Here is a 72,089-nt window from a genome sequence, read left to right on the forward strand (position 1 = left end):
TGACCCCATCACTTGGTTACTGGACTCTGCCTTACTGTCTGGCTCAGACATTAATAAATGGCTACATTAGCTCTGCTCTGCAGTTCTGGAGACCCTGCTTAGAGTAGGGCTGCCAGAGAAGATCCAGAGTTTTCAAATGTAAATAAATACAGATGATGTATAGATAAAATGCAAAGTAAAAAATTTGAATTTCAGACAGAGAACCAATTTTTTTTAGTATAAATATGTCACAAATATTGCACGACAACCCCAGATTGGAAGCCACCTTTCAAATCAACCTTGAGTTCCAAGGTGCTGAGAAGTGCTGCTCAGCTCATCCATTGTCGCATTGTCCCTCTTTCCCTGGGGCCTGAGCACTGTCAGGGGTGACCCTGTCTCGCTCTGGGGAGGAGCTTGCGGTGCAGCGGGGTGAGATCAGGGAGCAGACAGCTGCCAGGCAGCCACGTGAGCCCAGGCCACGCTCTTCCCAGGCAGCCCCAGCCAGTCCAGCAACCCAGGTCTTCTGGGAAGGAGATTTAAACAAATACCCTCCACTGGGAAGAAAGAGATCATGGTGTGTTGCGGCCTGATTACAGAACAGGGGATGAACACAGAAAGAAACATACAGACACACAAAGAAACACACAGACACACAAAGAAGGTACAAGACTGCAGTGCCGAAAGCACCAGTCGCTTCATGTTTATACTCCTTTTGTCCAGCAGCTACTTCCTGGTATGTGACTATCTTTAGAGCCCTGAGGCAATATGTTCCATTCCTTCTGGGAAATTGCTCAAGGAAGGCAGACCTTTGCATCTTAACCTTTGGACCTCATTACCACGTGCAGGACAATGAGACATGCCTTGGCTTGTGTGCAAGACCTAAGGCCCTTGGCTATTTGCCATAGGGAACACTTTGTATGTTCAATAGGCCATTGACCTCTAGATCCAGGAAGCATTCAGCAGTCAATAGGCCATGTCCAGACCTATTGACTTCTGGCCTTAAGGAGCATTCTGGACCTATTGACCTTTGGCCCCCAAAAAGCACGTCCAGCTTCGCTGACTCTGGGCTCAAGCCAATTCTTGCCCAGGGACGGTCCCTACAGTGGTGTCTGTGGGTTCTCAGTATTGGATGTGTATGAAAAGCTGTATGAAATCTGTATGAAATCGTGTGAAGAGATTAAAATTTTAATGATCACCGTTGGCACTCTAAGGATCTATCAAAATTCCACCTTGAACTTCCTGAGAGAGAAACTTTCTTTCACATCTCTTGTCCATAAACTCAAATGGGTTCTGTTTGCTTTGTAAATGTATGAAAAAAGGGCTGGTCTTTCAGTTCCTGGTTTGACAAGGACTGTTGAGAATCTGGAAGTCTTTGGCCAGGTTAATGAAATGGAATTCTGAAGACACTACTTGGAATCTTATCAAATTCAAAGTGAACTATAAATTTTTATCACTTTTTGAAACTGAAGTGTGAGTGCAACTAACCTGGAGGTAGAATTGGGCCTGTCCACCTGGATGGGGAATGGAGGCAGAGGCTGCAATGTGCCCCACGAGTCTGGTGGGGCAGATCCTGGAGGTAGAATTGGGCCTGTCCACCTGGACGGGGAATGGAAGCAGAGGCTGCAATGTGCCCCACGTATCCGTTGGGGCAGATCCTGGCTGATGAACGGAAACTCACTGTTTTCATCTTCATTATCCATAGAAATACGCTCCAACTGACTGCATAAAGGTAATCGAACTGACCAGCAAATTCATATTAAATAAGGCATCTGGAGAAGATATTTTCTGACACTCAAAGTTGTTTTTAAAGTTTTGGGCTCTAAGTCTTGTCATCTGATTTATTAATGTTAACTCTGCAGACAATTTTACCAGTTTTATTTCAAAATGTAGTCCATCTTTTTTCTTTTAGAGCAATCGCTCTCACTCCCTCACAATCATATACTTTTCCTCTGTGCTTACTTTCTGAATGTTAATACGAGTTGGACTGTTCAGGTCAACAATCTGGAGGCAGCGGCTATGAGCTGTCCTTCTACAGCCAGATATTGTCCTGACCTCTGTCACATATTCACGTGATTAGTCCAAAATCCTGTCTCCCCCTTCTCCTCCTACCTGCTCCCCCCCTCACCACCGTGACCAGGGCAAAAACCCTACATTCTCTAGGTAAGCTGAATGCGTGCCCTCTATTTTTGTAAGAACATAAGACAAGTGTCTACTCTACTTGGACGATTGTTTCATTGCATACCTTCAAATCCCTTGGCTCTGCTATTTCTAGCCTTTGGTTGACCTTGGAAAAAGTAACTTAACCTCTTATGTTTTCTCACCTTTCAAATGTAGAAAATAAAAATTATCTCTGAAGTTGTCTTTAGGCTTAAAGAGAATCATTTTAAACACTACCGAGCACATGCTAGAGGCTGGGACACAGTCATGGTCTTCACTACCGAGCTGTGAGCACGTGGAGCTCTCAGGCCTAAGACTTACTCAGTCAGGGGCGCCCTGTCTCCCTCTGGGGAGGAGCTTGTGGTGCAGCGGGACGAGCTCAGGGAGCGGACAGCTGCCGGGCAGCCATGCGAGCCCAGGCCACGCTCTTCCCAGGCAGCCCCAGCCAGTCACCGAGCAGGGCAGGGTACTCAGGCCTGGCTACTCCTGCCCACCGTAGGCTTCCTTGAAGGGCAGCTGGGCTCTGGAGCTTCCCCTTGGATTGATAAAGAGTGTCCCAAATGTGTCACCACCTGCGGTCACCCTATCCAGACTACTGTCTCCCCTTTGTCTTCCCCACACGTCACTCCCACCATAAACTTTCCATTCTCTTTACCCCATCTCGCTGTGTACTTCCTGGAGAACTGACACAGCAAGGACAGGTCCCCCATACACACCACGCTCAAATACAAGTTCACACGGTGATGGCGCCTGGTATACCTGGAAGGGAATAAAGATGGTAGGATTGGATTGGATTTGATTATAGTTGACCCGTAAACAACACAGGTCTGAACTGCAAGGAACCACTCACAAGCAGATTTCCTTCCCCCTCTGCCACCGCTGAGACAGCAAGATTCACCCTCCTCTTCCTCCTCCTCAGCCTGCTTAATGTGAAGCCATGAGGATGCAGACCTTAGGATGATCCACTCCCACTGAATGAATACTAAACATATTTTCTCCTCCTTATGATTTTATTAATAATATTTTCTTTTCTCTAGCTTACTTAATTGTAAGAATACGGTATATAATACATATAACATACAAAATAGTTAATCACCTATGTTATCAGTAAGGCTTCTAGTTAACAGTAGGCTATCAGTTGTTTTGGGGGGGTCAAAAGTTACACATGAATTTCTGTGTGTGGGGGGGTGTTGGTGCCCCTAATCCTAGCATTGTTCAAGACTTAACTGTACTGTTAACAAGCAAAGGAAAGACCTATATGTATGTGGGGAGAGAGAGAGAGGGAAGGAGATGGAGAGAAAGAGAGAGAGAGAGACCCCAGAAGGAAGTAATGTGGAGAAAAGGAGGTACCCCCGCTCCAGAATTCACCCCTTGAGCTCCTTACCAAAGAGCTCAGAGAGTCTCAGCCAAAGCAGTAGAACTGCACCTGTTGACTATATCCCACGCCTGGCTAGAACTCTAAAACTATGTTGAGCTGAACTCGTGATCCCATACCTTAGCCAGCCCTGGGCCTCTGAATTCCCAGTATCTGGCGGGTTTTCAGAAGTCTGGTAACCATAGCAACTATTAGCATGAGAAATTTCCTTATCTAGAACTCCTGCCTGCTTCCTTACTTTGTCTTATTCTCACAGTTGCCCTTTAAGGAAGGATTTTTTTTTTTTTTTTCATTGAGGAAACTATAGCCTAGAGAAGTTGAGTAACCTGTCCTAGTTCTACGGCAATTAAGTAGCAGAGCCATGAGTTTGAGATTTTTCTGTCTGACCTCTGACCATTCTTACACTGTGTCCCTTTAGGGAGACTGTACTAGCAAAGGTATTTAGACTCTAACTAAATCTCTGATGCACAAAACAGTAGGAACAGGTTTATCCTTTACAGTTAAACCCACTTTCACAGTCTGAAAGTGAGCAATTTCAATGCAAAACTGTTTCATAGTTTTAATCTTGTTGACAAAGTCACAGGCTGTAGGTGGCCTATCATTCTGTGACTCTGCACCTCTCCTCCCTTGGACAGTTCTGCCCATCGTCGACTGCATTCTGCGTGCCCCGTCTATGGGCGATGTGGGCACAGTCTTTTGCTCTTGTAAACTTTTGGAGTCACGATCTCCCAGCTCCCATATCCCTCTCGAAAGCATCTGCAGATACAAGTCTAGCCAGAATCATCTCATGATTAACAGGCCAGTGGAGACTCTCTTTGCTGTTGTTCATGTAGCCTGTTCAGCAGATTGTGCTAAAGGGTCACGACCCACCTCCTGCTAGCTGCCCACTCTGCTGCCAACCCCCAACCGTCACAAAATGTTCTGCTTCTGAGGGTCCATTTCTCCATGACCACAGGATACTTGAACTGAGCTGCGCCGCAGTTGCATAATTAGTTCAGCCCTTGGAAAACTGTGCTTCCTGAATGTTTTGCCAGCTCTATATGGAACTGAAGCTGTGTTTTATTCTCAGCACAACCACAGCCTACTAGGTTACAAACCTTTAGGGTTCGCAAACGTATGCTCCCTCCATCCCAGTAAATGCATTCTCCCCTGCTCAGAGCCTCTGTGAAGCAGTGTCCAGTGAAAGCTTAGCCTCGTGAGATGGAGCCTCACAAAATCCACCTGCCTAAAGTTCGTCCTGTCTATGCAGAAACTAGCCTTGACTTCAATTTTCTTATACTACTGGAAATAAGGAAATGGGGTCTGATAAAATGCCCTAAGTTTGTCAATTGTTTGTACAATAGGATTGACACCACGGATAGACAGGCCATGGGGGACCTTGGTCCTGTGAGCTCTGGGGGCATTGGAGACGGGGAGAAGCGCTGGCAGGAGTTGCTTGTGACAAAGTCACTTCACGGAACATGGAATGGAAGTCATTTCTCCTCCAGGGATCCTGGAAAAATGTGGAGTGAAGAGGAGAGGCCAGAAACCTGTGTAAAGGTCTTCCAGGAACAACCTCCAAGACCTAAGTGCAGATGCTGGAGCTTCCCCTTGGCCTGATGGCATCTCCCGTGGCCACGGCCCACCTGCGCTAGGGCTCAGCGGGGTCCGGCTGTCTAGGGCCTCACCAACCCTGATTCCTCCCTGCTCCCCAAGACCCTGCACCAGACTTCAAGCCCAGGACATGGCCTTTTTGCTATAAAAGAAGGTTCTTAATTTCCAAAGAAAGCACTTGAGGAACAGAAGAGCAGGTTTCTCCTCTATAAGCAGAATAACTTTAAAATGGCACAAAGAGGAAGAATTTGAGAGAGAACATGGCAGACAGTCAGCAGGTTTTTCCTCTGGAATAAATACAAATGCCCTCATCTGTTTACACGAGTACCTGGGACCGCTGGTGGTGGGTGGGGCTGACTGGCTGGCTACATCCTTCTGGAGGGTCTTCCCGCACAGGAGAGTCTGGAAGACTAAAAACTGCATTGCCTGGAGTCCCCTGCAGCTAGTATTCTCTAAGTTCCTGGGATTTGAGAGGCAGTTGAGGCGGAAGCAGCTTTAAGACCGTGTGTTCCAGTGTTAATTCTCCCACTTTGAGGAGCTGAGGGGTAGTTTGGGAGGTGGCAGCAAACTCCTGATTTGAGGATTAAAGTTCTGGCTCCAATGGCTGCCTAAAAATGAGTCCATTCTGTGAAGTGCTGAGAGTCATTCCTGAAACCCTGGGCTGGTCCTCACCCCTCCAAACCTCCTAACGATTATGTGAGCATGTAATTCCCTGTATTAAATCCCTTTCTGAGTAACAGACATAAAGTGGCTTCTGTCCCCTACTGATACAAATCCTTAGTCAGAGACCCATCTGGTCCAAGCTTCATCTTTCCTTACTTATTCTATTCTCACTTCTCAAATTGCTTTTGAGGTTCTCTTCTTATCCAGCTTCACATTTTATTTACCCCTCTTTACCGTATAACTGGGCAGCAGTAGGAATCTACTGGAAAAGGCATGCATTTGAGAGTTCAATAGATGTTGTTTTAGAATCTCACTCTCGCACTGATAATCCGCGTCACTGTGGGTAAAGTTTTAGTCTCCAGCCTCTGTTTTCTGGCCTCTAAAGCATGCCCAGGAGCACCTTTCCTATCAGCTGGGGTGCCGCTCAGGAGAGAAGTGCTGGAGGCCCCTAGCAGGACAGAGGGTAGGTAGGACTACACCAGTCCTTCCCACAGGGAGCTCCACGCGTCATTATCATTTCCAGTGTTGGAGACGGTCACTCCCCAGACCAGGATACACAGCCCAAGCCCCTCTTCAGTAGTTGGGGTGAAAGAGAAGCTCGGTGTAGGGTCCTTCCTGTCCCCGTGCCCAGGGGCTGGATGGCACACATCTCAGCGCCTGAGTGATGTCCCCAGAGCTTCTCGGTGAAAAAGCGTCTGCTCAGCGCCCTGCAAAGCTGTGAACTCCTCACCCCTGAGGATCTGCTCTCAGGCCTTATCTGAATCTTGCTGGAGTCCACGTGTACGTTGTCCAGTTCGTTTCTTTTTCTTTTTCTGTCCTTATATGTCTCTCTCTCCTTCGCTCCCTCTTTCTCCATTTCTGCTTTTTCCCACTCCCCACGTCCGCTCATCGTTCTCTTTCTCCTACGGGGTGTCCGGCGCCCGCTCTGTTGCAGCGTCTGTCCCACTTCCTGTCATTCCTTCTTCCCAAGTTTGGATTGTCCGCTAACTCCGTGTGTTTCTGCCTCTCTCTTCCCTGTCTCTGTCCCCCTGTGCTTTCCCTGTCCCGGTCCCTCTTCCCCTGCTCTGCCGTCCCCTGAACTCGGCCTCCCTCAGCCTGCTGAGCTCCTTGCCTGCTCTGGGCCCCTCTCTGCTCCTGTCACTCTTGAACCCCCACTCTCAGTCTGCAGCATGTCCCCGGTGCTGGACGACTTCTGCTTCTGGCCGCCGCGCCCCTCTCCCTATTCCCCGCCCTTCCTCTCTGGACAGCTCCCTTTTCTCTGTTTTCTTTCCTCCTGCTTCTCACACTGGGTCTCTCCTTCACTCCATTGTTTCTCCAAGTCCACGGGCTCTGTCCCCTGCTGTGTGTCACATTCTTCTCCCTCACAGGCATTCTAGTTATCCCTCCCTTACTCTCTGTTTCTGTCCCCCACCCAGCGCCAGCGCACATTCACAGGGGCGGATAAAAAAGATATTCGTTGCCTGAAAGAATAGCTCAAGCACGTAAACATGACACAGCGAGCACAGCCAGTGGGATATGATTTGTGCAAAAGAAACACAGAGGGTCACCAGACAGGCGCAGGTCACTTCCTCCAGCACGAGAGTCAAGGGCCTGCCCGAGGTGGCGAGTGCCCTGGGGAGAACCAGGGAGGGCAGGGGGTGGCCTGAGAGGTCACAGGAGGGGGAAGCTGAGAGAGGGGTGGGGTCTGCAGAATTCCAGGGTCAGGGAGGAGCAACACAAAACACTTGAACCCACGGACTTTACCCCTCATGGTTGTGTGGGGTGAGGGAGAGGAAGGGCATCACCGAAGGGCGTTAAGCAGGACAGTGACAACCCAGCAGATGTCTACCGGGACCTACTGCAGACAAGCAGGGGTGGGGCGTCGGGGGTGGCTCTGACGCATCTCGGAATCATTGTAACCCAGGATAAACGTCGATCTTAAGCAGAGCGAACAGGACTCAGAGAAATCCCACGTGACACCAGGGCCGAAGGGGTTTTAACACACGGGTGGCTGCTGACCCCTGGCTGAGACTGAGGGGGCCTGGGAGGCCCGGAGATCACACACCTGATGGCTCAGCTCCACCCTTGCTCTGCTGGGTGTCTGCCGCTCACCTCAGCCATGAACCTCTCCAGAGCAGGGGCGACCATAAACCTGCAATGTTGTGTCCCCAAGCTTCCTGTGGTATCTGGAATATAGTAAGGCCCCAACATGAAATCAAACCATCTTCCCCAGCTCCTTTCCCTGTGGACAGACACAGCCACTCGGAGCTTGTGGACCGTGGGGACTCTGAGCCACACGCGCCTACAGGCTCACTGCTCCCTCTGAGTCTGGTCTCCAGGACTGTTGCCCGACAGGGCTTTTCCATATGCAGCTTCTCCATGTCCGGATCCCGCCTCGCAACACCCCTGGCATCTCCTCTCCACGCTGTCGTCAACGGGCGCTTTGAAGCAAAAATCGCTTAAAATCATCAACTGACTTCCATCTTAGGAAATAACCAAAAATGTGGACAGAAATGACTACAGAACAGTGTTATATCCAATATTCAATGTCAAATTTTGTGTTCATGTTTCTGAGATATAAACCCCCAGCTCGAGAAAATTTCTAGTACCTAGCTAACTTGTGTGAATATTGCTGGGGGTGGGGACAGGAAAGAAAAGATGACCTAAGAGTTAATATGCTTTTGGCAGCAAGTAACAGAAAGTTTGTCTCAATAGGGCTTAAACGACAAGGATTTTGTTGGCTCACGGAAGTGGAGATGCAGAAGTTTGGGCTTTGCGATTTTCACACTCTGTCCTCTCCTTTGGAGAGCTTTATTCTTACAGATGCAGGGAGCTGCCAGCTGAGACAGTAGTCACAACAAGTGGGAGAGAAAGTCTCTTATCTAACTGTGAAATGAAACTCCCCTCTTCATTCTGATTGGAATCATTTAGTGTATGTACTTGTCCCTGAACTAAGAACTGTCACCAGGGAAATGCCACACACTGATTGGCTTAAACCTGGGTTCCTAAAATAATTCCTAGCAGAGGAATGGAATTATCTGACTGGCTTAGGCTGGATCTGGAGTCAATTCCCAAAACCACACTGTTCCTGCTCTACAGAGGAACGAGGAGACAGATGTTCACACACAAAGAGAACTGCGGAGAGGCGTCTAGTCCCTCACTTGGATCAAAGTAGTGTGAAAGATTAAAAAACATTCACAAGACAAAAAGTTGAAACTGACATTTCAGTAGAAGTGAGAAGTCCAAGCCAGAAATCCTGAGGAGGTCCCTGAAATTCCCATAGGATGTAGGAAGAGAAGTTTTGAGTTGGTTTTATCAAAGTCACAAAGAGCAGGACAGAGTGACCCAGCTTTATCTGGGTAACACACATAGAATAAGTAACAATGCCTAACAATAACTAGGCCAGGAGAGGGGGGGACAGTGAGGAGGAAGTATAATTGCACAAAAGCAAATGCTGGGGTGAAAATACTGAAATATAGTAGTCTCTGCTATTGGATAAGGGAACTGTGATTGATTTTCTGATTTTATGATTAGAAAGTATTAAAATAAATGGTTGTTAATGGCAGTTTCCAGATGTAACTTACTCTGAGACGTGCCATTCCCATGACCCATTCTTTATTCGCCATCCACAAAAGCCAAATGCACAGTAATAAATTTTCTGATATTTGTTATGCACTGAATTGTTAAGCTCTTGGGAGGCCTGGCAAGATAAAAGTCCCTAGTTAACAAGTACTCAAGGGCTGACACATCACCTTTTGAAACTGTGGCATATTTGTGGTTGAAGCCTATGCTTATGTTAAAAAGTTAATTGTTACTGAGTCAATAAGTGATAACTCTGGCTCCAGCAGAGAAACTGATTAAACTGGGAAGCCTCAGCAGAGCTCCCGCTGCAAGGAGAAGCACATTCTTGTCTCCAGGTGACTTTCCAGGAGCAGCAGGGTAAGTCCTTGGGAGGCAAGAATTCCGGGCAGTGACCATGACACTGGCATGCACACACAGGGGCATAATAAAATCTTTTCTTGATACAGATAAAAACCAACAAACTCTCGTGGCACAAACTCACTTTAATCAGCTTCATTATTTTCTCTATTTTGTACTATTTGAATCATCTTCATTTCTCTTCTCTGCTTTCTTTTTTAATTTCTTTTTCACATTAACGGGGTTTTGATTAGCAAGGATTTCACTCACTGAACTGCCCGTGTGTCAGAAAGTGAGAGATTTTCTATCCTCGTGGAAACCCTTTATTTACGATGGACTTGGCCGCCACGCTCTTAGGCACCAGAGCTGCCTCTTCTTTCCTCGTCTCTGCGCAGACGCGGCTGACCGGCCGCTGGCCAGGAGGACACGGGCTCGCCCAGGTCAGGCCTCCAGACTCACGCCCAGCCCCACGGTCTCAAGACATAACTTTCTCTACTTGGAGTTTGGTGAGAACTGTGAATTTCTTAACCTCCTGTTGATTTTGGTTAAAATAAAAAATCCTAAGCCTGTAAAGGTCAACAAACAGTGAAGAGAATTTTGATTATCTTAAAATTGTAGAGAAACGAGACAGTAGAGATTTCTTGGTTTCAGCTCCTGGTGAGGCTGAAAAAATTCAAAGCCAGAGAAATTAAACTCATCCTCTAAATGTACACAGCGGGTCCTGGCAAAGGCAGGGTGAGGATTCATGGTTCCAGGGATCCTGGTGATACCGGGCGTTCCTCTCGGCTCTGTGCCATGCAGCCCCTCCTGGTGGCATTGCCAACACACCCTGCCCTAGAACAGCCACTCTCATGGAAATCCCAGATGTGGGCATATCACAAATTGTATGCAAAAGAAAAAGAAATGTCTCAAAAGTATGGACAGACAGTGCATGTCAGAAGAACAATGAAAGTCAAAATCAGAGAGTGTCTTATGATATCCTGGGGTACAACTGCCCACGAAAATGCCTTTGGGGAGGGAGAGGGACAGAGTGGGGAATGGAATCACATTCTGGGAACCCATTCTACTGCTTTGGGAAATGCCTCAGAGTAGTTTGAGTTCTATGTGGAACACCGCTACTGAGGGCCACGCTGATAATCGTAATAATTTTAACGCAAGGTTTTAAAAATAGCTTCCTGTACCCTGTGCTCTATATTGTTCCAATTGTCCAAATGCAACCTGAATTCTGTTAATTTTGCTAGAAAAGGGAGCAGGTGGAAACAACGTAAGTCTGCCATCAAAGGGACATCCAGCCTCTAGCTCAGCCAGCTGCCTCTGTGCATGAGCAAGGCACCGTTTCCCTCAGTGGAAGCACCCTCTCTCCCCAGCGCAGCAAGACCCAGCGGAGACTCTAGGCAACATCTTGTCTCACCCTGTGCATAGTCAGACAGCGGCAAAAATAATATAGGTTACTGCCACTACTGTACATTTTACCACCAGAATCCCTGGCTGCTAAACCTGTTGTGTTTCCCACCTACACAATAGTGTATAGGCTCCATCTCTCTTTACCCAAAATAGATACGAGCAATGGACTGTGTCAGCCCTGGCAGCCCCCGCCTCCCGGTCTCACATTAATCTAGTCGGCAGGCCCCAAGCAAACCACCTCCCTGTGCTCACGGACCTGTGCAACGCCTTCCCCCACCCACAAACATTGTCTCTGGGCTTGCTTTGCCCCACGGACGTTACCAAGTGGGATGAAAACAGAGGCTTGGGAAGCCCTCGCACACCGGAGCTGTCTCTCTCGGCACACTCCCCGGTGAGGTCTGGCTAGTCTCCATGCTGCAAGGAAAGTCAGTCTAGACTACTGAAGATGAGGGTGCATGGCACAGAGCCCCAGACAGAGAGACCTAAAGGTGGGAGCCTTCAAAGGGTCCACCAGAGTCAGACTCCCCGCTGCACATCCCTCAACCACACACGTACACATGGGGCAAAAGAACTGCCTGGCAGAGCCTGGTCTCCCCACAGGATCACAAGAAGGAATAAATAGCTGCTGCTCAAAGCCGCTTCACGTTGGGGTGGCTTGTTATTCAGAACTAGGCAACTGAACTAGCACCAACCCCCTACTGGGGAGTGTAAGGGGCTCTTCTATATCCTCTCCATACAGGGGTAGAGAGGGAGAGGGGAAATGAAGGTTGAAAAAATATCCTCAAGGAGTAAAGGTTCTACCACTTCCTCAGGCAAAGTCCCTTAGCAAATTAGTCTCTTTGTTTCTCCCTCTACTATATAAGGATAATAGCAACTGATCCTATACATGCCCAGCGTGAGTCGTGTGGGGTTAGAAGGGATGATGCATTTATTCATTCATTTATATCACAGCTTGGTCGAGAGAAGATTTGGGCAGGTTAGGGCAATAGATGAAATATTTTTCATGCCCCATAAGTGAAGGTGGTTCATAAATTTCAGATACTATAACATTTACCAAAATATTTTCTCCACCTATCAACTAGCTCTTTTCCCTAGTTTTCTCTACCAACATTTTTATAAGGAATATTTGTATTGTTTTAGCTAAATAATTATTAGCCTAATTAATGATTGATCACCTTCAACTTTTTCCACTTTGAAATGGAAACACTTGGCTTTCAGTAGCACCTGATCAGTTTTGGGGGAGAAGGTGAGGCGATTTAGACAAAGGGCAAGGGTAAAGAAAGGGGGGCTGAGTCGGAGATCTGGACCAAGTAACCATGTGGCCAGGCTGCAGTGGACTGTCTAACTTCAGGTGGGCTCTCGGGCACACGGGGCCCACCATTAAAATTATTCAAGGTTGTCACAAAAGTAAGAACTACTCATATAATAACCCTGCTCTCATTCCCACCCCTTAGACTGAAATAAAGCGACAAAGAAGGTAGATTTTTTTATTCGTGCAAAGTTATGGGGTACATGAGAAATTTTGTGACATGTACGTAACATGTAATAATCAAGTCAGGGTATTCAGGGTGTGTGTCATCCAAGGACAGTACACTTTTGTTGAGTATAGTCATCCTAATCTGCCATCAAACACTGAATTTATGCCTTCTATCCTACTGTACGTTAGTGCCCTTTAACTCACTGCTCTTCAGCCTTCCCCACCCCCCTCCAAAGCTTGGAGTCTGTTGTCTATTTTTCTACTCACTACCTCCATGTATTCAAAATTTTTATCTCCCACCTATAAGTGAGAACACGTAATATTTGTCTTTTTGTGCCTGGCTTATTTCACTTAAGATAATGACCTCCAGTTCCATCCATGTTGCTGCAAATGACACGATTTCCTTCTTTTTATGACTGAATAGTATTGTGTTGTGTACACATACACCACATTTTCTCTATCCATTCATTCATTGATGGACACTTAGGTTGGTTCCACATCCTTGCTGTTGTGAATAGTGCTGCAATAAGCGTGCGAGAGCAGGCGTCCCTATGATACATTGATTTCTTTTCCTGTGGGGAGGTACCCAGTACTGAGATTGCTGTATCAAATGATAATTCTATTTTTAATTTTTTGTTGTTGTTGTTGTTTTTGATACAGAGTCTCACTCTGTTGCCTGGGCTAGAGTGCCATGGCATCAGCCTAGCTCACAGCAACCTCAAACTCCTGGGCTCAAGCAATCCTCCTGCCTCTGCCTCCTGAGTATCTGGGACTACAGGCACATCCCACCATGCCCGGCTAATTTTTTCTATATATTTTTAGATGTCCAGCTAATTTCTTTCTGGCTTTTTTTTTTTTTTTTCTTTTTTGTAGAGACGGGGTCTCACTCTTGTTCAGGCTGGTCTCAAATTCCTGAGCTCAAACAATCCCCCTACCTCGGCCTCCTAGAGTGCTAGGACTACAGGCATGAGCCACCGTGTCTGGCCTATTTTTAGTTTTTTGAGAAATCTCCGTTGTGCTTTCCATAGTGGCTGTACTAGTTTACATTCCCTCCAACAGTGTATAGAGGTTTCCTTTTCAAGGAGGTAAATTGTGTAGATAAATTAAGTGCATTGAAAATCCACTTATCAGTGACTGTGTGTGGGTGTGTCTGGTTTTAGATCATTACTGTGCAATAGTAACCGTGTGCAGGCCTCCTAACTTTGTGCTCTGTCCTGAGATTTCATTTCAGAATGACCATTGGGAACTCCAGAGGATCCAAGAGAGGGAAGCACACAGGGGAAGATGATCAGAGTGGGAGGAAGAAGTTTGGAGATTCTGGATGACTTTGGGGGGAGGCAGTTCAGTGTTTTTTTGTTTGTTTGTTTGTTTTGTTTTGTTTTTTACCAATAACTTTTGATAAATAAATGAGTCAAGCCAATCTAACTATTGCAGTTGTTATTGCTGTGGTTGATGACATCACAGACGTCACAGAGTTCTAAGTTCCTATTGAGAGCCTCTCGAGACACGTGAGCAGATGCAAAATGGAACCCTGGACTGGCCGGCTGGGTTCTGTATAGTCTAAGTCCATGACAAATTGGAGAGCAAATAGCAGTCAGCCTTTCTGACTTTCATGGAAAGATGTCAGTTTTTCTATTTGCTCCTGAAGCATGTGACTTTTTTCCACCAGCCACATAACAATTTGGTTCTTGTCTTGAAGCCCAAACTGACTATTATGCAACATCTTTCAAAGAGAGATTGACGCACGTGATCTCTCTAAAAGTTTATGTACTAAGGGATATACTAGAATGTCTAAGTTTTATTTGTGCTTTAAGTTTGGACTTTAAGAATACACACATTTAGGGGAATACTTTTCATAGTAACAGCCAGTGTATGCCGAATTGCTATTATACCTCTAGCTAACTGACAGGAAATGTTTAAAAAAAAAAAAGCCATATGGAAAATGTTTCCATCTTGTGCAAATCCAGGCATTTTTGGTACCCAAATTCAAGGCAAGAAAACAGAATCCCCCCCCGCAGAGATTCCAGAAAGCAACACAGCCCTGCTGACACTTTGATTTTAGTGCAGTGAGACTCACGTCAGATTTCTCATCTCCAGACTATAAAGCAATACATCTGTGTTGTTTTCAGCTGCTATTGGTAGTAATTTGTTCCAGCAGCCACAGGAAACTAATACAGTAAGTTAAGTCTGAAGTACCATGGGACGTTCAGGAGGAGAGCACCAAAGGGAAATGGGATATTCTGCTCCAGAATGTTCTCTTTTTAAAGATAGATACCAGGTTCCTGACGACTCGCCTTTTTCATATGCATGCTGCGCCTCTTCGAGACTTGGTTTTACCGTTAGGATTGGACATTGTGCTGGACAACAGGGGAACCTGTGCTTGGGTGACTCAGGCTGTTAAAAAACAACTGGAAAACGGTAAAAATGTGCTAGCCTGCAGCAAGAGCTTCTTGCATGACAGGCATCAAGGACACCCCAATATAGAGGGCTGGGGAACCCAGGAGATTCTCAACTTCCACGTAATGCCAGCACTGCTACCTTCCCCACCGACTCCCTTTTTGTACACTGAATTCAGACTTGGCTGCTTCACCCCCTGCAGGATCAGCTCATGGGTGTTCAGAAGGCTGGCCTGCCCCATGGTCCCACCGGGCAGCAGCCGCTCTGCTCCACAGAGCCAGCCCGTGCAACCACTCAAGTAATCTATATAATTTTGCTCAAATTTTATAAAAATGAGTGGAAATGAAGACATGAATGGGCTATTACCCATAAAAAAGTGTAAGCCTCGTAAAATTTAATAGAGATGAAGATGGAAACTATTAGAAGCCAATTGTCACCTCAGTGGGATGCTCTCGGGGACCTGAGCTGACCCACTGGGGATCCTGCTGTGAAGAAAATTAAAGAAGACCTTGAGCCAGGCATGGTGGCTCATGCCTGTAATCCTAGCACTCTGGGAGGCCAAGGTGGATGGATCACTTGAGGTCAGGAGTTCGAGACCAGCCTCAGCAAGAGTGAGACCCCTGTCTCTACTAAAAAATAGAAAGAAATTAGCTGGAGAACTAAAAGTATATACAAAAAATTAGCCGGGCATGGTGGTGTATAATTGTAGTCCCAGCTACTCGGGAGGCTAAGGCAGGAGGATTGCTTAAGCCCAGGAGTTTGAGGTTGCTGTGAGCTAGGCTGATGCCATGGCACTCTAGCCCAGACAACAGAGCCAGACTCTGTCTCAAAAAAAAAAAAAAAGAGAGAGAGAGAGAGAGAGAGAGAATTAATCTGCATTGTACTCCATGCCATTTGCTTTAATATAAAAATAATGTGTAAAATTATTTGCCAGTGAAATAACTCATCTTCTCTCCCCATCCTGCACCCTGGGCAGCCAAAGCCCAGACTGGGAAACCTAGCGTTCCACAAATAGGTGAGCCAGGCACAGCAGGATGAGATGTGTTTAATTAGGTCCATTTTTGGCATTTCCACAAATAATTTGACTCCCTCAGGTTGTAACTAAATGCTTCAGAAAATTATGACCAATATCAATTTTGATGTGCTGAAAAATCAATAGTTAACAGTCTATATATCTTGGTGGTTTAAGGATTAACCTTTGCCAAACAAATAAACTTACTCATCTTATTTATTAACAGGAATAAAATAAGCCCATCTCCTAAAGTATAACCTTATCTTTTCACTTTTTCTGTAGGAAAACACAAATTGGATTTTATTTTATTTTATTTTGAGACAGAGTCCCGCTCTGTCACCCTGGCTAGAGTGCCGTGATGTCAGCCTAGCTCACAGCAACCTCAAACTCTTGGGCTTAAGCGATCCTTCTGCCTCAGCCTCCCGAGTAGCTGGGACTACAGGCATGTGCCACCATGCCCGGCTAATTTTTTTCTATATATATTTTTAGCTGTCCAGCTAATTTCCTTCTATTTTTAGTAGAGACGACGTCTTGCTCTTGCTCAGGCTGATATTGAACTCCTGCCCTCGAGTGATCCACCCGCCTCGGTCTCCCAGAGTGCTAGGATTACAGGCGTGAGCCACTGCGCCCTGCCCCATCTGTGGATTTAACTGGCTGTTTTAACAGGTTTCAAGAAATGTTCATTTTATTTTCTGTTTTGTTTTAAAATGGAGCCAGTGTAATGTATACGGAATCAGTTTGGCACAGATTGAGGGCATGCCCAAGTCACAGAGCAGGGACCACCCAAGTCTAGGCCAGAGCTCCTTTGGCTTTCACCCCCTGTGCCTTTACCATGCACGGGCTCTCATGGGGGCAGCCAGCGCCCTGTGCTGGGGGTCGGGGCTCAGAAAGTAGATCCCATCTGTTCAGTCTGTAGTCTCTCTTGCAGTAGCTGTTTCTGGAGCCAGAACTCTTCCTCTCCCTGTGACCTACATCACTCTGTAAGCCTCCTGCTCATCTTCCTAGTCTCACCTGAAGATCTCAGTCCAGCTGTGATCCCACCACAACCACCCGTCAGCCCTGCCCCCACCTAGGGGCCCCAGACTAGAAGCGCTGAGAACGCAGTGCTGGATGAAGGGCAAGAGCCCTCGGTTCTAGTGTGGGGGCGGACACTGACTTGTAGTTTAACCTTGGGCAGGCCACACTCTGGTCTGGGCCTCAGTCTCCACTTCAGGATTCTTTGTGCTTAGGCAAACAGAGGGCCCTCCATGCTCAGCTAATCCTTTAACACACGCTGGGAATATCACAGAGTGTGTGGGAAATGGGTGGCCTTGCAAAAATGACAGGAAAATACCTAATCCCACAACATCCTGGTAACAGTTAAGGATCAGTCCTGTGCGTTTTCTCACTAACAGGCACCCTGCAGGAGTTCTGTTTTGCACAACCTCTGAAGAAACCTGAATGGGGAGAAAAGAGATGTAAATCTCTCTCTTTCAAAATTGTTTTTTTGAGAATCTGTTTTTATAGTTACTGAGTAAACAGCAGGAGAAAATGAGCTACAGTCTAAACCATATCATGAGGACAGAGTCACATCTTCTACGACAATTCCTTCTCCAAGGAAAGGCAGGAAACCGAGTCTTGGACTTTGACATCCTTGCAGTTTTTTGTTATCTACCTGCTGCTTCTTTTGTTACCAAGTGACGGCCATCACTATTTTTTTTTCCTCTTTGTCCCCCTTAAAATCATGGAGCCACTTGGCATCACTGCCAGCATCTTCCTTCTCTTTCTTTGGATGCCATGCCTTCTCCCTGCCCTCTTCTCCCCTATTTCTCTCTCTCTCTCTCTCTCTCTCTCTCTCTCTCTCATTCTCTCTGTCCTTCTAAAGTATAAAATAAACTTTTTAACTATCTTAAAAAAATAATAAAATAAAAATAAAATTCTCTCACAAGTGTGTATATTAAGATATACTTAGGCCGGGCATGGTGGCTCACCCCTGTAATCCTAGCACTCTGGGAGGCCAAGGCTTGAGGTCAGGACTTCAAGACCACACTGAGCAAGAGCGAGACCCCATCCCTACTAAAAATAGAAAGAAATTATCTGGACAACTACAAATATATATAAAAATTAGCCAGGCATGGTGGCACATGCCTGTAGTCTCAGCTACTCAGGAGGCTGAGGCAGGAGGACCACTTGAGTCCAGGAGTTAGAGGTTGCTGTGAGCCAGGCTGATGGCATGGCACTCTAGCCTGGGCAGCAGAGTGAGACTCTGTCTCAAAAAAAGAAAAAAAAAGAAAAAGAAAAAAAAAAAGATACACTTAAAATCACATCTAGGGGAAAATCAATAAGATATCTGTTCAAAAACGTGTCAATGAGAAAAAGCAGTGAATCTTCCTTAACATCTGATTTGGGGCCATGCTTTTTCCCATTAGCTGTTTCAAAGCCTGAATCAGCAGCAAGTACACCCACACATACATACATACATGTGTGCACGTGTGTGCGTGCGTATGGGTGTGTATGCACAGAAGTACATTTTGGCTGACATGTCAAGAAAAAAAAAGATACGTTTTGTGTCCCACAAACATTTGCTGTCAGCCTTGCAAGAGTGCTCTTCCCTGCAGATGGGACAACTTGCATATGGAAGGTTAAAAACAATTCAGGGCCGGCGCGGTGGCTCACGCCTATAATCCTAGCACTCTGGGAGGCCGAGGCGGGCAGATCGTTTGAGCTCAGGAGTTCGAGACCAGCCTGAGCCAGAGTGAGACCCCCGTCTCTACTAAAAAATAGAAAGAAATTAGCCAGACAACTAAAAATATATACAAAAAGTTAGCCAGGCCTAGTGGCACATGCCTGTAGTCCCACCTACTTGGGAGGCTGAGGCAGTAAGATTGCTTGAGCCCAGGAGTTTGAGGTTGGTGTGAGCTAGGCTGATGCCATGGCACTCTAGCCATGGTGACAGAGCGGGACTCTGCCTCAAGAAAAAAAAAAAAAATTTCAGAGAGTTGCTCCTGAGAGAATCCCACCTTAACCTGGGATTTAGGCAGGTTGTTGCACACATTACAGTACTGAAAGCAAATATTGCATTCTGATCTCAACATGAATCACTCCCTAAAGAAAAATATCAGAACTATTGACCAGCACTTGCTTTCCTCTGCATGGGACTTTGGTTATGTTCACACAGTGTTGACACAACTGGTCTAACAGTGAAAAATGCCATAAACAGGTTTTCTTTTCTGCCATATAGTCAGTGGGATGTTTCTGTTGGTTGTTTTTAAGTCTCAAGCAACTGGGTGTTAGTAAATAATAAAAGTGACTGGTCTGAGGGTTTGTATGCAGAGATCTCTCATTTTTTCTTAGATTTTTTCTCTTTAAAAACAAAAAGTATGGTTTGCATGGAGTTGCAAAGCTAAGAATTATTCTTACCATGGTTTACCATGTAAATAATACATTGTGCACTAAGTAGCCCTTAATCAAGAGAGAATTCTCCCTTTTGTTCTTCTGTACATTATAATATAGCAAAATTTCATTCTTTTTTTTTTTTTTTTTTTTTTGAGACAGAGTCTCACTCTGTTGCCCAGGCTAGAGTGAGTGCCGTGGCGTCAGCCTAGCTCACAGCAACCTCAAACTCCTGAGCTCAAGCGATCCTCCTGCCTCAGCCTCCCGAGTAGCTGGGACTACAGGCATGCACCACCATGCCTGGCTAATTTTTTTTCTATATATATTTTTTAGCTGTCCATATAATTTCTTTCTATTTTTTTTTTAGTAGAGATGAGGTCTCGCTCTTGCTCAGGCTGGTCTCGAACTCCTGAGCTCAAACGATCCGCCCACCTCGGCCTCCCAGAGTGCTAGGATTACAGGCGTGAGCCACCGTGCCCGGCCGCAAAATTTCATTCTTGACATATCCAGATTTGAGCTGTCTTCTTCATATTACATATCAATTAATCAAGAGGTCTCAAGCTCTAAATTTCCAGAGCTTTGAAACATTTTCAACTTACTTCAAAAATAGCTTGCATAAGTTTCTATCCCCAAGTTCAAACAAACAACAAAAAAATGAAAGGCAAGAAAGAATACATAAATTGAGAGCTTCTCCTAGAATCCAAGTGCCCACACATTCTCTACACGGGTTCAACACACGAAAAGGAGTCATTTCAGCTAATATAGCTTCTCGTATCTGTTTCATTGGAATATAGTCTTTCTGAGCATCTTGCCAGCATCATAGGAAACAGCAGTACTTCTTCCGACAGGACTTGGAGAGGTTTTTCACTTTGTCTGGAGTCCTGCTTTTAGACTTCTTTGGCTGTTGCTGAGTGTCTGAGTATTGAATGTCAGCGACGATGGCTGCATCAAAGACGTCTTTGAGGTCTTTTCTGAGTCAAGGCCGAACACTCAATGGAGAAGGCAGCTTTGATTTCCTCAGTGCACGGCTTCGCCGCCTGTTCAGGCACTGGCTTCTCTTGCAATTGTCCAACTCAATGAGGACTTTGATACCTTCCCTGAGATCCAACTGCATTCCAACTAGGATGATGGGGGCTTTGGGCCAGTGGCACCGAATCTCCGGCACCCGTTTCTCACTGACATTCTGGAAGGATGAGGGGCTCATGACACTAAAGCACAGCAGGCAAATGTCTGTGTTGGTGGAGCAGAGAGGCCTCAGCTTGTCAAACTCATCCTGCAACCAAGCAACCAAGCAAAGCACCCAAAAGTTACTTTTCAAATAAATTTTTATCAGTAAAAAGAACTTCTTAACATTTTTCATGAACAATTCTGGCAGGTACTAGAAGCAGCCGTGTGCTTCCAGGGCCAGCAGCGGGGCCAGTGTTGCCAAATGTGTTCGGCATTTCCATCAATACTCTCGACCTGCTTGCAACTTACCATAGAAAGAGTACTTCAAGCTCATAGGTTCTAGAAATAAAATTGACTTTATCTGGCCTTCAACCCAGTGTAACCCAGACTTACTCTCAACTGTTGGTGTTCAGCTACTCTAAAATTCAGACTGCAGCCAAGCCACACTGACCCCTTAAGACTCCAATCTGACCCCAGTCTATTGACATAGCTCCTCTCTCTGTGGATGTCTTACCCTCCCCCACAACAGCTGGGACGCCAATTCCATCCCCCCCGACCCCCACACTGTGCACACACCCTGCCCACCCTGTGCCCACTTAGTGCAGAGTAATGTTAATCAGACACAAGAATAGACGCAGAAATGGAATTGAGGACCTTTATCAGGCTATTGTTGTGAGCAACTCAGAAAACTTGTGCCTCTCAATGTCACTTACAGACAGTTGTTAACACATGCTTTTTTTTTTTTGAGACAGAGTCTCACTCTGTTGCCCAGGCTAGAGTGCCATGGCATCAGCCTAGCTCACAGCAACCTCAAACTCCTGGGCTCAAGCGATTCTCCTGCTTCAGCCTCCCAAGTAGCTGGGACTACAGGCATGGGCCACCACGCCCAGCTAATTTTTTCTATATATTTTTAGTTGTCTGGCTATTTTCTTTCTATTTTTTAGTAGAGGTGGGATCTCGCTCTTGCTCAGGCTGGTCTCGAACTCCTGACCTTGAGCGATCTTCCCGCCTTGGCCTCCCACAGTGCTAGGATTACAGATGTGAGCCACCGCACCCGGCCTAACACATTCTCATTCTGTCTGCATCTTCTCTTTCTCTCTCCTTCCGTCATTTTCTCTCACTTCCTTTCTCCTCTGTTTATTGCTGCCAGTACCTGTGGCCTCCACACAGTGTGCTTTGGACAGATAAAGAACCAGAGAACAGGCACACCCACCCTACCCTTACAGTATAGAGCAATGGATCAAATAAGTTAGAACTGATTATAAATAAACCAACCTCCCTGCTGTCGAATGCTGTCCTGCAGTCATTCGTTTAACACATGCACTGAAAACCACCCAGACATGCACAGTGGCAGGCGAGGGGATTTGGTTGTGAACAGAGAGATGTTGGTCTCCAAATCAACATCTCTTTATAGCAAACATCCTATAGTTCCTTGCAGCACCAGATTCAGCTAACTGAATACTTTCACCCAACTCTTTTAAAGGGGCCAGGCGCGGTGACACATGCCTGTAGTCCCAGATACTCGGGAGGCTGAGGCAGGAGGATCGCTTAAGCCCAGGAGTGTGAGGTTGCTGTGAGCTAGGCTGATGCCACGGCACTCTAGTCTGGGCAACAGAGTGAGACTCTGTCTCAAAAAACAAAGAAAACAAACAAACAATAAACTCTTTTATAGGAAAATATTTACATCATCTCATTCCTATTTAAAATTTATAGCTCTGGGTGCCAACCATCCTCAGGTATCAAGTCGTTTATAATTTCCCAATGGCAAGAAAAAGTTAAATGCTACTCATGTTTTTCATTACTCAATTGGCATACTCTGATTTACTAAGTATATTTACATGTACTTTATTCTCCATCCCTGGCTTTTTTCTCTAGATAAAAAGGAAACTTGTATTTCTTTTATTTGAACGTACTTTCTTCATTTGAGGCTCTGTGTTTCAATTATGCTCTCTCTGTTCTCAGAGGGCCTCAAATGAAGAAGTACAAAACTGAGACCAGTATGGACGGCCCCTCGGGTAGCCGCACCCCACTGTTGGATGGCTGTCACCCTTTGCCGTGCCCTGGAATCTGGGGTTGCATCACCAGGAAAAAGACAAGCTCAAGGCTGAGCCTTCTGACTGGGCTTTGGGAACCTGGCTCCGCAGGCCTCCTGTGATTCTGGCTAAGGAGCTTGGGAAGCAAAACAGAAATTACACACTCCCGCTCGGTGCCTGACCAGAAACCTTAGATATTTGCTGAAATAATGCAATAACACGGGCAACGAGACCAGGTGGAACGCACGCTCAGGGACACGCAGCCCAAGGCCGAGCCATTTGCACGTGCTGGCCCGGTCTCGGGAAGGGACGCCGTGCAGGACCCCGCTCGGGGAGGGAAGGGCGGCGACAAGAGCCTGGACTATAACATCCCTCTGGTCTAGCTGCAACCTGATTGTTTTTCTTTTTAAGTATAAAGATTTTTCCAAAAACCTGGAAGAAAGAAATAAAAATTTAAAATAAAAATGAAAAAGATTTTCCAAGTACCTCATGGGTGAAAAGGCTGAAGAATTTTCAACTGAAGAATTTTCAGCGAACCACTCCTATTTCAGCAACACTGCTTTCTCTTATGCCAAAGGTACAGGAAAACCCAAAGGCTCAAGAAGTGATTTCTAGTTCTTGATCCAGCCAGCGGAGCGGTCCTCTGCTCCCGGCTCGTCGGCTTCCATGGGAAACCCACACTCATGCCCGTGTTCCCACCTGTCTGTGCTCACGGAGCTCAATGGAGCCACTTAACCCTGGAGGCTTCCATGCCAACCGCCCACAGGAGGAATGTGCTCCTTCCTCCGTAAAAAAGCAAAACATGGCAGGTGTCCGAGCAAGTTGCAAAGGTAGTTTCTCAGATCAGAACCAAGAAGAATAGAAGAGAGCTACCACCTTGCCCAGCGGTGCGACAGTCAGACAAGCGCTGATTCACACTGGGGGAGCAGGAGGGGGGACAAGAGCCTGACTTTGACCAGCAATGCATTTTCCACAAATAGTTTCTTAAGTCGGTTTTCTACAAATTTTTAGACGGTTGCCTTCAATACGTAGTAGGGTACTCTCCAGGAATCAGTACGTGAAAGTTAAAAACACAGCACATCTCATGGCAAACACTGCAGGGAGACCAGAGGAACAACTTCCAGATAAATGGCAGCTTACCCACTTAACACCAAAACCTTTGTTTTTCCCTCATTATAAACTTTTTTGTGTGAAAACATTTCTAAAATGACTCTTGTGCTTCCTTGACTTTTAAACAGTTAAGGAAAAAACATCTAACTCTTCCTGGATAATTCAGAGTCATTTTTACAAAGATCTTCTGATAAAAAAATCTATTCCTCTTCCAAAATTCTGCTTGGAGGTTTTCCTCCCAGGCCCAGCCGGCCCGCGCCTCTGCACCGAGACTGTCCCCCTCTTCGCTCCCCTCCCTTCACTTATTCCTGCACCAGCTTCTAGAAACGGGTCTGTCCTCCCCGCAGACTGTAAGTCTGTTGAGGGGCAGGTCTGCAACTGCAGAACCTAGTGCTCCACTCATTCATCCATTCTTTTTTCTTTTTTATCTCAGCATATTATGGGGTACAAAACTTTAGGTTACGTATATTCCCTTGCCCCCCCCAAGCCAGAGCTTCAAGTGTGTCCATCCCTTAGACAGTGTGCATCACACTCATTATGTGTGTATACACCCATCCCCACCCCCCACATCTGCCCAACACCAGATCAATGTTATTCCTAAATGTGTCTTAGGGACAATCAGTGAAAACAATTTGATGGTGAGTACATGTGGTGGTTATTTTTCCATTCTTGGGATACTTCACTTAGTAGAATGGGCTCCAGCTCTATCCAGGAAAATACAAGAGGTGCTAGATCACCATTGTTTCTTATAGCTATACAGTACTCCATGGTATACATATACCACATTTTATTAATCCACTCATGGATTGATGGGCACTTGGGTTGTTTCCACATCTTTGCAATTGTGAATTGTGCTGCTATAAACATTTGAGTGCAGCTGTCTTTTTTATAGAATGTATTTTTTATAGAATGTCTTTTGTTCTTTTGGGTAGACACCCAATAATGGGATTAATGGATCAAATGGTAGGTCTACTTGTATCTGTTTAAGGTATCTCCATATTGCTTTCCACAGGGGTTTCACTAGTTTGCAGTCCCGCCAGCAGTGTATGGGTGTTCCTGTCTCTCCACATCCACGCCAACATTTATTGTTTTGGGACTTTTTGATAAAGGCCATTCTCACTGGAGATAAGTGATATCTCATTGTGGTTTTGATTTGCATTTCCCTGATTAGAGATCTTGAGCATTTTTTCATATGTTTGTTGGCCATTCTTCTGTCTTCTTTTGAAAAGTTTCTGTTCATGTCCTTTGCCCACTTTTTGATTTCTTCTTGCTGATTTTCCTGAGTTCTAAATAGATTCTAGTTATCAGTCCTTTATCGGATGTGTAGCGTGCGAAAATTTTTTCCCATTCTGTAGGTTGTCTGTTTGCTCTTGTGACAGTTTCTTTGGCTGTGCAGAAGATTTTTAATTTAATCAGGTCCCATTTATTTATTTTCATTGTTGCTGTGATTGCCTTTGGGGTCTTCATCATAAATTCTTTGCCTAGGCCAATGTCTATAAGAGCTTTTTCCACATTTTCTTCTAGAATTCTAATAGTTTCACACCTTAGGTTTAAGTCTGTTATCCGTCGTGATTTGATTTTTGTGAGAGGTGAAAGGTGTGGGTCCTGTTTCAGTCTTCTACATGTGGCTATCCAGTTTTCCCAGCACCATTTATTGAATAAGGAATCTTTCCCCCAGTGTATGTTTTTGTCAGCTTTGGCAAAGATTAGATGGCTACATGAGGATGGTTTTATATCTGGATTCTCAGTTCTGTTCCACTAGTCTGTGTCTCTGTTCTTGTGCCAATACCAAGCTGATTTAATAACCACAGCCTTGTGGTATAGTTTGAAGTCTGGTAAATTAATACCTCCCATTTTACTCTTATTGCCTAAAATTGATTCTGCTAAATGGGGTTTTCTCTGGTTCCATACAAAGCGCAAAATTATTTTTTCTATATCTGTGAAAAATGATATTGGTAATTTAATAGGAATTGCATTGAGTCTGTAGATCACTTTGGGTAGTACAGACATTTTAACAATGTTGATTCTTCTAATCCATGAGCACGGTATGGTTTTCCACCTGTTTACATGCTCTGCTATCATAAGAGGTTATTTTGAAGACCTCTATGCAAATCAATTTGAAAATTAAATAAAATGAAATGCACCAGGCCTAGATGGTTTCAGAGGGAAATTCTACCAAAACTTCAAAGATAAGGTAGTCTCTAAATTGTTCCAGAACAAAAGAAGGATATTTTCCTGATTCTTTTAAGAAGCAAGTATAATATTGAAAAATAAAACTACAAACCAATATCTCATATTAAAATTGAGGCAAAATTTCAAAATAAAATATTTATAAACAGAACTCAACACCACATTAAGAAAATAATACACCATGACCAAGTGGGAATTAAATTTAAAGTACAATTGGCAAATGGGGAGAAAATACTGTATTATAGTATATATCACAGCCAAAGGGCTAATCTTCCTCACATACAAAACACTATTTAAAAACTGAAGGAACAAAAGATCAAAAACCTGAAAAAAAATAGACAAATGACACAAGTTTAGCAATTTACACAAAGATATAAATATGGTCCTTAAATATACAAAAAGATGTTCAATCTCAGCCATCATAAGACAAATGCAAACCCAAACAAGACTGAGATATATGTAAAGGATGGGAAAGATATACCATAGAAACACCCATCAAACACTCACCAGAAGAATTCTGGGGTGGCTAAATTCACATCAGACGAAGTAGACTTCAGAACTAAGAAAATTACCACAGACACAAAGGAACAATACATAATGATAAAAGTGTTCATTCACCAAGAAAATATGCACCTATGAAAACCACCGTAAAATACAAAAAGAAAAAAACTAATAGACTTGAAAGAAAAAAAATTAAGTTCACAATTATATTTGGACATTTCAATATTTTTCTTTCAGCAATTGATAGAACAAGTAGATGGAAAATCAGCAAAGATGTAGAAAAACTGAATGATACCATCAACCAATTGGATCCAATTGACATTTATAGATCATTCCAATCCACAACAGTAGAATACATTTTTTTCAAGTGCACATAAAATATTCACCAAGATAGACCATATTCTGGGCCATAAAATACAAGAATTGAAATCATACAAAGTATGTTTATCCTCTGACCGTAATAGATTTAAATTAAAAATCAATAACAGAAAGATATCTGGAATATCTCCAATTATTTGAAAATTAAACAGCTTACTTCTAAACAACCCATGAGTCAAAGTTTTTTAAAAAAAATTAGAAAACATTTTTAAGTAAATGAAAATGAAAACACAACATATCAAAATCTGTTAGCACACAAACTCAGCAATACGCTGAGAGAAATTTACAGCATTTTTATAAAGAAATTTAGATCACTGAACAACTATATTAGAAAAGTAATATTTGTAGCCAGGTAGGGAGACACAGGCCTGTAATCCCAGATATTTGGGAGGCTGAGGTCAGAGAATCATTAGAGTCCAGGAGTTCAAGACCAGCCTGGGCAACATAGCAACATCCTGGCAAAAAAAGAAAAAGGAAAGAAGGAAAAGAAAACACATTTCTAAGCTTTCACCTTAAGAAGCTAGAAAAAGAAGATTCTGATATGACTTAGAGACCTTGTCCAGCTTTTATTTTCCTGAAAATCTTTGTATAATAGAGACAATATCATTCTTTCACTACGTAGCTGGGTTTGTGCTCTGAACTGAGTTTTTCAAAACAAAATCATTTATTAGGGCTCATACATGGTTGGTAAAGTTATATGAAAAAACAAGGGAATTATTAACATAGATCAAGGTAAATTATATACAAGATACATTTTCTCATTTTAAAATTTGAAAAAATACAAAATAAAATGTATTAAACATAGAATTTTTCTGGCTCAGTCTTTACTCATCTCAGGAACAACCTCCCATGACCACAAAACATACCCCCCAGAACTGCTTGAACTTCACAGTTCTTACTTCTAAGTAAGATAATATTTTTGATCAGATTATTTTTTCCTGTTACTTAAACAGAATAAAGAGGAAATGATTCTTCCACAATTAAGTGATCTAGCCATCTGGGTTTGCAGCCCATCTGGTGAGCACCATTGTTGCTCACCAGATGGACTCCAGAGTGACGTACTGATTTGTAAGTCACTAGGCACCAGTTAAAAACATGGCAGTGGGCCAGGCATGGTGGCTCATCCCTGTAATCCTAGCACTCTGGGAGGTCGAGGCAGGCGGATCATTTGAGCTCAGGAGTTGAAGACCAGCCTCAGCAAGAGCGAGACCCTGTCTCTACCAAAAAATAGAAAGAAATTAGCTGGACAACTAAAAATATATAGAAAAAAAAAATTAGCCAGGCAAGGTGGTGAATGCCTGTAGTCCCAGTTACTCAGGAGGCTGAGGCAGAAGGATTGCTTGAGCTCAGGAGTTTGAGATTGCTGTGAGCTGGGCTGATGCCACGGCACTCTAGCCTGAGCAACAGAGTGAGACCGTCTCAAAAAAAAAAAAAAAAAAAAAAAGCTTAAAAAAAATGTGGCAGTGCCTTGGTCATGTGTCCATACTTAGGCTGCAAGGAAGGCTGGAAAAACAAAGAAGATTTTAAGTTTCTATAGGAGAGGAGATTTCTTTTTTTTTTTTTTATTTCATCTTGTTATGGGGGATACAGAATTGCAGGTTACATACGTTGCTCCTGTACCACCTTTCCCCCCAAGTCAGAGCTCCAGGCGTGTCTGTTCCCCAGGTCGTGCGCATTGCACCCATCATGAGGTATATATCCCTCCCTTCCCCACCCCCCCTTCCCGAGTCAGCGCCTTCAAGTGTTACCACTCCCCAAACGGTGCACAATGCACTCATTGTGTAGGCATACCCCCATCCCCTCTCTCACCCCTCACCTCAGTCTGATATCCGATTGGTGTCGTTCCCAGATTTGTATTTAGGTGATGATCAGGGAAACCAATTTTCTGGTGAGTACATGTGATGCTTGTTTTTCCATTCTTGGGATACTTCACTTAACATAATGGGTTCCAACTCTCTCCAGGAGAACCATAGAGATGTCGTATCTTCATCATTCCTTATAGCTGAGTAATATTCCATGGTATACATATACCACAGCTTACTAATCCAATCATGTATTGATGGGCATTAGGGTTGTTTCCACATCTTTGCTATTGTGAATTGTGCTGCTATAAACATTCGGGTACATGTGTCTTTGTTAAAGAATGACCTTTTTTCCTTTGGGTATATGCCCAGTAATGGGATTGCTGGGTCAAATGGCAGGTCTACTTGAATCTGTTTAAGATACCTCCATAATGCTTTCCACAGGGGTTGCACTAGTTTGCAGTCCCACCAGCAGTGTATTAGTGTTCCTGTCTCTCCACACCCACGCCAACATGTGTTGTTTTGGGTTTTTTTGATAAAGGCCATTAGGAGAGGAGATTTCTGCCTCAAAGATGGTGGATTCCACAAACTCAGGAAGAGAATACAGAACTGGGTGCAAAAAGTGTGCAAATAAAATGTCTACTATTGGCAAATTTTGTATGCCAAAGATCATTGTGTCATGGACCTGGAAGAAATTAGCAAGGGGAGAAGATTGGGAGCTTTAGGACTAAGCACTGAGGAACCCCAACATGTAATTGCCACATTGAAGACTGATCTGTGGAGGAGAATGACAAAGGACCCCTGGAATCCCAGGAAGCAAACCAGCAGGGCCAAGTGTGCTGAGAACAGTGGGAGAGAACGCTTCATGATGCAGGAGTGGCCACGAGTGTGAGAGGCTGCGGAGAGGCCAACTAAGACAAGTGTGGGGACAAAAGTTTTTTGAAGGTTCAGGTTCTGTTTGAAAAGTTCTGTAACGATCCGATATGAGTATTCAGCTGTTAACTACAGTACTTTCCTATCTTTGTAACCCAGTCTGTAAAGCATGATGTCACCTCTGCAAAGAATCAGGTGACATTCCTTAGGACATCAGGATAACCTCTGAAAGGCTATGCAAAGAGCTAAAGTGCTGATAGTGCCTGCCCCTTGCAAATTGTCACAGACAAAAAACATTTGCTGGACAAATAGCTGCACGCCAGGTGCCAGAAGCTGTGCCAGTTGCTCCAGTAGAGATACCACAATTACCATAACAGCACTTGCAGTTGGAACCACAACCTGATTATTGTAAATCCGCAGTGATTTCCCCATGACTCAGCTACCTTCTTCACAAGCTATTTAGGCACCTGTCAGTGGGGCTGTGATCAGAATCAGCGCCTCTTCACTTTCCAAGTCACTGGTGGTGACTCGTCCCTTCAGGGGTGGGGAGTGGCTTTGGGTTCACTCACTTAATGAAGAAGTTTCCCCCAGGTTTGTCCAACCATAAAAGCCCTCACCCCACATGGCAGGAGCCAGTTGCTGAGGACATCTATTCCAATGCCACATTTAGGAATGGGGGGATAACCACTAGCATGTCTGCAGACCTGCTGAGCCCACTGTGAGGACTTGGGCCACAGCTCCCGCAGTCCTCTAATATCCAGAAGCCCCTACCTTAAGCAGGAGAAACAAAGGCATTTTGAGTATCCAAGTACATGTGCTAACTCAAAATCCAGTATTAAGTAGCACTCTGGAAGGATGAATATCTCCCCTTCTCCAGTGAATGTCTGTCTCTTTAGGGAAGACCTGGAAGAAAACTGCAGCACACACTTGAAGCCACATCACAGGGAACTTCTTCAGGAGGATCTGGGATCCTCTGCAACCAACATACCTCAGGTCTGTGACTCAGCTTCATGAGAGACCATGATTCCCCACTGTGATGATTCCATCGGGCAGACTGAGGATGGCCACCAATTCTTTGGCGTTCCTTGACATTCCTCCACTTGGGAGGTAGCCTCTATGTGCCCTCCCCTTGAAACTGTGCAGACTTCTGAGAGCTTAACTAAAGAATACAGTGAAAGTGACCTCATGCCATTTTCTAGGCCTAGATCTTAAGACACTGGCAGTTTCCACTTCCTGTGTCTTGGAATACTCCCTTTGGGGAAGGCAGGAGCTATATAAGAAGTACAACTACCCTGAGGTCACTGTGCTGTGAGGAAGCCAGAACTAGCCACATGGGGGGGGGGGCTGCATTCAGGGAGCACTGCCCACCAGCCCCGGCTACTGCAGCCATCTCAGCCCAGCCACCATCTGACTACAGCTACCTGAGAGACCCCGAGCAAGAACTGCCCACATTCACACCCATTAACAAGCAAAACCCAGAAAATAACAAGTGCTGGTGAGCATGTAGAGAATTTAGAACCTTGGTGCATTGCTGGTGGAATGTAAAATGGTTCAGCTGCTGTGGAAGACAGTATGCTGATTCCTCAAAAAATTAAACATAGAATTTCCATATGATTGAGCAATTCCACATCTGGGTATATACTGAAAAGAATTGAAAGCAGGGACTTGAACAGATATGTGTACAGCAGTGTTCACAGCAGCATTATCTGCAATAACCAAATGGTGAAACAACCCAAATGTCCATTGATGGATACATGGATTTATCCATTCAGCAAAATGTGGTATATGCATATAATGGAATATTATTCAGCCTTATAAAGGAAAGAAATTCTGACACATGCTACATCACAGATGAATCTTGAAGACATTATGCTAAATGAAATAAGCCAGTCACAAAAAGACAAATATTATATTATTCCACTTATATGAGGTACCTAGAATAGGCAAATTCATAGACACAGAAAATAGAATGGTGGTTGCCAGAGCGTAGGGGAGCGGGGATGGAAAGTTAGTGTTTAATGGGCATAGAGCTTTACTCTTGGAAAATGAAAGGAGTTCTGTAGATGGATTGTGCTGATGCTTGCACAACATTGTAAATGTCATTAATGCTACAGAACTGCACATTTAAATATGGTTAAAGTAGTCAATTTTATGTCATATGTCTTTTACAAAAAAGAAAAAAAAATCCACAGAGCTGTTCAAGATAATGATTGTTGTTTTAATCGACTAAGTTTTGAGGCAATTTGTTATACAAAAATAGATAGCCAGGCCGGGCGCGGTGGCTCACGCCTGTAATCCTAGCACTCTGGGAGGCCGAGGTGGGCGGATCATTTGAGCTCAGGAGTTCGAGACCAGCCTGAGCAAGAGCGAGACCCCATCTCTACTAAAAATAGAAAGAAATTATATGGACAGCTAAAAATATATATCGAAAAAATTAGCTGGGCATGGTGGTGCATGCCTGTAGTCCCAGCTACTCGGGAGGCTGAGACAGGAGGATCGCTTGAGCCCAGGAGTTTGAGGTTGCTGTGAGCTAGGCTGACGCCACGGCACTCACTCTAGACCGGGCAACAGAGTGAGACTCTGTCTCAAAAAAAAAAAAAAAAAAAAACAAAAATAGATAGCTGGAACAAGACCTAAATTACTGCTGTTAAATAGATCCAGCATAGACTACTCACCTGTTTCATTTCTAAGGCTACTGTGACCAATTAGCCACTCCCAAATATCCTGTGGTTCAAAACACTTCGATTAGTACTGAGTCCTAAGTACCCATAAAAGTCATTGGCCGATCTGGTCTTTCACCCTCCTTGGGTTCCCTTCCTCTGCACTTCCGCCGGGGAAGTCCTGAAAACTTAGCCTCACTGATGGTGGGCCGCCACTGCGGGCCAGCCGACCCAGCCAGCAGCTGCTGAACCACGTCCTGGAAATCTTACCCGCACGTCACGTCTGGATCCTGTGCCAGCTCCAGGGCAAGCCTTTGTCTGGGTCGCCATGCCTATCTCTTCACCGAAAAGGAAACAAAGGGAAAGAATATTGAGTGCTTTTGTGCCTTACACAAGATAAAATTTGATTATAGGACCTGCAACTTGCTAGTCCTGAGAGAGCTCTGAATCCTAAAGTAAATATGAAGGTGTTGCCACATCTCTGTGTTTCAAGCAGCTGCCATGCCTTCTGAAAGGCACGAACATAGAGTATTCAGCATGCAGAAGACTGTCAAAGGGTTTATTTTTATTACGTTAAACTGTGCTGTGTTTTCAGTGATCCCAGTGGCCTGGCAATGTGATCCAAGGGAGCCAGCTGGGACCACTATACCATCTGGTCAGATTTGGTGGGAACATGGATGCCAGGAATACATAGAACTCAGAACCCAAACTTCACGGGTACTTATACTATCTTCTCTCTCTCTCTCTCTCTCTCTTTTTTTTTTTTTTTTTTTTTTTTTTTTTTTTTTTTTAGACAGTCTCACTTTCTTACCCCTGGCTAGAGTGCAGTGATGTCATGGTAGCTCACTGCAACCTCAAACCCCTGTGCTAAAGCGATCCTCCTGCCTCAGTCTCCTTAGTAGCTGGTACCACAGGTGCGTGCTATGATGCCTGGCTAATTTTTGTATTTTTAGTAGAGATGGGGTCTCACTCTTGCTCAAGTTGATCTGGGGCTCCTGAGGTCAAGCAATCCTCCTGCCTCAGCCTCCCAGAGTGCTAAGATTATAGGTATGAGCCACTGCACCCAGCCTTCTATCTTCTCATTTCTTAAGATTTGCTATTATTATTTTATTTCAGAGATAGGGTCTCACTGTGTTGCCTAGGCTGATCTCAAATTCCTGGCCTCAAGGGATCTTCCCACCTCAACTTACCAAATAGCTGGGATTATAGGCATAAGCCATGGTGCCCAAATTTCAAGATTTACTATTTCTTACATGCCAACTTTCTTTACTTATTAATCTCCTGAAAAATGTCAGTCATTTCTTTTGGCATACCTCACAAATGATCAAAGATAAAACCTAAAAGCCGGTGGATTAGACAATAAACTATTAAGAGGAGAAAGACAGAAGTAAAGAAAACAAAGGAGAGAAACCGAAACCAAGCCAAATCAAAATGAATTTAGATATAAACAAATAATGGATCACAAAACACCTTCCTTCCAAGAAGAGAAAAAGCAATAGAAATTTTATCAGTTATGTAAATCATCATGATTCAGCTCTTCTGCTAATGAATAAGAAATAGGGGTGGGGCGGGAAGACGCAGGATTTAATATTTGGAAATTTATATTGAGTGTGAGTTAATTTCCTTGATTTCTCCTTGGGTGTGAAGCAGACTCAGAGTAAATGTTTCTAAGTGTGAACTAAAATAAAATTTTAAGGCTCACCCCCCACCGGCTGACTGAATGGACCCCCTCATGGCCAAAGAAATATCCTAAAACTAAATTGCCTGCCAGGAGGAGGGAGGTGAGACATGCCTCATCATGCCTCACTCCCTTCTTGGGGACATCCCTTGTAACCCATTGACAGGCCTAAGGGTATGCAAGACAAACCTGCAGGTCCTCTATTTACACAACAAATCTATGTCCAGCCGCTCATCTCTGATAAACAGCAACTATTTTAAAACACTCCAAGCCTTTAGACAAAGCTCCATGTCTTTAACCAATTACAAGACAAAGAATCTTTAAACCCACCTATAACCTGTAAGCCACCTCTTTGAGATGGCCCACCTTTCCGGGCCAAACCAATGTATGCCTGCCATGTATTGATTTATGACTTTACGTATAACCTCTGTCTCCCTGAAATGTATAAAACCAAACTGTAACCCAGCCACAGTGAGTCCACTTGCTCAAGGCTTCTTGGGAGTGGTTCCAGGTCATGGCCCTCAAATTTGGCTCAGAGTAAATCTCTTTAAAATTATTTTACAGAGTTTGGCTTTTTTCCATTGACAAGACTGACACCCAGACGTTGGGCTCAGAGAAGACTCAAGACTGCCAAAGGAGCCGCACAAAGTCGGCGCCAGGTACCGGCATGACCGTTTTGGGCCCTCTGCTCAGAGCTTCTCCTTTGGTGGAACTGGTAAGTGGTCCTGAGCTCCGGACCTCCCATTTTTGGTTGATGGTCTTGGTTTTCTCTGAGCTGATTCTTTTACTAAGAATTGTTGTTTTGGATCCTAGATAAGTGAGAGACTGAGTTCCTCAGCTCTGAAGAGAAGGGGCATCTTAATCACCTCCCAGCCTTGGCAGCCCTGGGTGACCGGGGTCCTGAGTGGGAATTGCCTGGGGCAATTCCCCAAGACTCGAGAGGCTCTATAGGGAACCCCCCAACAAATTAATTAAGAGAAGACTCCCCTAGGAAACGCAGCAACTTTGCACCTGGCCTGCCCAGACGTGCGGCCCTCAGTACCCAGGCAGCCAGTGCAGTCAGTCCCTGGACGACCTGGCAGGCACCACCGAGTGCCTCCTGCCGGCCTCCTCAGGAGCCCGGGCGGCTACAAGGCCTGCAGCGTGGTGGGCTCCTGGGTGTGCCCACAGCCCCTGGCATGCAGAGACTCTGAGAATGTCTATGAGGCCATCCTGGACGTGCAAGGCCAGCAGCGGGAGGAGAGCCCGGAGCAGCAGGTACACAGCTGGGCGCTGGGGTAGAGGGGGGCGGGTGGCCGCGCCTGCATGGAGCCAGGGTGCGAGGAGACCTGCTCAGCTTAGCGTCCCGCTAGACGCCCGCCACTGTGTTCACCGACTTCGGGCGAACTCACTTTCCCCAAACCCAAAATGAGAGAGGTACAGGCTCACAATCTCTTCTCTGCAATTCCCAAGTGCCAAAGCTCCCTGGAAGCCCAAAGGATTTTGTAATTCACCCGGTGACAAAATTTCATTTGAACCAATATGAGGATGTTGACAGTCTTTATCACACTTGGCATGAATATTCATATTTTGCTGCAGAAATGCAACTAAACTTAATCGTAGGGTGCAGCCCAAGCCCTGCCAGGAGGTTATGTAACCTCTGGCGGGTGTGTGCTGTCCTGCAGCCCATCTGTAGTCTGAAACGCACCTGGACGTGGGGTGGGGCTTGCGGCCCTGCACTGGCTCCAGCGGCCTCGCCTCCCTCCCGGGAGCTTGGGGGTTCAGACGAGATGGATGTGAATGGCAGGCATCCATTTCCCTTTTGGGCTGTTTCCAACATTTCAGCTTCTTTCTTTCTTTTCTTTTCTTTTCTTTTCTTTCTTTCTTTCTTTCTTTGAAAAAACCAAAACCCAAAACGTCTCGATGAGTTTGTTTCAGAAAGAAGGCCAGTTATGGTAAGGGTGAGGAGGGAGGGTTCTCTCTTCCGAGTCCAGTTGTGTTAATTTGGGAAATTGAAAATAGAGCACGTTTTAAAAACACTCTTACATCTTCAGAATCCTTCCGGGGGCCCTGACATCTTGAACTTTAGCAACTTTTCAGGGAGGGGCGCCCTGAGGAAAACAAGATGCGCAGAAACCGTCTGACCCCTTCGCCAGGGGCGTGATTTCCCACAGGCCGTTCACTTCTGGGGGGCTCACTTCCTGTCGGGGTCTCGGTTTGTTCCTCAGCCCAAAGGGAGGGGCAGAGGCTTGGATTTGACTCCCCTGGGTGCCCTGCCAGCTGCTGATGAGCCACCTAACTGCCTCAGCCCAGTGTCCCCGAGTGTAAGCACTGTACCTAAGGATCAGGGTTGTGGCGACCCTTAAATGGGGCGGGGCGCGGAAGCGCTGGGCAGTAGCGGGCGGTCCACTCAGACGACCTGGGGTCCCCCTCGGTGCGCTTCCCTTCGGGTCTGCACAGCCTTCACTGGGGTTTCTTCGGGGGCAGCCCTCCCCCTGGTGGCCAGGGTGGGGAACAGCACCCGGCGGACCGGGATGCAGGTGGGGCCACGTGCCCCGTGGCTCTGCCAGCAGGCAGGCAGCTTCTCTGGGGTAGGTGGCTGGATGCCAGCTCTCCTTCCCCCAGAGCCCCTTCGTTTCTGGGCAGGCTCCCGGTGGCGCGCTCCCAGGCACATTCTCTGTCCCGGTGACGGTGGGAGTGTGCCTGCCCCTCTGAGCTGTGCCCTGGAGGTGGGGGAATGGCCTTGCCCTTGGACAGTGTGCACAGAGAGTGTGTGCTGAGGAGGGGCGAGGCAGCCCTTGACCATGAACCAGGGCTCTGTAAGTCTGCCCAGGGGCCAGCACCTAAGAGCCCAAACCAAGGAGGAAGGCGATCCCCCAGGTCCTGGCATCTCCAGTTGCTGAAGGCAGGTGCGAAGGTGAGGATGAGAACAGCGTGTAGACAACTGGCCAGAGCCGCTATATGGCCAAGGGTGGAGCCTTCCCCAAGTTTAAGTGGATGGGCAAGAGCCAGGAGACTGGGAGGCTGAGGATGGGGAGGAAGGGGCTGCTGAGAGGGGATCCTGGGAGAAAAGATGAGGGAGGGCCCAGAACAGAGAGGCAAGGATGTGAGGAGGGAGGCGACCAGGGTCACTTGGGAGGGTGAAGGGTGCCTGTCTGCAAGGCATCAGCTCAGGGCTTGGGGCAGGCTACTCGGCAGGCCCAGGGCACCCCCAGAAGAAAGGAGCCTCTACCATGTACGGCTTTTTACAGCCTTGTCATTCACCATTCACTCAAATAGCACATACTGAGCACCTGGTGTGTGCTGGTCACCCTGCTGCACACTGGGGACCCAAAGCGTCATAAGACACAGTCCCAAAGGAGCTAACAGTCCCGTGGGCTCTCATTCAAAGGCTTGCACCCAGGGTTAAGCTCCTGGCATCTTGGAAGGCAGGCATAGGTACCCCAATTTGCCCTGAGTACAAACAGGTTCAGAGAGGTTTAGTGACTGGCCAAAGGTCACACAGCCAGGAAGTGGCTGTGTCCAGGTCAGTTCTGGGCCCTATTTCAGCCAGGTGGCCTTCAGGGTTAGCCACCCTGTTACCCTCAGCAAGAACAGTACAAGCCAAAGGCAAACAAGTGCTCACTTTTCTGCACACCCCTATGTGCCCAGCCCTGTCGTGGCCATGAATTCCAAACCCTGACCTTGCTATCTGCAGCTGAGGGTGCAGTAGGAGAATCTGACATTCCAGGAGAGGGCAGAAGCAAAGGCTTCTGAGGAGGGAGAGATGGAGGAGAGGGGGTGATCTGGGTGGACACCTCTCCTCCAAGGTGGCCACTCAGGGAGCCAGGGAAGCCTGGTGAAAACTTCTGAGGCCCCTCCCCCGAGACCACAGTCCTTATTTCTGGGTGCGGTCACCGTCCCACCCCAGAGGCAGGAGAGCTGGCCGGGAGCCCGCTGCTGCTGCCGGACACTGGCCACTGGGAGGAAGAGTTACGGCCCAGTTGCCACTTCTTACACAAACAGCCCAGGAGGCGCCACACCTGAGCAGGTGGCCTGCACAGGAAGGAGCCCAGGGCCCTCGTCCTCCCTCCTCCAGGAACTGTGAGTGGACCCCTCACCTGGGGAAGGAGGCGGCCACGGTTTCCTGTCCTCCCTCCTCCCCCAGACTCCCCACCAGGCCCTTCCCTATCCCGTCCAAAAACTCACCTGGTGACCCCTCCTGTCTGGATCGCAGACCCGCTCCCACTTCCTGGGGCAAACTCCAAGGGAAGCCCAAGGTGGCCGTGTCTGAGATATAGCAACTGGCCTCGGGACAGATCCACCTGTCCTCTCTCGGGGCCAGCCAAGGGTCTTTGGAAAGTGGGGTTGGTAACAGCAGGGGCCCTGCAGCTAAGCTGAGGGGACTCCAGGGAGCTCCCCGCCCCCCAGCTAGGGCAGCCCTGGGTTGCTGGCTGCTTTCCACACACCTGGCCTGACTTTCCCTCTCCGTGACTCACGTGCTGCCCCAGGGCCCGGGAGCCCCACTGCCCAGACTGTGACCTGGCTTGTGAGAGAGCAGATTCTTGGGTCACCCCCCACCCCACATAGCTCTGGCCACCCGGAGCTCTCCCCACCTACCCCTCCATCCCCTGCAGGCTGGGAGGTGGCCCCATGGTCCTCTGGGGATCTCCCTGGAGCCCCGGCCTCATTATTCGCCTCTCAGCCCCTGGTTCCCAGCAGCCCCAGGCCTCCTGAGATGGGCCCTTAACAAGCCCACCCACCTCCTCCCCTCCTTCCCGGGCCCCAGCAGTTGGCCTCCCTCTGCACCTATTTTCTCTGCCCTTCCTAGAGCTGACCGAGTCCAGCGGTGGGAGGGGACGGGCATCAGCACTGAAATGTCAGCCTGCACGGGCGGTCAGTGCCAGGCCCTGGGGCATGGGAAGAACATGACATGACGTGACAATGCGATACACTGTGGTTGTGATATGATGTGGTGGCGTGTCTGCTGGGTGCAGGATCTAGCTGGCAGAGGAAGTTCTAGGGATGCCTCCTGGAGGAGGAAAGTGTTGCCAGAGGTAAAATCTAAAGGTTTCTACGATTCCCTCCCATGAAACCCTCTGGACCCGGGGCTTTTTCAGTGGCAGATTTTTTTCTCAGTGTTAATGAGATCTATTCAAGTATCTACTAGTTCTCTAGTTAATTTTGGTCATTTTATATTTTACTACAAAAGCATTTGTTTTCTCTAGATTTGTATATATTATGCTTTTAAAATTTATTAATTTCTTTGTGGCCAAGTAAATGATTTTTTTCTAAGTTTTTCATAGACATATGGAAAAAATGTACACTTTCTATTTAAGGGATAAAAGGTCCCTCGTGTATCAAATCAAGTTTATTAAGTTTATTGATTATGTATAATTCAAAGTTTCACTTCCTTTGTATCCTTTTTGGTTTTTGTCTTTTATGCTAATTCTGATGAAGTTTTATTAAACCTCCCTCTCAAATTTTCCCTATAAAGTTCTTCTGGTGCTTTCATTAGTTTTTTCTTTTCATATTTAACGATGCTGCTTTTGGGAGCGTGCAGATTTTGAGTATTCTGTCTTTATGAATTGTGCATTTCTGTCACTACATGTCATCTCTCTTTATCGTGTTTTAGTGCTTAATCTTACATTTTACCCTTCTATTTTTAATACGGCCACTCTTTAGTTTACATTATATTACATTAAAAATAAATCTTTTTATTTTCAACCATTATCATTTTTTAAACTGTATTTCTTGTATACATCATATCACTGCATTTTAAACCTGAGCTGACTCTTTTACTAGGAGAATTCGATCTGTTCGAGCTTCATTTAATAACTGATAGGCTAATTTTATTTATTTATTTTCCACTGAGGAGTCATAAATTCTAGACATCCTATTTCACACCTGAAAACTTCAGCATGCATTTCTGAAAAGTAATGTTTTGTTTTTCATAACCACCCTACCATTATTATAGCTGACAAAATTAACATTTATTCCTGAATGTTGTCTAAGACCTGGGCTATAGTCAAATTGCCTCCGTTGTCCTAACACATCTCTCTCCCTCCCTCCTTCTCTCCCTCCCTCTCTCTCTCTCCTGGTTTGTTTGCACCAGGATCCAGTCCAAGGTCGTGCCTTGCTTCTGGCTGTCTCTCTAATCGCTTTTGAACACCCCCCACCCTTTCCTTTGCCTTGACGCTGACTCGTCAAGAGACCAGACCAGTTGCCCCCTGGGGTACCTGTCTGTCGTGTGTGCTGGCTTCCTTGTGGCAGCGTTTCCCTGTTCTAACCCGTGTGACCCGTGAAGCCGTAGGGTCTGAAAGGTTCAGGCACGGGGATCCCCAGGGCTCAGCGACAGATGATGCTAAGGAGGCAGGAGTCACAGGTGATTCTACCTGAGTAACAGGTGATGCTGACACGAGAAAGGGAGACAATTTGATTTTGGACATCTTCCCAGGCCTACAAAGGACACCCGGCAGCAGTTGGATGTGTGAGCCTAGAGAGGGGTTGCGAGTTGGTGACCTACAGCTGGTCGTGCTCTCACAGGCGGCAGAGCGAGAAGCCAGGTGAGACACCCGGCACTGAGGCCGTGGCAGAGGCGGCGCAGCCCCAGCCCAGTCAGGCTGAAGGAGGACCGGATCTGTCATCAAGGGAGTGTGGAAGGCCTTCCGAGCAGGAGGCTGGTGTCTAAGTGAGGGGCAGAGAAGTCAGCTCTGAAAAGGAGGAAGGGAGAAAGGAATTAGTCGGTAAAAGGCGATGCGAGCTGGGCCCAGGGAGCACCCAGGCCACTTCTTTGTTCCTGCCCAACATCTTACTTGCCTCTGTGAGTACACAGCTGTGAGATCTGGGTTATCGATATCTTATTATTGGTAATAAATATAATTAATGCAATTGTCCCATCCATCTGCAGCACTAAATACTTTGAAAAGCACTTTCAAGAACATTTCCTCATTCTATATTCACTACAATTTCTGGAATGGGCAGAGTAGACATTTTATACCGGGGGAAACTGAGGCAGGGAGGCATTGTGACTTTCTGAAGGTCACCCAAGCGGCAAGTGGCTAAGTCAGGACTGTGTGACCCCAGTGGTCCTCTGAAAGTCACGTCTCCTTCCTCCTTCCCTAGGTGGACGAACCCCCGGAGCCCGTGTGGGCCAACGTAGAGAGGCAGCCTCAGGCCACTTCGCCGGGCGCTGCCGCGGCCCCCCACCCCAGCCCTGTGTGGGGGACGCACACAGGCAGCAGCACTGGGCGCCCCCAGTACTACAACCCGGACACGGGCGTGACGACCTGGGAGTCGCCCTTTGAGACTGCTGAGGTCTCCGCTATTCCAGCCACCTCCCCGACCTCCGTGGGCAGCCACCAGAGCCTCGAGACCGAGTGGAGCCAATGCTGGGAAGAGGAGAGCCGCAGGGTCTTCTGCAGCCCCTTGACCGGCGACAACGCTTGGGAGGGGATGCGCCCGAGACTGGCCCCGGCCGCCCCAGGGACCAGAGGGCGAGGGGCGGGGCTATCTGCGATCCCTCTGGCCCCGCCCCCTGCTCCACCCGGCCCCAGGGACCCAATGGCAAGGGGGTGGGCTGGTCCCTGCAGCCCCCCATTCCCGAGAGGGACTACCCTGAGTTGCTGACCAGTTACCCAGAGGAAGACTATTCCCCGTGGGCTCCCTCGGGAGCCCGGCCCCACCTCTCCCTTCACCACACACCCCGGCTGGTCTTGTCACATCAGCCAGGACAAGCAGAAGCTTTACACCAACCACTTCACCCCAGAGCAGGTAGGGGCAGTGGGCAGGTGGACCCAGACAGCCGCGGGTGGCTCCCCTCTACTCTCCTCACTACGAGCTCCCCTTGGCACTCTAAACCGCAGCTCCCACGCAGACCCTAAGCCAGCCCAAGACTCGGAGTCGCCTGCATCTGCCTCTCCGAGCTTCCTCCTGCTGACCTGGACACCGGTTGGAGGGAGCCTTTTCTCTCCTCTCACGAGCTGGGTGGGGAGCCCTGATCCTCCCTCTCCCCACAGCGGGTGAAGTTGGAGGACCAGCACGGGAAACAAACAATACTTCTACAGCCCAGACGACTCCTCCCTCCGGTCGGAGCTGCCCCAGGTAACCAGCTGGGGAGAGAGGGGGAGACTATATATGACAGTGTCTTCCTCCCCAGGTCCCTGTCCCTGCCCCTCGAAGCATGCACAAATCTAGCCAGGACAGTGACACTCCAGCCCAGGCCAGCCCTCCTGAGGAGAAGGTAAGGGGGTGGCATGAAGGCCCTGGCAGGACCACCACAGAAGAAACGGGGAGTTTCTGGAGATCCTGGGGGCAAAGACTGGGTGGGAAACATCTGTCTCCCCCATGGCCCCAGCACCAGCCCCCGGAGGTGGGTGAGGCTGGGAAGTGGGAAGGAATCTCTCCTGCCACTGCTGCCGGGGCGCAGGCGCCACCCGCTCCAGCCAGGAGGCTGGGCTGGTACGGAGCGTTCAGTGGAGACACAGGCCCAGCCCGTGGGGGGTTGCAGCCGAGGGGGAGACTGGCCTCTGCCCCCCATGCCTCACCCTCTGGACTCCCTGCTCGTTCCCCTTCTCTTAGATCAGGACCCTGGACAAGGCAGGGGTGCCGCATCGCACCAGGACGGTGGACAAGGGAAAGCGGCTCCCGGGAGAGCCCCTCTGCACCTAGACCTTGGCAGGGTGGGCCTTAAAGATGAAGTTCACTCCCCACATGCCAGGCTCTTATTAATCCTCATAGTGACCTCATGAGAGGTCCTGTGAGGAACCTGAGGCACCGAGAGATTAAAATGACTTGCCCAAGGTCACCTGGCTACCAGGTGTTAGATTTGGGAGTCCACCCCTCACAGTCGGGTGCCCTAGGCCTGTTCCTAAGCTCTGTGCCCTGCTCCTGGGGCTAGGAGGGGCCCTCAGCCTAGACCAAATCTAAGTCCTGCCCACCCGCTGCTTCCCCACCCCCATCTAGGTGGAAGCACTGGAGGGGCTCCTGGCCGGTGCTGGAGGGTGGTGTCCTGACGTTCTTCAAGGACTCACAGACCCCAACTGCAGTTGGCCTGGTGAGGCCCAGGCCCCCAGGGCAGGGACCCCCTCTCTCCCCGGCCGCCCTGTCTGGCTTAGAACAGACCAGATCTGAGACAGCGGTCTGTGAGTGTCCAAGGAGCTGGGCCTTCGCAGGGAGCGGGTGACGACAGCAGGTTCACCCCAGGACAAGCAGTTTTAGCCACTCGGGGATGGGGAGCAGTCCTTGAGGGTGGACAGCTCGAGGCTGGAGGGCAGGGAGGCTGGGGCTGGACACACCTGCTCACAGGGACGGGGCTCTGCTCCTTCCGTCCGTCTCCTGGGCGGACAGGCAGCAAGGGACAAGCCAGCCAGCAGGATCTCTGAGTTCCAGGAACCGTTGGGTCCCTTTCACCCAGCCACCTCATCCTGTCCCTACAGCCACAGTGTGGTAGCAGGCCCCTCGGAGCTTAGGGCTCCCTGTGACCCTGCCCACCCTTCCTCCCTGTCCCACAGAGGCAGCCTTCCAGGTTCTGCACCCCTGAGTACATGGTGGAGCTGAAGGGGACCTCTCTCTCCTGGGTCCCCAAAGGCAAATCCAGAAGGAGGGAAGGGTCGTCCTGTTGTCCAGGGACCCTCACTGTAGGCGAGCCCCAAGGAGGAGCACCTGGGAAGAGCTGGGGCTGGAATTCTCAGGGCTCAAGGCCATGGATTCTGTAGTTCCCTCCCCAGGAGCTGAGTTACTCGTCCTTGCCCTGGAGGGTGGTGAGAAGTAGAGGCCTCTGGGAGATGAGACCCTGTGTGCCTAGAATAGTGGCCGCTAGAATGGTGGCAGCATCCCAACCTGAGGCAGGAAGCTCCCTGGCCCTGGTGCTTACTCCGACGGGCTGGGCAACCTGCTCTTTCTCCCCGGGTCCCCATCCTGCCCCTGGGCCAGAGCCCAGCTTCCCACTGGACTGGGTCCCCAGTGAGTAAGCCAGGGCGGGGGATGGGCTGCCAGCCTCCCCCAGCAGGTGAGGGTCCTCCCACGGCACGCCCTTCACTGTTCACGTGCTGTCTCATTTTTCTTTTTCTTTTCTTTTTCTATTTTTTGGAGTTAGAGTCTCACTCTGTCACCAAGGCTAGAGTGCCATGGCATCATCATAGCTCACAGCAACCTCAAACTCCTGGGCTCAAGCAATCCTGCTGCCTCAGGCTCCCGAGTAGCTAGGACTACAGGCACACACCACCATCACACCACCATGCTTGGCCAATTTTTTAAAAATTTTTTGTAGAGACAGGGTCTTGCTTTTTTGTCCCAGCTGGTCTCAAACTCTTGGCCTCAAGCAATCCTCCGGCCTCAGCCTCTCAAAGTGCTGGGATTAGAGACGTGAGCCACTGCACCCAGCCTAAACCTTAGCTCTTAAAAAATGTCTAGTGTGTAGCTCCACAAACATGGGATCTAGAGGCATGAGGCCAGTGTCTGCAAAAGAGCTCCCCGGAGGTTTAGTTAGGAGTCTCAGGGCTGTTGAGTACCATATGATGATGATAGCCAAAAGCATAACCTTGTACCTCGGCTCAGAAAAAGCCATTCTGCAAGGAGCCTGAGTGTGTAGCTTTCTGATGATTCACCAAGGTTCATTCAGTTCTAGAACCAGGATATCTACAGAGCAGAGTTGGAAAACTGGTTTCGTCTCGTGAGCTACTCTGATCTGGAGCTACCTTGAGAATTCTGGAGCTTTCTCCAGGCTTGGCAGGGTAGGGTTCTGTGATCAACTAGCAATGTCTGCTATAGTGTCACGTGGAGGAGGGACATCACATTTGCTAGCCATGTGCCTTCTCTGACCTCGAGGGACAGCCTTCCAACAGTTCTCTTATGAAGGTCATCTGTGGGCTTTTGATGAAAGTGTCGGAGCAGGACTTTCTGAGCTGTCTGTGCTGGCCAGGAGCAGGAGGCAGATGGTGCTGTTGGAAGCTGCTCAGACCAAGGGGAGGCTGACAGTCCTGAGTGGAGGTCAAGGAACCCCCTGCCTCCTGGCTAGCTGGCGGCCACCCTCTCTCCACTCCAGGTGGCCTGTAGGCCACTCCAGGACGTTCCTCAAGAGAGAGCCCCAAATTCTATATCATCAAGGACAGATGGGTTACTGGGGCCCAGGAGATGTCCACACCAGCTCTTCCTAGTCACCCCAAAGCCACAGAAAACGTTAGTATCAGTCCCCCGAGAGCCGCTAGTACCCTCAGCCTGCCTGTGCGTGCGGCAGGATCGACGTGTCCTGCAGTACGTTGCTGGGTAGCTATGTAGCTCGGCCACATTTTGTTTTTTTAACCAGAACGAATCTGCAGAACAGCTTTGTCTTCTGCATGAAACTTTCAGATACGAGCTGACTATGTTTTGAGAGAGCTGCCATGGAGAATGGAGGTTGTTTTAGAAGTGTCATTAGGCCACTCTCTGGGGTCATCCCCAGCGGGGCCCCTGCCTGCTTAGATCACAGTGGGGCTGTGCTGGCCGCCGCTCAAGGGTCTCTAGTCATTGCAAGGGAGGTGGAGGGGTGGAACATGCGTTTTTCTTTTTTTCTTCATTTTTAAAGCAGTTTAAATATTAATAGTATTCATGTATGAGTTTAAAAGGACAGTCGAAGGACAGTCCTCTCTGATGCTAGAAGTTGTTCCTTGTTTGAGACAGTTTCTACTGCCTCTCCCACTGGACCTAACGGGCAGGGTTGGCGGGGGCTGCCACTGCCCAACATTGACATTAACCCTGAACTTGGTCCTCAGAGCCAGAGGCTAGGGAGGATCCATCCACTCAGAAAGGGCTTGGAGCTTCAGGCCTGTTGTAGCCAGTTTTCTTCTGGCATTTTGTTTAATTTCTGCTTCTCAAATTTCTGCATCTCAGTAAAGTGGGCTGGGGGTCGAGAGAGGGTGGGGACTCCTGGCTGCTAAAAGAGGGCAGCACTCTAGGTCCTCAGTGAGCATATGGGAGGGGCACGGAGGACACTCGCTTCCTCTGGGATCCGCTTTCAAATTCTCTCTCCCCACATCTCCTTCCCTGTCAGTTCCAGTGGCCGAGGCTGTCCCTCAGGAAGCTTCCCTTCCTTAGATTTCTGCAGGCCAGTGCTCTGGGTGAGGGCCGCCACGTCCTTCGGGGGCTCATGTGGAGGTGGGTTGGGGCAGGGGAAGTTTCCCCGACAGCTGAGCCATGCAGATCTGCGCTCCACTGCCACTAGCTATGTGCCCATGAGGAAGCTGCTAAAACTCACTGAGCCTTGGTTTGGTCATCTGTAACACAGAGAAGCTGTCACCCACTGCTTTAAGTGTGGTGGAAGCCCTTGGTTCCATTAGGCTCTGAGTTCCTGGGAGTAGGGGACAGGTCACCTCCATCTCTGTAACCACCTCCTTCGGTGCCAACACCCAGGGCAGACTCAGGGAACCAGAGATGACCCAGTGATTTGTGTCCCTCTAGCTACAGAGTCGCAATGGCTCAGGCCATCATCAACACCTGGCACAAGGCCATTGCCCAGGGCATCCAGGAGCTGGTAGGCAGGGCCTGGGGTCTCTAGGGCCACTAGGGAGGGGTGGCCAGCTGTTATACAGGGCAGCTGTGCCACTGTGGGACACAGGGAGCTCCATGGCACCAGTGGGCAAGCGCCACTCCCTGCAAATGCAGTGTCCCCTGCATGGCTGGGATGGCAGGATGCTAAAGAAACTGCCTCTGTCATCTGTGAATCCAGCCTGGGGGTGGCCCTGCAGGCACCCTCTCCACGTGCGGTGGGGAGCTCACCCTAGAGGAATTTCCCATTTTGAGGGAGGCAGGAGGAAAAGTAAATATTCTGGAAACCAACTTCAGGCTGGAATGGCAGGCTGAAACTAGAAGGTAAAGTTTAAAAGTATTGATTTCAAGAGTCTCCCATTTCTTAGGTTCAAAATATCAATTGTATAAGTAGAGATAGGGCAGGTCCTCTCTGACAACTATTTACCTGGAAATGACCTGGGGGGTTTTGACCCGTAATTCCCTATGAGCCAACACTGGGTGCAGCTTTTGGCTCTATTAATAGAGGTAGGAACCCAGAGCCAGAGAGGTGATGTTGGTGCAGTTGTCGGCAGTACTCCAGCCCCAGCCAGAATTAGAAGCTCAGAACTGGGAGCCACATACTGGGTTACGTCTACAGGAGCTGAGGAAAATACAGGAAGAGGGGCCAGGCACTGGGAGGTGGGTAGGGGAGGACAGGATGACTGATTCCAACACCTGTTCGGCTCCAGGCAGCTAAAGGAGGCCAATGTGCTGAGGTTTCATAGTAAAGGTGAGGGGAGTTAACCTGGGTAAGGGAAGAGAGATCGCTTTGCCTGAGGACCGTGCCTGCTGGGAGGGCATTTCAGGTCCCTTGCCCCGCCCCAGAAGGACTCCAAGGTCCTTCCTCTCTGAAGCTATGTGATTGCGGTCTGCAGACTTGCCCCCCCCCCCCCGCGCCCCGGAGGAGGAAAGTGAGAGTGGCAATGTGGCCTTCAGGTCTAGTGAGCCCTGGGAAGCTGGCAGGAGAAAGAGGATGACACGCGGCTGAGTCCCGGTGTGTGCAGGGCACGGGGTGGGGAGCATCCCAGAGACCTCTCTCAGCGGGTGGTGATGCCCCGCTGGGGCCTGCCCTGCCAACAACCCAGATGCCACTGACAACTCACAAAGTTCTACTTTCCCCTACATCAGGTGCGCCCACCCTGGGCCCCAGGGGTCTGGAGAGCGCAAGTTTCTGCAGGGGCAGCCCAGGCTGCCGTCGCTGCGGTAGAAGGGCTACATCAAAGGTACCGGCTTGCAGAGGGCACGCACGGGTGGCGCAGGGCCGCGCGGCGGCCGCTGGGCGGCGCTGACGAGCCTGTCCCCCAGAACAGGTTCAGCCGCGCTGGCCGCACTGTGCCAGCGGCAGCGGAGCCGGGCGCTGCGCTTCGTGCCCCGGTGGGTTGCGGTGCGCGGTACGTGGGGTGGGCTGGGCCGGGCCTCCTGCCAGGACTGCAGGATGGAGACCCCTGGGTGGGCGCAGGGTTGAGTGGGGAAAGAACAGGAGGCCTTGAGCAGGAATCACAGCAGGGGCTTCAGCCCCACCCCTCCCAACCCGGGTCCGCGCCTCCCTCCGTCCCAGGGCTGGACATGGACAGGCTGTACCGCATCAGTGGAAACCTGGCCACTATCCAGAAGCTGCGCTACAAGGTGGACCACGGTGAGGCCAGTCCCCATGCCTCCCTCCGGGGCCTGAAGGCGCTAAGGGGCCCTGACCTCCCTTCCTCCGCCCCAAATGAGCGTCTTGACCTGGGAGACCGACGCTGACGCTGGGAGGACGTGCACCTTATCATGGGCGCGCCGAAGCTCTTCTTTCGGGAGTTGCCCAGAGGTGGGGTGGATGGGGCAGGAGAGGAACTGTCCTGCCTAGGGCCACCGCCTTGGCCAGGCTCTGTGCCACCACGCTTGCTGATCCCGCTCCCCTCGCAGAGCCCACCCTCCTACTCCTCCCTCCCTGTCTGACTCCCTCCCTCTGATCCTTCCCTTGCTTGAGTTGCACGACCAGGCCCAGCGCAGCCGCTGTATTCGTGACCTGGTGGGTTCGCTGCCTGTCCCCAACCGCGACACGCTGCGGCTGCTCTTCCAGCACCTGTGCCGGTGAGCCGGGTGGGTGGGTGGGAATGGGGTGGCGGGTCCTGGCAGGACCCCCTCCACGGCTCCCCCCAGCTCTGGGCCCTGATTCCACCTGCCTGGCCGCAGGGTGATGGAGCACGGCAAGCAGAAACGCATGTCGGTGCAGAGCGTGGCCATCGTGTTGGGGCCCACGCTGCTGCGGCGGGAGGCAGAAGAGACCAGCATGCCCATGCCCATGGTGTTCTAGAACCAGGTGGTGGAACGCATCCTGCCGCAGTGCTCGGATATCTTCCCGCCGCACTGACTGCGGACCTGCGACTGGGGGTGGCTGGAGGCCACCCAGCTGGACTTCAGGAGACCCTCCGCCTCCCCCGCGTCTGCAGGCGGTTGTGACGTCCTCACCTCTCGGTTCCGAGGCTATGGTGACCCCTCGTGGGCAGTTCGCAAAATGTGATTTTTTTTTCTGAGGTATGTCCTGTTTGGGGTTAATTGGGTTCTGCTTTGTATGGCACTGTTGCCCCCTGTGCGTATGCGACAGTGTGCGGCTGAGTGTTCTGGGAGAGACCATCCTGGGAAGAGAAATTTGGTGAGGGGGCTTCCCCTGAATGAGGTCCTTCACCAAGACCCCGTGTGTCCCAGCCCTGTGCGGACGGTGAAGCAGCTAAGACAACTGCCCCGCTGCCCAAACAGGACTGACCCGGCCTCCAGCGTGGGCAGCCGGACCTGCCCTCCTCAGGCGTCAGGGATGATGCTGCCTCGGGCCCACTGGCAGGCTGGCTGTGGCCCAGTTTCACCTGCTTTCCTGTTCCAGCTCCATGCTCCTGCCCTCCCTGACCTGCTGGTGCTCTGCGCAAGCGTTCTTCATGTTGGCTAAATGTGCACTCTGAACCTGCCACTTGACATGCACCGTTTCCACACACCGTCCCATTTTACAGATGAGGAGACTGAGGCTTGCAGAGGCAAAGCGACTTCTTCAGGGCCCAGTAGAGGATCTGACTCCCCAGAAAAGGCTCCTCTCACACTAGAGCACAGCCGGGGGGTGGGGTGGGGGCCCTCTAGCTGTCAAGTATCCCTGCCTGGTGCCCACCTAACCTGAAGAGTTGAGAGAGGCTGCGGGGTGGGGCAAAGGAGGACACAACCCCAGGATAGGAAGTGTGAACCCTGGGGTCTGCAGCCCCTCCCTCCTCAGACACGAGCCACCTCAGTTTACAGATCTCGGCCCCCCGCCCTACCCTCCTGTTCATTTTTTCAAAAAATGACAGCTACTATTTATTGGACATTGGTACCACACCAAGCATTTTACTTGGCCTATCTCCTTGTTACTCACAGCCAATATTTATTGTCTGCTCTTCTGTGCCACAAAGTGTGTCCTGGGCCAGGGACAGCACACACTGCCTGCCCTGGTGGAGCTTATAATCCAATGGGTGGGGCTGACCCACGCCCACGCCCACCCCAGTGCCAGCAGGGCCAGGGCAAGAGTATACACAGAGGCCTCACACTGTATGTCTGGACATTTGGAAGTTATAAATCAAACTAACAACTGTTAAATAAAATATGTTCTATTCCCCTACTCTGACATATGCTTTGATAGTGACCTGGAAGGCCAGGTTCTAATTTAAAACTTCTGTGACTTCCGAGTTCCCTGCCCCAACGTGGGCATGAGAAGAGCTGGCCTGGCCCTCAGCCTGCACGCTTGTCTTCCCACCCCCAGCCATCTTGGCCCAAGGAGAGGTTCCCATGCACACGTGTGGACACTCTAGTCCCTGTGTGCAGCTGCCCATACCTCCTGCAACCCCCTGCCACTTGGCTATCCCACTGGTGACACAGTCCACCCTTGAGGGACATTCTGGAGTCTCTTGTATTGGGAGTGTGGTCTAAAGGGGAGGGTCTGGCCTTCGAGAGGGCCCCACAGATTCCTTATCCTGTGAGGGGAGCCGCAGACAGAGAAGGTCTGGACTGGAGTCTTGCCAAGCAGGGGACCCATGGCAGGGACACCCCGCACCCGAGTCTAAGGGCGGAACTGGACAGACCTTGAGCAACTGATGACTTGCTCAACCACTGCACAAGAGCTGGGAGAAGCACAGGGTGCTCTGAAGATGTGTCAAGGCGGTGACTGTTGTCCAGGGATCTGAGATGCCTCTGCAGAAGCCACATTTGAGTGAAGCAGTAAAGAATGAAAAGTCAACCAGGCCAGGGGTTAAGGGAAGGGTGTCTAGTCAGAGGGAACAGCATGTGCGAAGGCTCTGGGGCAGAAAGGCTTGTGGGGAGAACAAGGTCTGAGAGAAGACCCTCATGACTGGAGCCCAGAAAGCCAGTGGGCATGGGCACCAGCTGAGGCCAGAGAGCTGGCAGGGGACAGAGCACGTGGGGCATGTGGCCAAGAGCTTTGGGTCACCGGGACAACAAGCTGGAGGATCCTTGGGCAGAGAGGCCTTGGGAAGTGTCTGCTCCCCGCCCCCACCCCAGGCTTATGACTCTGCCAAGGCCTCATGGGCAAATAATGTAGCAGCAGGCTGAGAAGTCCTAGAATCATCACATTTTGTCACAAGGAAGAGCTTCAGAAATCACCCAGAAATCAAAGCTGATCTCTGTCTTTCAGGAATCACCCATTGCCAATGAGAAAACTCCTAGAGAGACAACGTCAGAATTCGCCTGAGGTCACTGGCAGGTTGCTGGCAGGGCCTGGCCCAGAGCTTTGTCTGCACAGTCTGAGGACCTACTGTGTGCCCCACCAAAGTCTGAGGCACAGCAGACGTCCTCAACACTGAGCACAGTGTGTGGTAGGCACTGTAGGTGCACTGCCAAGATGTTTTGAAGGAACTGGACTTTGTCCAGAGACACAAAGACAGATAGAAACAGTATCAGCCCTTTTGAGGCTCTGTCTGGTTGGGGAAGGGACATAAAAAGGAGTGACAGTGGCACAGCTGATAAGCTGGCACAGGGGCCTGTCCCCAAGCCTACAGCCTCCTAGCAGGTGCCCCTAAGTCCTCCTGCAGCCTGGAGTATGTCCCTGCAGCCACTCTTGAAAAGGCCCTGGTGCCCGCCTGATTGCTAAGTCTGGTGGACACATGAACAGCCCGCCGTCCTCCCTGAGACACACCGCGCCTTTGCCCCAGGCAACTCGGGTCCTCCCCATCACTCCACCCCTCCCTTCCTCAGCTCCCCCTCTTCTGCCCGCCCTGTAAATGGTGATGGGCCCCAGGTTGTGCCCTCCCTGAGGGCCCTCATGCCTTCCACTGTGGGCACTCAGCCACCATGCCTGCACGTGTCACCCAAATCTCTATCACCAATGCAAACCTCTCTCTCTCGAGTCCCATGTGCAAGGTCCACCTGCTTGCAGGACACCGCCACGTGGATGGCTGCCAGAAACCCCAAGTGCAACCCGCCTGCAATGAAACTCCCAAACCAGCTCTTTTCCCTATTTCTGAGCATGGCACCTCCAGTCCCCAAGTCCCCATCTTCTACCTTCTAAACATGTTCCAGATCTGCCTCTTCCACCCTCCCCCATTCTCTCTCATCTGGGTGAGCACAGCAGCCTCTGAAAGGGCTTCTCGCCCCGTTCCATCCTCCACCCAGCAACCATCTGACCAGGCCACGTCCCCAATCTCCACATGCCAGCTGTGCCCGTGCCTGTCACTCCCAGCACACTGCAGGCTGCTTCTTGCCTCAGTGTCTTTGAGTGGACTGTCCCCCTGCCTCTCCCACTTTCCCCTGTCTCATTTCTCCTCCGCCTTGAAGCCTCAGCTCCCCCTTGTGTGCAGCTCCCTCGTCACGCTCAGCTCGCTGGACGCAACTGCGCTTCTGTGTCCGCCTCTCCCGCTAGGCTGTGGCCAGCAGAATGTTCCCAAGCCTCACCCACTGCGCCGCCAGTGCTGCTGCCTCACTCGTTTTGTTGCCAGATCGCACCCCATCCTATGGACGTGCCACGCTGTGTTTATCCATTCTTCAAATGATGGACATTTGAGCCGTTGCCACTATTTGGCTATTATGAATAACGTTGCTATGAACATCTGTGTACAAGTTTTTACGTGGGCATATTGTCTTAGCTCAGCCTGCCATAGCAAAATACCATAGACTAGTGGCTTAAACAACAGAGATTTGTTTCTCACAGTTTTGGAGGCTGGATGTTCGAGATCAAGGTGCCAGCATGGTCGGGTTCTGATGAGGACACTCTTCCTGGTTTGCAGACAGCCGCCTTCTGGCTGTGTCCTCACGTGGCAGACAGAGCTTGCACTCTGGTCTCTTCCTTTTCTTACAAGGACACTAGTCTCATTTTTACAGCCTCATCTAAACCTAACTACCTTCCAAAGGCCTCACCTCCAAATACCACCACATTGGGGCTTAGGGCTTCAACATATAAATTGGGGGGGACACAAATATTCAGCAGATGACTCATGTTTCAGTTTTTTCAGGTGCATACCTAGGAGTGGAATTGCTGAATGAAAGGTAACTCTGAGTTTAACCTGTTGAGGAACCATCAGATTGTTTGCAGCGGCACGAATTACACCTGCCAGCAGGGCACCAGGGTTTCTGTTCTCACTTTCTGCAACGGCTGTCTCGGGTCTTCATTCTCCTCAAACCCCTGGCCCTCCCAACCTTCCCACCCTCTCAACAGAGGGCCTGCCTCCACCTCGCAGGAAAATGGAAACACCTGTCCCAGCGTCCAGCTCAGACCTCCCCCACCCCACCCTCCCTGCCCTCCTCTCCCCGGAAGCTCAGAGCAGACGTTTCTCTAGGGCACAGCTGATCTCCGTCTTTCGGGAAATACCCACGATCACCGACCGCTCCTCTCTCTTGCTCACTGAACAGCTGTCTGGGGTTGAGGGCCCGGGAGACGGAGACCAGCGAGCAGGAGCTCACTGGGCATGCTCTCAGGACCGACACCTGTGCTGGGGGAGGCAGGACGGGGCCGAGGGACAGTTGAGCTGTGACGCAGGCCCACGGAAGGCCTCAGCCACCCCACCAGGAAGCGCTGGAGCAGGCACAGCCTCAGCGTCACACCACATTGTGGCCAGGAGTCAGGCCACTGCCTTCCAGGGCTGGGGCAGGGAGGGCACAGATTGGGGCCACATGGCTCTGTTCAGCCCAGGGTGCGTCCTGGAGAGAGGCTTGGAGGAGAGCCGTCAGCCTCCGGCCCCCCTGCAGCTGGGGCAGCTCAGGTTCGGTCCTGGGATTCTGCGTGGTGCCCGTGGCATCCGCTCTGACTTCCAACAGGCCCCTTCCCCTAACCATGGGATCGTGTTCAAGTCTCTCTCTCAAAAATCCTCCCTCAACCCCACATCCCCGCAACTGCCTGCTTTCCTCCTCCTCCTCCTCCTCCACGCCAAACTTCTTGAAAGAGTCCTCCACACTCACTGTCCCCACGCGCTGCTCCTGTTCACTCCCCAACCCCGATGCACCAACAGAACACTGCGATGCCACATCATGTTTGTTGGGTACTTTTGGGTCTTCACAGTCATCGTCCTCTTGGGGACATCCTGTCCTCTGCTGGCTGCTCCTGCCTTGGAAACACTGCCTTCCTCTCAGCTTGCACGATGCCACGGCCTCATCTTCCTCCTACCTCTGGCCAAGCAGCCCGTTCTCTGCTGCGTGGCCCATAAGGGCAGAGCCCGTGGGGCCAGCCCTCCTCTCCCTGGCCTCCCTCCCTGGATGTCGCCGTCCACACATGTGTCCACCGCCGCATCAGTGACTAGTGAGCAGGCATGACTGCCCCTCAAAACTCTCAACCCCAGTGTCCCCTTGACGACCTGATGATGTCTGCTCTGGGACAGTCCTCAGTCTGAGACTGGATTCTTGCTCCTCCCCACACCTGTCCTCCAGGGTTTTACCTGTCCCAGGAACAGGCTCCACCCCCCCCAGCCGGGCAAGCCAGGAACCTGGGAATGTGGCCTGCTCCCTCCATCTCCCCCTCTCTGCCCGCCTCCCTACCTGATCTGTGTCCCAGTCCTGTCGTTCCCCTCTCTGCCGCACTCCTCCTCTCCAGCCAGGGCCCCTGCTCGGCCTCAGGGTCTAAGATCTCCCACGTGGACACTGCGGCTGCTCCCAGCCCTCCCCCTCCCACATCCTCGTGGCCCCCACTCCCCCCAGCCTCATTTAAACACACACACTTGATCATATCATCACCCTGCTTAGAAACCATCCCACCTGCCCAAGGAAAAGACCCCAAGCTTTAGCATGGCCTGCACACCCCTCTGCCTCCTCTTGTGACGCAGTGTGGCTCAGTGGCTGGGAGCATGGGCTCTGGAGTCAGGCCACCCGGATTCAAATCTGAGCTCCGCCATGCTAGAGGATTCTGGGTAATTGACTCATCCTTTGTGTCCCATTTCCTCATCTGGAGAATAGGGATGCAACAGCAGCACCGGCCTCAGGGGGGCTGGGCAGATGACGAGATGACACCTGCAAGGTTGTGAGAACGCAGTCTGTTCAGAGCGAACATTCAGGGAACACTCGCTGGGCCTCACGCCTTACCCGCTTTCTTAGTTTCTGCACTGCAGCTACACTGGCCTCCCATGGGTTTCTCAAATGTTTCATGCTCCCCCACCTGCACCCCAGGATCTTTGCACGTGCTGTGCCCACGTTGCAGTTCTCTTTTCCTTTGCTTAGTCATCTTTTAGCATTGTGCCCAGGTAACATTTCTCAGGCGGCTCTGCGAAGTGCCCAGCCAGGTCAGCTTTCTCTGTTACACACCATCAGAGACCCATAAGCTTCTGTTATTTCAGTTTGTCATTTCACATTTATACATCATGATTATTGCTGTGTGTCCCTCCCCCCACAATCCTATAAGCCCAGGAGGGCGGGGACTCTGTTGTTGCTCACCATCCTACGCCCAGCGCCCAGCACAGTGCCTGGCACGTAGCAGGTGTTCAAGCCAATACATGAAAAGGAAGACAGCCCGAGCGAGAAGCCTGGCTCTGCTATTTCCTACTGCATGATCGTGGGCAAGCTGCTCACCTCAGCGTGCTCAGTGGTAAAGTTAGGACATTCGCGCCTACCTCGGAAACTTCTTACCGTTATAAAATGAGACGTGCAACATGCATGGCCCAGAACCTGGTGCAGGGACACTTGCGCAGTCTCGCTGGCCTTCATTCCTCAGAGCCAAGGATAGTCCTGGGTCCCGGGGTGACACAGTCTCTGTGGCAGGGCCAGAAGGAGCCAGATGCAGAAGGGTCACAGAGGTCCCCCCGGGGTGCAGCCAGATTGCCTCGAGGGCAGGACAGCACATTGGGCCTGGGACCCTTTTGTTTCCAGAGCTCTAGAGCAGTCCTTTTTCAAGACTTCAGCCCGGCAGCGCCATGGGGAAGGGTACTTTGTCTGTTTAGGACTAGAGCAGCAGAGAGAGAAGAGTGCCCCCCGCAGGCCAGGACAAGAGGGGACCCCTTGGGATTAACTTGAGAGGTCCTGCCAGGTGGGACTAGGGGGGCGAGTGAGGTCCAGCCTCCCGTGCCCTCCAAGAGCGGACGTTCTACTTTGCTGGCCAGCCCGGGGCGCGGCTTGGTGAGCTAAGGGAGGTGGCAGATTTCCTTTCAGGGAGAAGTGGCAGGCCAGGAAAGCCCCACATGTCCAGCTGGGAGAACGGACGTCATTCTTTAGAGCCCAGCAGGCACCACTCATGACGACCAGGTGGACAATATGGCCAGGGATGCGTTCTTCTTTTTATGAACTTTTTATTTTGAAAGAATTATTGACTCACAAGAAGTTATGTAAATAGCACAGTGAGGTCTGGTGTGCCCAGCACCTGGCTTTCCTGGTGGTGGCATCTTACATAACCACAGCACATTATCACAATCAGGAAAGTGACCCGCACTGCAGTTGACCAGACTACAGACCTTGCTTGACATCACCGCTGCCTGCATGCACCCATTTTTGCTTGTCTTTGTGTATAATTCCGTGACATTTTATCACATGTGTGGATTCATATAACCACCACCACAAGCAAGACGCAGAATGTTCCATTCTGGAGAAGAAATTCCTGACGTTTCCCCTTATAGTCACATCCTCCCTCTCCTTCCCTCATCCCTGGCAACCCTGTCGTTCTCCATCTCTATAAATGTTTCATTTTGAGAATATTAATAGGTGGAATCACGCGGTATGTTTGAGATTGGCTTTTTGCAGTCAGCGTAGGGCCCTAAGACCCAATCCAGTTGCTGTGGGGATCGATCGTTCCTTACTTGTATTGCTCGGTAGCGTTCCACAGATAGGCTCTTACAGAGATTCTCCCAGCGGTGGCTGAAGGACGGAGGAAGGGGCCCAGTTAGGAGGCTGCCGGTGTTCAGGTAAACAGCGCGAGGCGGACACGCATCCCGCCCAGCTGGCACCGTCTGGATGAGTTCAGGCCACGCGGGTGGGGTCTGCGGCAGAGCAGCGTTTGGGAGTCTAGAAGCAGAGCTGCCAGGAGGGGGCGCCAGAGGCCTTTTGTCCAAGGGCTGATTCCGAAGCGGGTCCGCCAGGGCAGGTTAAAGGGAGCTTTGGGCCACTGTGCACATCGGCCAAGAGAACCCTGAAGTCCTGTCGGCCTCTGCACCCCGGCGCTCAGGTTTCAGTCCGGCCCTGAGCGTCCGAGACTGCGGGATGACGCCGATGTGTACTCTAGGAGGAGGCAGCAAGGGGAGGCCCGGACCAGGAAGTGGTGGGCTGGGGTCAGGCACAGGGCGGTCCTCAGCAGGCCGGGACTGCCCCTCAGAGGGTGGCTCTGAGCTCAGGCCACGGGGCTGCGCCGGGGCACCTCTGCCGGCCCTTCCCATCCCTAACGACTGCCCACTTCTCTCCCCAGCCCCTGGCGTGTGCTCTACACCCTCCCACCCGCCTCCCTGCAAGACGCCTTCCCCGACGCCCCCCCACCCACCGCCCCTTCCCCGGAACGCTCTGGGCTGTGCGGATCCGCATTCGTGAAGGGCGCGGTCTGGGCGCTGGCTGTGTGTGGGTTAAAACAATGCGCATCCCCTCCTCTGTGTCCCCTCCGCGTGTAAGTTACCTGTACTTCTTAAGAGAATCTCCCTCATGAGGCCTTGCCTAATAATTTTCGGTCCATACACCTGTGAGACTTCTCACTCGTCTCTTGTTGCCCGGAGCCTGGCACACAGAAGGGGCCAAGTGAAGGTTGATTGAATAAATGAATGAACCTGTCAATTGTCCTGTCTTTGAAGCTCCCCTCCCCCACTGATTGCTCCGTGGCGGTTTTCTATGCGGGCATTCCTTCCCCTGCAGCCCAGGGACACTGGTGGGCTGCCCTCCCCCCTGCTCAGGTCACTCCGCCCCCTCCCCAGCAGGCTCACCCACCCAGACAGCTTTACTTTCCACACTTGTGCTGCCGGACCCCAAATCCCCCACGTAGCCCAGAGCCCTGAGCCCCACACATACCTCCCACTGCTTCTTCTTTGCTTGTCTCTTTCTGCCCTTCCCAGTGTCTGTCTTTCCCGCAAACATTCAGCTCCCTCGCAGCAGGAATGTCGTCTGTCTGATGGACCAATGCACCCCCAGCACCTGCCCGGACTCAGAAAATATTTGTGAAATGAATGAATGAATAAATGAATGAAAGACTCTCCCTCTGAGGTCCTACGGACACTTGAAACACAACACACCCCCCACAACTGCCTTCTCCTGTCTTTGCCACCTCTCTCCTCCTTGTCCCCAAATTTACAAATCCCGGAGTCCCCCTAGATGGCTCCTTTCCCCACATCAGCCAGTCACTACGTTGCCCGGATTGCACCTCTGAGCTTTTCAACCCCCACCTCACTCCAGTCCCTCCTAGGCTGGACCCTCCACACGTCCCACCTGGACCTCCTCTCCTCAGGGCAGCTGGGTTTCCGGCCTGCGCCTTTGCTGCTGACCACATTGCCGCATGAATGATTTGTCTAAAATGTTAGTCCTGTTATGTCAACTCTGACTTAAAGCCTTCATTGCATCCATGTCCCAGTTGTGTCTCCTGAAATGTAGGACTCCCGAAGTGAGTGGCACATGACATGATTCTGGGAGGTTCAAGGACCTACACCATGCACCAGGGCACCCTGGGGTGACCATTAACACAGAATTGCAAGATGAGAAAGTTGGTTCTTTCTAACTCTGATTACACTGAGGAGAAAGAAATATCTTTTTTTCCCTTATTAATTTCTCCTTCTTGCGGGAATCAGGACTCCAGCCACAGCCGCCGGCCAGCCAGAAAGATAACTAGCAGAAAAACAACACAACAAAAAGAAAGACAATTAGTGATTAATAGATGGAACGATAACATGGTCTTATTAATATTTTTATTTTATTTACTTTACAGTTACCTTCTATATGTGACATGTGATATCAGGTTTCTTTTTTTTTTTTTTTTTTTGAGACAGAGTCTCACTCTGTTGCCCAGGCTAGAGTGAGTGTCGTGGCGTCAGCCTAGCTCACAGCAACCTCAAACTCCTGAGCTCAAGCGATCCTTCTGTCTCAGCCTCCCGAGTAGCTGGGACTACAGGCATGCACCACCACGCCCGGCTAATTTTTTTCTATATATATTTTTAGCTGTCCATATAATTTCTTTCTATTTTTAGTAGAGATGGGGTCTCGCTCTTGCTCAGGCTGGTCTCGAACTCCTGAGCTCAAACGATCCGCCCACCTCGGCCTCCCAGAGTGCTAGGATTACAGGCGTGAGCCACCGCGCCTGGCCCAGGTTTCTTTTTTATTCTTTCTTTCTGTAGACCCCTTAGCTGGGACTATAGTCGCACACCACCACATCCAACTAATTTTTTCTAGCTCACTCTTGCTCAGGCTGGTCTCGAACTCCTGAGCTTGAGCGATCCTCCTGCTTCAGCCTCCCCGGAGTGAGATTTACTTTTGTACCTTTACATTTTTTTTCACTGTGGTAAAATATACATAACATAAAGTTTACCATCTTAGCCATTTTTTTTTTTTTTTTTTTGAGACAGACTCTTGTTCTGTTGCCCAGGCTAGAGTGCTGTGGTGTCAGCCTAGCTCACAGCAACCTCAAACTCCTGGGCTCAAGCGATCCTCCTGCCTCAGCCTCCCGAGTAGCTGGGACTACAGGCATGTGCCACCATGCCTGGCTAATTTTTTTCTATATATATTTTTAGCTGTCCAGATAATTTCTTTCTATTTTTAGTAGAGACAGGGTCTCACTCTTGTTCAGGCTGGTCTCGAACTCCTGACCTCGAGTGATCCTCCCACCTCGGCCTCCCAGAGTGCTAGGATTACAGGTGTGAGCCACCACGCTCTGCCGAGGTTAATGTTTTGATTGCTGGACTGCTTGCTCTGTCCCACTAGACTGTAAGCTCCATGAGGGCAGGGACCTCCACCTTGTCCTTGGCTGTCTCTGATTCTGAGTGGCTGGTACGGTGATGGGCGCAGAGTAGGTGGTGTTCAGTCAGCATCTGTGGGAAATCAGGTAATAGCTACATAGTGAGGGCTGCGTGGGCAGTGGCCCTTCTGACAGTATTCCAGAAGGGTGGCACTTGGTGAACAAAGGCCTGGAGGTGGGAAGCAGCAGGGTGTGGGGGGCAGATGGGCTGCAGTTGGCGTGGACAGGCAGAGGCCGGAGGAATGAGACTGGAGAGGCCCTCAGCCTCCCTCACCCCTGCCTATTATGAGACCCCACAGCCCTGGCACTTTGTCTACACTTCCTTCACACCCTACATCCTGCCTCATGTGATGCGAGTTGATTCATCAGCAGTTACTGAACCCCTACTGTGTGCAAGGTATGGCGTTGGGGCAAAACACCTACCATGTGCAGCACAGGCCAATTTCCAGAGTGATTTGCCACCTAGTATCACACCTCATGCTCACAGCAGCCCTACAGAAAGGAATCGTCCAACCGTCCATCCGTCCGTCCATTCCTGTACTCAAACACTTAGTAAATGTGTATCAAGTGCTGAGCATGTGCCAGGTGCCAGGAATGCAAAGCAGGCAAGGCCAGCAAGGCCCTCATGGAGTGGGGAAGAACGAACTCGTAAACAAACCAGCAAGGCAGTCTGCAAGTGTGATAAACTCTGTGTAAAACCTAACAAACAGGTGATATTGTAGGGAGAGACTGGGCCCATCACTCTGGTCAGTCGGGGGGCTCTCTAAGAAGGTGCCATTGGAGAAACCTCCAGCCATGGGAGGAACGCGCCAGGCCAAGCTTGCAGCAAATGCAAAGGGCCTGGCAGCATGGGACAGTACCTGGGCATCGGAGGGACAGTACCTGAGTGTCACCGGAGAACTAGAATATTCGATGGGGTGAAGTGGGGAGAGAAAGGGATGAGATGGAAGAGGAAGACAGCAGCCAGATTAGGAAAGGCTTGTCAACATTTGGATTCATCCTACTGTGAGAGGTTTTTTTTTTGAGACAGAGTCTCACTCCGTCGCCCAGGCTAGAATGCCGTGGCGTCAGCCTTGCTCACAGCAACCTCAAACTCCTGGGCTCAAATGATCCTCCTGCCTCAGCCTCCCAAGTAGCTGGGACTACAGGTGTGCACCACCAGGCCTGGCTAATTTTTCTATTTTTAGTAGAGATGGGATCTTATCTTGTTCAGGCTGGTCTTGAACTCCTGAGCTCAAGTGATCCTCCCTCCTCGGCCTCCCACAGTCCTAGGATTACAGACATGAGCCACTGCGCCTGGTCCCTACAGTAAGATTCAAGTCCACTGAAAAGTTCTACAGAGGTGAACCAGCGTGTCCTGGCCGACGTCTCCACACCATCACTGGGCCACTCTGGAGGCAGTGGAGATGGGAAGATCCACATTGGCTTAAGGTCTATGTGAGAGATAAAACTGTCGGAACCAACTCCAGAAACCTTGGTTTCTCTTCCAAACCTATTTCTCCCCATCTTTCCAGAAAATGGCACCACTGCAACCCTATGGCTCCAGCCAGAAATGTCTAACTTCTGCATCCTTTCTTCCTCCCCTCCCCGGCCCCTCCCCCCTCCTCCAGCTCTGTCAGTGTCCACACCAGGAGAAGGGAAGTTTCCAGGCAGTGCCAAGTTGCGTTTGAGGTTAAGGTGCACCCAGGCAGCCTGGCCGTGGGAGAGTCCCAGCTACTGACTCTTCCCTGCTGCAGGTGGAGACAGTGGACATTCAGCTTCAGCCACAGTGAGGTTCCGCCAGGTGAAGATGAAAAGGGACAAGAGCTGGGGCTGTTGCCAGAGAAAAATCAAAATGGTAGACCATGGACTCCAAGTTGGGAAAGGAGGGAGGGGACAGGGGAAACGTGGCAAAACTAGGGCTTTAATCCTGGCAGCTTTGCTCTAGAAACCATGCTCTTAACCATGACAGTAGACCACCTCCCTCAATAAAACCCAATTTTATGGATTGAAATCCAACGTTCTTTTCATGACATTTTTCACTTTATTAACAAGTACATTTTAAAACAAGTTAAATGTAACCCTGTGGAGAACTTATAGACTCTTACCTCTCTGAATACCATACCTGTGAAATGTAGGACTAACTTTAATTTATAGGAAGAATGGAAGTAATAGCTTTGGCACAGAATTCTTTTTTCCCTTAAAAAGAAAACAAGGGTGGGAAAGTAAGCAATGATACTGAGGGAAAAGGGAGAATGTCCTTTAGGACTAGCCATATACAGAAATCTAAAAAGTATCTGCAAATTAACTCATATTTTAACTATATCAAAGCACTGGCTCATATATCGTGGGGGGTTGGTTCATGGATAACTTTGTAAGTCTGATAACAGGCATGGTTTCGTGTTTTAGAAAAATGAATATGTATTTAAAAATTTTATAAAATGATTTCATAGTGTCTGTGGACTCTAGGTTAAGGACACATTGCACTAAGAAGTCCCTTAAATCTTTTGGATAATTTGTGATTCTACAGTCTGACAGTTTCTGGATTAGGGTCTCTTAACATGTAGCTTAATATTAATATTACATACTTAGAAAATGAGTCATATGCTTTATTTCTAAAAGTTCCATTAAAACTATTTAGTATTAGGTATATTAATTTTCACAATAACATTCTTACATGGAGAAAGAAAAATAAAATATGCAAAATCAGCTTCTCCAGTTATTCCAATGTTTTAACTATTTAGGAATATACTTTCTTTCTAAGGAAAAGGAATCCATTAATATGCAACATCCACATATAAAACAGTCAGCTAGATAGTTAAATTCATATTGGTCTCAGCAGGAAATGGCTATGCTCTAGGCACATTTATGGCATGCTCGATAAATTAAATATTGATAATATAGGAACTATAAGGAAACTATTTCCTCAATATAAATCTGCCAAGAGGCAGATACACCAAACGCTCCCATAGATGCTTTTAATTCTTTCTTGTCTTGTGTAAGCACAAGGGAAACAAATATGACTCAACTATTTTTAAAACAACATAAATGAATTAAATACATTCTCTAAACTGTGTGTACATCTGAAAAATGGTTAGATACTGAATATCTCAATCTTAGAAATAAATATCTTTCAGAGAATACATCTGAGCGATATCAGGAAGATGGTGGAACAGGAGGTTACCTGTTTATATCCCCCCACGAGAATTCTGCACCCATTACAGACAAAATGCTTTGTGGGAGACTTTGGATTCAGGCAGGAGGTTGTGGAGCCCCAGACCTAGGAGGTTGTTTTGAGAGTGCCTAACAACACACAGGTGAGAGATCTGGCAATTGCACTCCCAGGTTTAAACCTAGAAGCAGCTTCGTTTCTCAAAGGGCTTAGCTATAGGGATGAAAACGGAGACATTACAACTGAAGCCACAGAAATACCAAGGATGATGAGAGACTATTATGAATAAATATATGCCAACAAATTGGAAAATCTAGAAGAAATGGATACATTTCTGTAACCTACCAAGACCGAATTACAAAGAAATAAAAAATCTAACTGGACCACTAACGAGACAGGATATTTGGCAAGAATTTTTTGGATAAGTCCTCAAAATCACAAGTAACAAAAGCAAAAATAGACAAATGGGATTACATTGAACTAAAAAGCTTCTGCACAGCAAAGAAAACAATTAACAGAGTGAAGAGACAATCTACAGAATGGGAGAAAATGTTTGCACATTAGACATCTGATCAACTATTAATATCCAAAATATACAAGGAACTCAAAACACTCAATAGCAAAAAACCAAATAACCCTATTAACAGATGGGTATAAGTCGTGAAGAGATGTTTCTCCAAAGAAGACATACAAATGGCCAACAGGTACATGAAAAAATGCTCAACATCGCTCATCCAAACCACAATGAAGTATTACCTCAACTTAGTTAGAATGGCTATTATCAAAAAGATAAAAGAGAACATTTTGGCAAGTATGTGGAGAAAACAGAACTCTTTTATAATATTGGTGGGATTGTAGGGATAATAGAAGGAGGGTTCCTTGAAAAATTGAAAATAGAATTACCGTATGATCCAGCAACCCCAGTACTGGGTACACACACAAAGGAAATCGTATCAGTATGTCAGAGAGAGCTCTGCACTCTCATGTTTATTGCAGCACTATCCACAATAGGCAAGATATGGAACCAACCTAAGTGTCCATCAACGGAAGGATGGATAAAGAAAGTTTGGTATATAGACACAACGCACTACCATTGAATTATATGAAAGAATGAAATCCTGCCATTTGCAACAATGTGAATAAACCTGAAGAATATGATGTTAGGTGAAACAAGCCAGTCAGAGAAAGAAATATATTACATGATGTCACACAAATGCAGAACCTGCAAAAGTCGATCTCTCGTAAGAGAAAGTAAACGGTGGTTACGAGGAAGGGGGAGAGGGAAATCTTGGTCAGATAATACATAAATACAGTGAGATAGGAAGAATAAATTTCAAGAGATCTATTGTACAGTAGATGACTATAGTTAATGACAATATATTATATTCTTAAAACTTGTAAAAAGTAGACGTTATGTGCTATCGCCACAAAAATGATATCTATGTGAGGCAATGGATTTGTTATTTAGCTAGATTAGCCGTATCACAATACCTCAAAACATCATGCTGTACACAATTAAAACATAATGTTGTCTGTGAATTTAAAAATAAAATTTAATAAATGTTTATATTATCAGAAAAGATAATCAGACTTCTTTCAAAAGTATACTTTAGAGTATCATATTTTCTATCTCTCTTACCTCTTGATCTTTTTTAGTTTTGCTTTCCAGAGCCTCAGATTCATCTAAATTATTCTTGTCTTTTAATTTCAATTCCATTTCTTCTTTTTCTGTTCTTAGTTGTTCATAGTCTATTACCAGGTTATCATAGTTAGCACGAAGTGAGTTCAACTCACTTTCTACATTTTTCTATAATAAAGAAAACCAGATTTTCCAATCAGAGGGAATTCATGTCATATATGCTTTGTTTCCTTAACCAAAATTTGGATTAAGTAATTAATTTAACTTTGGTTCATTTGGTGGTTTAAGCCATTCTTTTCTTTAACAACTTTCTAATGGTCTACATTTTGGTAAAGTGGCTCATTTAGAATAGATTATTTTGAAAGGAGTAGAATAAAAAACAAATCATAGAAATAAATCATGTTGCCTGTGTCTGACAGGCACAGTTCAACTGGGAAGGTAGGGTGCACATTGGAAAGTTTATTTGGCTACAAATCCTCAAGTTCTTCAGCAATAAAGCTGATAATTTAATTTCCCAAATCCTATTTTATGTTTCAGATGGCTCTGAATTCAGGAAGGGAAACAGATATTATTTATTGATTTTTAAAACTAATAGTATGGGTTTGAGTATGGCTATGTTGTACCATACTCAAAGAGGCCTATCTCTACTTTCTCTACTATGATGAGAGTTATATTACAAGTTAAAAAAAAGCCTACACCAGGGATTTTTGAAAAAACAATAAACCTTTAGAGTATGTCTCAGGAACACAAAAGCACTTTGTCTGTGTACTTTATGGGCATTAACTAATGATAATAAGAAGCACTGCACTTGCATTCCAAAATAAAAATGAAATTTCCTTTAATAAATACATTATATAACTATGTGTCTTTGAACATGAACAATCTAGACAATAAACATGGAATCTAAACTTATTTTATTATTTACCACAGTGTTCCTTCTTTCTTAAAGTTTTGATGAGACTACATATCTTTATCAGTATTATCTGGAAAAATGACCCCTCCCTAATGCATCGAGCTGTACATTCTATCTGCCTGAGAATTTTGACACTTTTAAAATCAATCTTTTTATCTTCATGGTATTTCCTAAGGCAAAACAGAAACTTCACAGACATCATAGATACCAAGGTCTGCTAGTGAAGAGCTAGAAGCAAAGTTTTACCTATTAGTACACACTTGCCTTATGAAATTTTTAGCCTTCCTCTAGATGTCTCATAGGTATCAAGTATAAATATAAAGAGTGAGCGAAGTCTTCTTCAGTGCCACAATTGTTACTGAAATTAAGTCAGAGCTAGTAATGTGCTACAACAACAAAATCCAATCAGAAAAGAATTTTAAAAAGAGGATAAAGATTATGTTGTATCAAATCATTCAATTACCTGATTTAGCAGCTTTGTTGCTGGATTCCACTCTATTTCAGTTAATGTGTCAAGAGTTTTCCTGCAAAAGTCAGACTCTGAACAGAGAGCTGTAATTAGGGGACAAAGAAATTTATCCATAAACATATTTATTGAAAATCCTAAGTCAAAGATCTCTAAAAAAAAAAAAAATCAATCAGAGGTAATAAATAATAAGCTCAAATTAGCTAATATATGCTTAGAGTATGAATGCCAAAAATACATTAAGAGATGTGGTCTTCATTTATCGTGTGACATAAGATAACTGGTATGAATGAGTGATAAAATATAAGATCCTTAATGAAATATGGGTAAAAAGGACAAATTCTGAATTTGAAATTTGGTCCCTGTAAGGAGATTTTAAAATGCTCCCCAAAGTAGATTATAATGTTGGAGACATAATTTTGAAACAGATTCCTATGTAAATGCTATCCTTTCAAGATTAGCAATGTTTAAGGTAGATGTTATATCATTAGTAATTTAATTGGATAATGATTAGAACAAAGAAACAAAAACACCTTTCTCTTGTGTGTTTCCCCTATAGTGCATCATTCTTAAGAGATTTGGAATTAATAAAGAACTTCATAAACGTTTATTCTTAAAATTACTTATTTTTATCATAAATAATCTCCATTGTAATCACATACAGAATACACATACTTTATTTAAAAATCATGTTTATCACATTAACTAAGTTATAACTAGCTTCTCTTTATAAGGAGGCTTTTATAATTTTATAATTACAAGTAGATTCACTTGAAAAAGAACTCACATTCATCAATTTCTCCTAATAGAGTTATAGCAGGCTTATGTGTTTTTGTTGTCATAGTTGTTGGCATTTGAAATCCACCTGCATAGTTTGAGTCCTTCATTTTGTTAATTTCGCCAAGGCACCAAGTAACTCTTCGTTTTCTTTTAGCCTAAAGAAAAAAAATCAAAATTATGTCACAGAGGTCTGGTTTCAAACAAGGTAACTAGTTTCTATTTTTGAAAGCCACTCACTTGGTAGAATTTTTATTGAGCCTAGTTTGATATCTTACTAGTCTAAGGACATCCCAAGATCAGAAAATATACTCAAACTTTTCAAATGAGTGTTTAACCCCATAGTATAATAATATGATCAAACTACTGTTTAAATTTCACTTTTTATTTGAAGCGTTACTTACAAGCTTCTTTGGGACTTATTTGAAAGGAAGTTGTTGACTTACAACCATTGAAACAATCTGTCATTAGACAGGAGGGACAGCTGCTGCTGCCATCACCATAGCGACCCCCTGTGGGTACCAGCCCTAACTGGGAAGGAACAGATCGCAGGTAATATCACAGGTAGCCCATCTGAACTTCCCTCAGCAAATAAATCTTTCACAGGGTACTTCCCAATGCCAACTCCCTTCCAGTTTCCTTGGTAAAGCAAACGCCTCCACCAGTGCCCCTGACCTCATTGCTTCCTTTCTCTCTTGAGACTTGCTCATTCAGTTATGTGTCCATCTGTCATCTCCACCCACTCCCTCCTCTCTGCTTCACAAATGCTCAAGCCTCTCAGGTTGAGTTTTTTTTTTTAAAGATAAATAAGACTTCGCTCTAGCTACCATTTTGTTTTTTTCCTATTTTGTTCTCTCTCATCATTTATCCACTGGCTCCTCATCCCTTCAGGGACCCCTCTGTTTCCGGCTTCTGATCCTACCAGTTGGGTATCCTTACTACTCACTCCGCTTTGCTGGTTTCTGTTCCTCTGCCTGACTCTTAAGTATGTGTGTTTTTCCAGGTTTCACAGTCTCCACTGCTCTCTTGTGCCTTTACTAGGTACACGTATCATCTCATCTTATGTGATCCTCTCAACAACCCTATGGCTTATGTTCTCTTACTAGATCCTTTTAATATATGAACTGGGTGCCCAACAAGTTTAGAGAAGTTGTTTAAGGTTGTACAGCCAGTTGGTGGCTGAGCTCATGCCTACAAGTTCAGAGCCTACCCTAACACATTGCCTCTCCAGATTATCTGTTGTCTCCAGAACATACTACATGCTCTCTCAAGCCTCTCCACATGCTTCCCTTCTGCTTGAAATGAACAGCATTTTCCACAGCCCATTCTGCAAAAGCCCAGTCATATAAATGTCCTTGACTCCCATAACCTTTAGCTCAACCTCATTTGCTCCCAGTGCCACCCCTGGACCTTGTCTGAAACTCATAAACCTAAATCTTAGACCTTCTGCACTTACTCCAGTTGCCATCCTTCCCAACTCATTTATTAGGTTAATCCAATTAAAGCTATTTAGCTTACCAGGGACCCTATTCCCTTGTTATACAACTTTCTTCTGGCCAGCTCCCTCTTGCTTCTCATCTCATCATCTTAGATTCCATATCATTATTTTAATTATGTTTGACATTTGAAGTCAAAATCCTCAAATTATTTGCCCCATTTTCTGTGCCTCACACCTATACCACACAATGTATACCCAGGTGAATACACTGCGTTCTGAACCTGTATCAGCTTCCTGAGCACTGCCAGAGCCATAAAGCCAGAAGACTGGCTGCCAACATTAATCAGGTCCTTAATGCTACATGGCAGGGCTCCTCTCCCCCCGTCAGCTTTCTTTTCCATTACCTACAAAGGCTAGACTATTTCAAACCCTTAGTATCTCTGCAAACTTGTGACTCTACCATCACCTGCCACATCCGCAGAAAACTTAAACTTATTCCACAAAGAAAGTGTATGCTTACATTTATAGAAGTACTGCCTGCACGGAGGCCTATCCTTTCCTCTATGTTTGTTACAATTCAAGAGGTCTTTCTCCTCCTATCTAAGGCCAATTCCTTCGAATATATTTGAGACCCCATTTCTATGGGCCATCTCACCCTGTCTGTAAGTTGGCTCTCACCCCTACCACATAACTCAAATTACATTTGCAAATGAGCTCCTTGTTTCTAAATGTAAAGAATTTTTGTCTATCTTTACCTTATTTAACTTCTTGGCAGACTATGACACCACTGATCACTAGCTGCCTGAAATATTCTCTTTCCTTAGTTACCGTATTCACCTCATTTCATTCTTAATTCTAGAGCTAAACCTGGGTTCCTTTATGGATTCTTTTTTTGCCTTCATCTGAAAAGTTATTTCTTGAGATTTTGCCCTTGGCCTTCTGTTATTTTCATTCTCAACATGTTCACTGAACAAGCTCATTCATTCCCATGACTTTAATTTAGATCTGTAGTAGTTAATGCCCAAATCGACTAACTGTATCTTAGCTCTTCTACCTTATTTTCATGTATTTGCATTTCGACTGCCCGCCATCTCAAACTGAAGAAGTACCAAATAAAATGTTCAGTATCTCCACTGCTCTTCATTCAGTGTCCCTTCACTCAATGAATACTGCCACCTGCTATCCAGGAAGGCAAACAATACTTGCATGTCATTCTGGACATCTCCCTTTCCCTGCCCCCAAATTCCAATCACAAAGTCCTGTTGAGTCTGCCTCTCAAATAGCTCTCCACTTTATCCAATTTGTTCCTTTTCCGGAGCCACAATCCTTGTGGAGGCCCAGCCAATGTGATCAGCACAGCAGCTACATCTTTCTAAACTGCAATTCTGATGTCACATATATGGCTTTTCTTTGTCCCTAGCATAATGTCACATTTAAATCCCTCAATGTGGTTTAAAATGCCCCTGCCGCCAGAAAATCTTGAGTCCAAAGAATACATATCATGCTGCTTCACAACTCCAAGCTTTTGTACATACAGGTCTCCTCCTGGAACATTCTTCCCTAAGCCATCCATTAGGCTATTTCCTACTCATCAGTCAGTCAACCCACAGTTCTTGATTGCCTTCTGAATACCTATCATGGCGGCTTGTACATATGCCTGTTCCTTAATGACTACTTTTTGTTGAAAGTATTACTGTTGCAGGATTAAAGGGAAAGAATAAAAGAACTTTAAGCTTTAAAAAGTAAGTTTGTTGGGATAAAAGTAAATCTATGTTATGCCTCTCTTCTTTCCCCATGGATAATCAAGAGATACCTGTAAATTTACTTCCTTTTATTATTACACAAGAAAAACACTAAGATTGTTGCTACTTTTACCAGTATATACTAGAAATTCAGCTAAGTTATTTACCTTCTTAATTTTTTGGAAAATGTCATGAATTGCCCTGGGCATAAGTCCTAAGTAATCTTCTGAACCCATAATAGTATACGTTTTTCCTGAAGCAGTCTGCCCATAGGCAAATATCGTCCCTGAACAAACAAAATGCACTCACACAAAGATTTAAAATGAATCTGCAGTGGATAGAACTATCAATACATGTTGCACAGACACCCAAGACTAAAATGTTTCTGCAACACTGAGCGAATACAAACCATTGTGGCTTTGTATGGCAGAATCGATCATTGGTGCTGCTATTTCTTCACACACATTTTTAGTAGTTTCATTACTATGAAAGACATGATATGCAAAACAACAACACATTTGAAGTTAAACCAAACAAATCAAATGTGTTTTCATTCTGAACTAGTAATTACCCAAAGAAATAAAATTGTCAATCTAGGATGATAAAATATTTAAGACAGTATTTTCTTCAACTTTTTGGTCCTTTGAAAAAACCTCTCCTTGAGGTAAAATGTTTTGTTCCTCAAAGACAAAAAATATACTACAAGTTAATGATCCTATGTGTTTTTACAAGGCAGTAGACCACAGTGGTGGCACATGGGGTCTGGAATTTGTCTGCATACAAATCATATAACTGTGCTTTAAATATCAATTTATTATCTCACGTATCATACATGATGGCTAAACAATTTTTCATTTTCAATGAAGCAGTTTACAAAAGCCTTAGTCTGATCTTTAGTAATAAATCTAGTATTAGTGATAAGCCTTCTGTACTCTTAATAGCAAAAGAATAGCAAGCTAATTTTTGATGCTCTTATATCTTACCAAAATTGAAGGAATTACTTCCATCAACTTGGTAAATGGCATTATTGTCAGTTTTCCAGTAAACTTGGGCAGTTTCTCCAAGTTCTTCTTCTGTAAAAATATAATACTGCATTTTAGCATAATTGGTCATAAAAGTTATATTATAGGAAGGATAATTTAAGATTTCATCTTCTCAAGAACATTTTATTTTATTTTGAGATGGCGTCTTGCCCTGTTGCTGGCACTAGAGTGCAGGGGTACAATCATAGCTCACTGCAACCTCAAACTCCTGGTCTCAGGTGATCTCCTGGCTTGGCATTCCAAGTAGACAGGACTACAGGCCTGTGTCACCATGTTTGTATTGTTTGTAGGGGGTGGAGCAGTGGTGTATCCATATGTTGCCCAGGCTGGTCTTGAACTGTCCTCAAGGGATCATCCCACCTTAGTCCCCAAAGTGCTAGGATTATGAGCATAGGCCACCATGCCCTGTTGAAGATTATTTTAAAAGATAGTAATAATATATCACTTATAAGAGAAAGATGGAAAATCCAGCTTTGAGGATTCAGCTCTCTTAAATGGGGTTTCAGTGCCTCTTGCCCTGTCATGGGAGTTTCTTGTGAAACCATTCATTCACCCTTTCACCCAACACTGGCAGCTGAGAGGATAGATTAAAAATGAAACTGATTATGTCCCTCTTGCTTAAAACTCTTGAAAACTTTCTGGAAACTTATGAAATCCTTAGCATAGCACATGAGACCTGGATCATGTCATTTCATTCTCCAACCTCATTGTCCTCTAAATTTCTACATGAACCCTAAGCTCTACTGGAAGGTCTTCTCAAAATCACAGATTTAACCTCTTTCAGCCTAGAATATTCTGACCTTCCTTTCCAGTAAGTAACTTATCTATTGTTTCACTTGTGAAAACTGTCAGGACTCTCCTGACACGAGCCCACCCCACCCAAACTGTCATCTCTCTTATGGACCAATCATTTTAGCAAACATTCTCCACCTGCCCATCATAATACTTGTCACAACCTATTGTAATGGCTTCTTTATGTTGATGTCTTCTAATGTATTAGATAAGGAGCTCCTTAAAACCAGGAAATCCCAGATCTTGATATTCTCTGTAATTAAACGCTGTGTTCAATAAAAATTTCTCAAACACAGAAAACGTTAGCCTTTGGGGTCGAGGACCAGAGGCTACTAAAACAAACTGACTTCATTTATTCCCCTTCCTTGTTTTTCTCCATAGCATTTATTACTTACATATAACCACTTAACACTCTATATTTTTAACTTTATGTTCTGTCTCTCCACTAGAATGGAAGATCCACAGGACAATGTGGTAGCGTCTGTTCAGTGCTGTAACGGTGTACTAAAGTACATATATGCAGATACATAAGTATTTGTAGCACGACTGAATGGATGCAGTCTTGAGTGCCTA

The 72,089-nt window shown here is 47.6% G+C and overlaps 1 long non-coding RNA gene and 1 pseudogene across 1 annotated transcript; one reads left to right on the plus strand and one right to left on the minus strand.

Annotated features, from left to right (window-relative positions):
* Positions 1-30,711: 30,711 nt before the first annotated feature.
* On the plus strand, positions 30,712-48,572 carry LOC138398066 (rho GTPase-activating protein 27-like; annotated as a pseudogene).
* A 7,426-nt stretch (positions 48,573-55,998) lies between these two features.
* Positions 55,999-58,341, minus strand: LOC138398149 (uncharacterized). The gene is made up of 3 exons (XR_011235932.1): positions 57,626-58,341; positions 57,240-57,337; positions 55,999-56,494 (listed from the first exon to the last, which is right to left on the minus strand). It is a non-coding gene; the product is annotated as an uncharacterized lncRNA (long non-coding RNA).
* Positions 58,342-72,089: the final 13,748 nt, after the last annotated feature.

Source organism: Eulemur rufifrons, chromosome 17 (genome assembly GCF_041146395.1).
Source record: "Eulemur rufifrons isolate Redbay chromosome 17, OSU_ERuf_1, whole genome shotgun sequence".
NCBI classification, from domain to species: domain Eukaryota; kingdom Metazoa; phylum Chordata; class Mammalia; order Primates; family Lemuridae; genus Eulemur; species Eulemur rufifrons.